At 39.1% G+C, this 72,089-nt stretch overlaps 2 protein-coding genes across 3 annotated transcripts; both read right to left on the bottom strand.

Moving 5' to 3' along the window:
* Positions 1 to 31,061: 31,061 nt before the first annotated feature.
* KRT12 (keratin 12) lies at positions 31,062 to 43,298 on the bottom strand. 2 transcript variants are annotated; one of them, XM_044004145.1, is made up of 9 exons: positions 43,124 to 43,298; positions 42,654 to 43,027; positions 40,218 to 40,300; positions 39,184 to 39,340; positions 37,127 to 37,288; positions 36,914 to 37,039; positions 35,990 to 36,210; positions 33,616 to 33,686; positions 31,062 to 31,159 (listed from the first exon to the last, which is right to left on the bottom strand). In XM_044004145.1, the coding sequence occupies exons 1-9, from the start codon at positions 43,296 to 43,298 to the stop codon at positions 31,062 to 31,064; spliced, it is 1,467 nt and encodes a 488-aa protein (XP_043860080.1). The 2 variants fall into 2 exon arrangements, with proteins under 2 accessions (XP_043860080.1, XP_043860079.1); XM_044004144.1 differs by having other exon boundaries at positions 42,654 to 43,298.
* Positions 43,299 to 49,395: 6,097 nt separating this feature from the next.
* On the bottom strand, positions 49,396 to 70,282 carry KRT20 (keratin 20). The gene is given in 7 exon segments (XM_044005398.1): positions 49,396 to 49,493; positions 57,687 to 57,945; positions 59,917 to 60,042; positions 60,129 to 60,290; positions 60,509 to 60,665; positions 65,043 to 65,125; positions 69,893 to 70,282. Coding segments are annotated over 7 exon segments (1,275 nt in total).
* Between the last annotated feature and the right edge of the window lie 1,807 nt (positions 70,283 to 72,089).

Genomic DNA, 72,089 nt, shown 5'->3' with positions numbered 1-72,089 from the left:
CAAGGTTTATTCTTCTTTGGGCAGTTTGCCATTCTGCGTGATCTGAGATCTCCACCATAGGCTATATGTTATCTGATAGCATCAACCCATCAGTCGAAGCACTCATAATGAAGAAACATTCGTTAGCTAAAAAGTACTCTCACATGCACATGCTCATATATATGCCAAGTCTATTTACTAATCCCAAAGAACTTGTAAAATGCTACTAAGCATTTTTAAAGTCTATACCTTTTGCCGATTCCTTACCTTCGTCATGCCATCCAACCACATATGACCTTTAAGAATCAGTCCTTGGTTCTCTTCTCTCTGTATACTTTCTCTCTTGATCTCCTTTACTCACACAGTTTTAATTATCATCTCTATGTTGCTGACTCCCAAATCTATATCTCCACTTTCAACTTTACCTAATCACTCCCCTAAAACGCTAATCTCATATTTTTAGCTATCTGCTAGAAACCTGCATCTTAATGTCCTGTTACCACATCAAACATGTCCAAAACTGAACTCACCTTCTCCTCAAACCTTCTCCTCTCCCTCCAGCCCACTTGTTGCTTTTTGTTGATGGTAACACCATTCTCCCAAGTACCCAGGATTGCAACCTTGACACCATCTTTGTCTCTTCCTTCTCCCTCATACCTCCCCCACCCATTCTAGTCAATCAGTTGCCAAGTCTTGTCAGTTCTACATCAATAAAAATATATAGTCATAGAGCCATGGGAACTGAAAAAAAAACCTTAGAAGTCATCTAGGACAATCTTCTCACTTTACAGATGAGTCGAAAATAAAACATTTATTAAGCCTGCTATGTGTCAGATGAGGAACCTGAGTGAGTCTCAGAGGAATGATCTAAGTTGCCTAGGTAGTAAGTTACCTTGGTTTTGTTCTCAGCTTGTCTGACTCCAGATTCATGGTTCCACTATGCCAGTCAGTTAGTTGGATAGCTGCTGTTCTCCTTCCACTCCTTATTTAATCTCATCTTTTCTTCATCTCGAAGTCTCATTTCTCATCCGGACTCTTACAATAGACTCCTAAATGGCTTTTCTGCCTCAGTCTTCTCTAATTCATCCTTCATACTATTGCCTAAGTAATCTTCCTAATGTAGGAGAGAAAGAAAGAAGGAAGGAAGGAATAAGCATTCATTAAATGCCTACTATGTACCAATCACTGTGTTAAATGGTTTGCACATATTTTCTCCTTGGATCCTCACAACAACCCTGGGTGTGCGTATATGTTCAGTTGTGTCTGACTCTTTGTGATCCCATTTGGGGTTTTCTTGGCAAAGATACTAGAGTAGTTTGCTATTTTCTTCCCCAGTTCACTTTACAGATGAGGAAACTGAGGCAAAGAGGGTTAAGTGATTTACCCAGGGTCACACAGCTAATAAATTTCTGAGGCCAGATTTGAACTTATGAAGTTGAGGCTCCCTGATTCCAGGTCTAATACTCTTATCTACTGCACCACCTAGCTGCACCTATAATCCTGGGAGGTAAGTCTTATTATGATCCCCATTTTACAGTTGAGGAAAGTGAGGAAGAAAGAAGTTGAATGACTTGTTCAGGGTCACATAGCTAGTGTCTGAGGCCAGAGTTGAATTCGATTCTTACCGACTCCAGGGCAGCTAGGTGGCATAGTGGATAGTGTGCCAGGCCTCAAGTTAGGAAGATTGACATTGAGCTCAAATGGACCTTTTTTTGCAACTTTTAGCCATTACTTCTAGTTCTGTTCTCTGGAGACAAGCAGAAGAACTTTATTTCTTCTTCCAGTAAAAAGCTCTTCAGATAATTAAAGCCAGATATTATGCTACCTCCTCTCCTTTGTATTATAATTATAGTGTCCAAGTCTCTTTCCCACTGTGTCCCTCTCCTCCCTCCATTATATTATGAGCTCCTTGAGTGCATAGCATGCATCCTTGGGATCTGTGCATCTTAGTATAAGTTTTTGAACACTGTGTGTGCTTAATAAATATTGAATTGAATTATATTGTATTCAAATACTGTTACATTAGAAGGGATAAATGTAAGAACTTCTCAGGAAGCCCACCAATTTATAGATACAGTGTAAACAAACATATTATTATATATAAATAACAAAAACACACCCAAGTAGGCTAACCTTTTAATGAAGTTTATATCAATGTAACAACAGGGATGTCTTTCCATGTTCTTTGGTAGAATAGGCACATATATATATATATATACTAGAGAAGGCTTAGGGTCAAAAGAAAAAAAGCATAATGAAAAACAAGCACTAGATTTGGAATCAGAGGGTAGATTCAAATTCTGGTTCTTACATTTGTTCCCCATATGATCTTGGGCAGGTCATCACCTCTATACCATGTTGTCTGCACTTTGGCCATCATCCTCATCTCCTTCCCACCAGAAATTTGGCATTTTCCTCTGGGATTCCAGCCTCTGATAGATGAACTTGTGACTGATCTCGTCATGAGCTGGGCCTTCTCACTACTTACCAGATATCTCCATACCTCATATTCCTTCTCACCTCCTCATTTTCCCATCTCTCCTTTATGTATTGTTTTTCTCCATTAGAATGCTTGCTTCTTGAGGGCAGGGACACTATTGCTTATTTTTATTTGTGTTTCCAATGTTTAGCAAAGTGACTGGCACATCATAGGTACTTAATGCTCACTAGCTCTATCCATATATCTATTATTTATTTTCCTACCTGCCTGCCTGCCTACTTACCTACCCACCCACCCATCCAATCATCCATCCATCCATCCATCCATCCATCCATCCATCCATCCATCCATCCATCCATCCATCCATCCATCCATCCATCCATCCATCCATCTATCTATCCATCTATCTATCTATCTATCTGTCTCCTTTGGACTCCAGTTTCTTTCTCTGTCAAAGGGTTTGGACCAGAGGACCTTGTGTAATTTAAGATTCTAAATGTGGATTCTAATGTGTTCCCCCAGTTTGGGGGAAACTGACTAAAAATCACTGATAAAACGAGTTTAGGTTTTTAAGGGTTTATTGGAAAATAGAAAGAAAAAGATTGAGAACAGAATTCTAACAGCCTGGCATTCCTATCTTTCCTCAAATCTCCTGTGAAGTCCTCTGCCACCACCACCATCAAGTCCGGAAGCCAAAAAGGCAGCGCTCTCTGCGCAGGCTCCCTTTCCTCCTTCCTGTCTCCTCCCAGACCATAGGAGGCTCCTCCAGTTGATTGGCTGGTAGACTTGATAGACAGCACCCATGAGCAAGCGTCATTTCCTGACACCAAGGAAAAGCCACAATGCCTCTGAGGCATTTTCCTCATGGTGGAGCTCTCCACAGCAAGTCTCCAGTAGGTGGCGTCATTCCAATCATTACAACCTTAAGGTTCCTTCCAGCTCAAAATCTATGATCTTCTAAGGTATAGGAATACTTCTCTCATCATCCAATTAAATCTGATTATGTTTCTTCAGTCTGGACACCATCAACCACTTTAGGCTTTTGCTTGAAAACAAAAAGTATAACGGAAGAAGAGAAAGGTGGAAAAGAAGGGAGAGGACTCTGACATCCTCCATGCTCTTCAGAAGTGAGGAAATAAAATTAAAGTCAGCAATAGCACATGGTGAATCTTAGATTTCCCTCTAACTCAACCATTTCATACTCTCAGTAGTGGTATGTTGAAAAGCAATGGTGGGGGGCAGCTAGGTGGCGCAGTAGATAAAGCACCGGGCCTGGATTCAGGAGGACCTGAATTCAAATCTGGCCTCAGACACTTGACACTTACTAGCTGTGTGACCCTGGGCAAGTTAATTGGGTTAACCCCAATTGCCTCACCAAAAACAAAACAAAACAAACAAAAAAGAAAGAAAGAAAAGCAATGGTGTTTGGTAAGGATCCAGAAGGTACACTTGAACTCAATATGAAAGAAAAAGGTTTGAAGAGACATGAAAGTAAACCTCTAAAATTACATAGCAGCAAAAAGGAAAAGCAGGATATTTTTACATAAATTTAGAGCTGGAAAGGACATCAGAGGTCATCTAAAACAACCTTTTAATTTTGCAGATGAGGAAACTGAGTCATAGAGAGATTAAATGACTTGTCCAAGTCATATGAAGTAGTAAGTTACAGAGTCAGGATTTGAATACGTGAGTTTTGATTCCACATATAAGAATCTCTTGTGCTAAATCTCATGAAAATGAATGTTGAAAACTACCCTTGCATGTAAATGGAAAATAAAATAAATGTTTGTTGCCATTAAAAAAAGAATCTATTGTGCATACAGCCTCAGTGCAAGTTTTTTCCCCCTTTGAATGCTGTTTGATTTTAAATTTTTATCTAAGTTTTCCTATCTGGTAGGGAATATAGGTCTGTGTAATATGTCAGATACATGAAGGATATGTGGTTTCATCAGCATGGGTCCTTCTACCACCAATACAGATTATGGCTTTCCATAAATTTATAACTTCATTGTTCTTCAATAATAACCACAACTGCTACTTACATAGCACTTTGTTTTGCAAAGCACTTTTTTTTTTAAGTGAGGCAATTGGGGATAAGTGACTTGCCCAGGGTCACACAGCTAGTAAGTGTTAAGTGTCTGAGGCCGCATTTGAACTCAGGTACTCCTGATTCCAGGGCAGGTGCTCTATCCACTGAGTCACCTAGCTGCCCTTTGCAAAGCACTTTCAATGGAGTTGTTCCACGGAGCCTCAAGTATAGCCCTGTGAGGTCAGTACTACTGTGGGGGCTATTATCTCCATTTTATAGATGAAGAAACAGATTTGCCGAAGTTAAGTAACTTGTCCATAGGCACACAAATAATGGATCTCATTGATCCCAGCTTTCCTGAACACTAAAAGAGAGTCCAACATTTTCATTAAATCACACTACCTTTCTTCAAGCATTTCTGGGTCCAACTTCAAGACAACTTTCCCAGAACTTAGCTAGGCTGGTCCTCAGAGAGGAGACATAGCCTGTCACTGGTGCAGGAGACTTAGGTAAGACAACAGATAATATAAAACTCTCCCCTTCTCTATCCCTTCCTTCCCTTCCTATTTCTTTCTTTCTTTCTTTCTTTGTTTCTTTGTTTCTTTGTTTCTTTGTTTCTTTGTTTCTTTGTTTCTTTGTTTCTTTGTTTCTTTGTTTCTTTCTTTCTTCCTTCCTTCCTTCCTTCCTTCCTTCCTTCCTTCCTTCCTTCCTTCCTTCCTTCCTTCCTTCCTTTCTTTCTTTCTTTCTTTCTTTCTTTCTTTCTTTCTTTCTTTCTTTCTTTCTTTCTTTCTTTCTTTCTCCTCTCCCTTTCTCCCTCCTTCCTCCTTTCCCCTTCCCTCTTCCTTCCTTCCTTCTTTCTTCACTCCCTCCTCCCCTCCTCCCCTTTCAATTTTTTGGTCAAAGGACCTGGGTTCAAATCCTGCCTCTGTCACTACCTGTGTGACCTTAGGCAAATCACTTCACCTCTCAACCTTTGGCCTGTAGTTTCCTCAACTGTAAAATGAAGAGGTTAGTCCAGATGACCTCAAAGGTCTTTTCCATCTTTAAATCTATGATCTTATGAAATCGGGGGAAAAAGCCAGAAACAAATGTCCCATAAATCTATGAAGTGTTGTTAGTGTTTAAAATACTAGTGTTTAGCATAGTGCCTGGCGCATAGTAGATACTTAATAATTGCTTATTGACAGACTTTATTGACTGATTTTAGGGTGTCTCTGTATATTCCATTCAATAGCATCATTAACTGTGCCACAAACTTAGACAAGTATTTTGGCATGGATATATATTATCAAGATAAAAGAAAAAGACCACTTTCTGAAGCACAGGATTCATCCTTTGTAATTAAAGCTGTCTCCAGATTCTTAATTTAGCTTCTTGACTTCAACTGGTAATTCATTATATGCTCTGCCCACTTGCATATCCTGTTAGAGCAAGATTCTTTCACCCTTCATTTTTGAAAGGAGCCACATTTGAAAAATCTTGATGACCATGTAGGACCAGAATGTCTTAGAGCTAGAAGGGACCTTACGCAGTAATGGGTTTAGAATTAAGGAAATGGGTTAAAATCCTGCCTATTATACTCACCAGTTGTGTGACCGTGGGACAGATCACTTACCCCTCTAAGTCTCATCTGTAAAATGGAGATAATAATATCCATAATAAGATGGCTCGCTGGGAAAGGAGGAAGGATATATAGATACTGAGAAAAATTTTGATGAGGTAAAAACTAAAGATATCAATAATAATAAAAAGAATACCTGTGGTACTTTGCAGGGTATAGAGGGGAACAGCATGATACAGTAGAAAGGGTCCCAGATATGAAGTCAGATGATAGAGATTTACATTCTGCCTTCAATGCTTATTACCTGAGTGATATTGGCCAAGTCACCTAAACTTCCTAGGCTGTAGTTTCCTTAACTATAAAATAATGGCGTTGGATTGGATGTCCTCTCATGTCTCCTCAACTTCTGAATCTGTGACCCTTTGACCTAAATCATAAATAAGGCTATGGAATCTCAAATGTGACAATATATATAAAACACCATGTTGACTTTCAAGACCTACAAAATGTCATCATTATCTAGCCCAACCCTTTCATTTTATAGATGAGGAAAGTAGGCCTAGAGACATCAGATGACTTGTCTAACACCAATACCTCCTTGTTATATAGTAGCACATTTATAGGTGTGGTCCAGAGCCATTGAGGGAAATCTAGAGGAGCCATTCTCCCTGGGCATGAAGAACGAAATGTATCCTTAGCACTCGGGACTGAAAAAACTGTAGTTTTAGGTGTGTCTTCAAGGATTTGAAGGGCTATCATGTTTAAGGGAGATTAGCTCTATTCTTCTGGGCTCAGGAGAGTAGAACTGGGGCCAGTGAGTAGAGAAAATGCAGAGGATATTTAGACTTGATGTCAGAAAAAAATTTCTTAACAGTTAAAGCTGATTGAAAGTAGAATGGAATCTTGGGGAGAGGTGGGGGGCACAGGAGGGTCTCCCTCGCTGGACTTCTTCAAATAGAGGTTTGATGCTCACTTGTTGGAGATATTTCTCATTTGTGCAGAAATTGGAATAGAAGACCTATGATGCCCTTTCTAACTTTGTTAATCTGTGAATTCTTTGAGGTTGGAAAGTTGCATTTGTGGTACAATAGAAAGAGCTCTGGGTTTGAAGTAAGACAGCCTGGGTAGACAGCTAGGTGACACAGTGCATGGAATACTGGAGGAGCAGGTAGGTGGTATAGTGGATAGAACACTGGACCTAGAGTCAGGAAGACTCATCTTCCTGAGTTCAAATCTGACCTCAGTCATTTACTAGCTGTGTAACCCTGGGCAAGTCATTTAACCCTGTTTGACTCAGTTTCCTTGTCTATAAAATGAGCTGGAAAAGGAAATGGCAAACCAGTCTAGTATATTTGCCAAGAAAACCCCAAATGGGGTCATGAAGAGTGGGGCACATCTGAACAGCAACTGCATACTGACCTGTAGTCAAGATGACTTGAGTTTAAATTTGGCCTTTGGTATTTACTAGCTGTGTGGGTGACCAAGTCACTTAACCTCTTATTCCTCAGTTTTATCACCTACAAAATGGTGATAATAGCACACAACTCCCTGGATTGCTATGAGAACAACATGAGATAATAGCTATAAAATGCTTTGTAATTATTAAAGCACTATATAAATGCCAACTATTATTAAATCCTGCTTTTGTCACTACTGGATGATCTTGGGCATCGATTCCCTGCCTGTGTCCTTAGTTTTCTCACCTGTAAAATGAAAGAGGTTGTACAATATGATCTCTTCGGCCCCTTAGAGCTCTGAATCTATAATTCTATGATATTGATTCAATTGGTATTTACAGAACACATACAGTGTATCTATATGATAATCTTCTGGGTATTATAGGAAATACAAAACAAACAGATAATCTAGATTTTCCTTGGAGGGCCATAGGGACTAGTAGGGGGAGACAAAACATACATATTTGAAAAATTTAAACAATGACACAGTGTCACAGTGAATTCAGAGTCCTAGAACTACATGGACTCTGTGTGTGTGTGTGTGTGTGTGTGTGTGTGCGCGCGCGCGTAGGGTGGGGTGGTGATCAACAATTTTAAATTCTGAGGAAAGGATTTGGGAGAATATTACTGACAATATATTTGGATTGGGCAAGAAGGAGGTCATTGGTAATCTGGAGTGAAAAGTTTCTGTGAGTATTGGGGACAGAAGCCAGATTGCAGGTGGCTAAGGAGGGAATGGGTGGGGCGGCATGGAAGGCATTTGTCTTTGCTATTGCAGACTGTATTGAGTAGGTGTAAAAGACCAAGATGAATGAGAGGGGGAAATTTGGGTGGAGCAAAAAAGTCTAGGGCAAGATGAGAACTTAGATGAAGGTCAGAGTTTTGGAGAATGTTAGAGGTGCCTGGAAATAGTTCAGTTCTACATGGGAAAAGGAAGCAAGACTATTCAGTGACTGAAGATATGGGAGAGCATAGTTGGCAGAACAGAGAGTCAAGTTAGTAACAATGGCTTTCTGGACCTGGTGGGCACTTGCTACTTATTATAGAATTTAATTTAACAAACACTTATTGGGGCAGCTAGGTGGCACAGTGGATAAAGCACTGGCCCTGGATTGAGGAGGACCTGAGTTCAAATCCGGCCTCAGACACTTGACACTTACTAGCTGTGTGACCATGGGCAAGTCACTTAACCCTCATTACCCCACAAAACAAACACACAAACAAACAACACTTATTAAGGGCAATGTGTAAGGCATTGTGCTTGTTGGATATTTAGCTTAAACATGAGGATTTCAACTCTGATTTTCCTGACTCCCAAGTACCAATAATCCTATTCATAATGCCATGATGCTTTTTTAAAGGCATTAATGTGGGAATCAGAAAAATCTAGCTAAGACTATTGGTTCTAGCTTTTTCTAGCAATGTGACTATGGGAATGTCTTTGCACTTTTCTGGATCTCGGTTTCCTCATCTGTAAAATGGAGATAATAACATCTACTTCATAGTCTTTCATGGAAAATACAGACAGGTATATTGGGAGTAGGGGAGGAAGAACCAGAGGGTGGAAAGGACATTGACTCCGAAGAGGCCCTGGGTTCAAATTTTGCTTTGGAGGCATTTTGGCTTTGTAGCTTTGGGTAAGTCATAAGATCCTCAATGAGGAGATTGACCTCTCAGTGGCCCCTGTGTTCCCTTAAAGCCCCATATGCTTTATCAGGCAAAACTTATTAACAATTGTTTTTGTTCAGTCATTTCAGTTGTGTCCCATTCTTCATGACCCCATTTGGAATTTTCTTGGTAAAGATATTGGAGTAGTTGCTGTTTCCTTCTCCAGCTTATTTTACAGATGAGGGAACTGAGGCAAACAGGGTCAAGTGACTTGCCCAGGATCATACAGTATCTGAGACCAAGCTTCAGGTCTGCTGGTCTCTCCACTACAGCACCTAGCTGACAGATAACAGGAAGCCAATTACACAGTGGGTCTTAAGAGAATTTGTTGTCCTCTGGATAGATTGGTTGAAAACAAGAAAAGAATTGAGAAGTATTTACAGTAGGGCAACACCTGTTCAGGATTCAGGAGGACCTGAGTTCAAGTCAGGCCTTAGGCACTTGACACTTACTAGCTATGTGACCCTGGGCAAGTCACTTAACCCTCATTGGCCCCTCCCCCTCAAAAAAAAAAGAAGTATTTACTCTTTAGTGTGATATCTGTGATGGATTATTAAAGTGCTGAGTTACACTGAGTCTCAGGGAAGGCACTAGAGGGACATTTATCATGGCCACATTTTGGTTGCACAGTTATTTACATGTTGACTTCCTCATTGGGCTATGAGTTCCTTGAGAGCAGGATATGTCTTTTGCCTTTCTTTGCATCCCCAGTACCATCCTACCCTTGATTTTACAGAGGAGAAATTTGAGCTGCAGAAAAGTTAAGTGTCAGACAGGTAGTAAGTGACAGATGCAGGATTTGAACCTCTAACTTCAGAGGCAGTATCCTTTCCAGTGTTCCACACTGCCTTCCTTGAGACAGAAGTGCTCTGTGAACTCAAGCTCAAATGTGAGCTATTATAATTATTATGGGAAAAAAGTGAAATTGTTGCTTCATTCTTGGGAAATATGAGCTATTGTTATTATTATTATTATTATTATTATTATGGGGAAATGTGAGATTATTATTGTTATTGGGAAATGTGAGCTATTATCATTCTAGTTCAATGGAGCTCACTATTCCATGATGGTAGGTCATTCTGCTGTTGGGCATCTCCAGTTGTTGGAATGTTCCCAAATCTGCCTACCAATAACTTTTAATTATCTTTTTGTTTGTTTGTTATTTTTTCCAATAACTTTTAAAAATGAAAATAACACAAAATTTGGAATCAAAAGATCATGGTTTTGAATCCTGTCTTTTGGAAAATTATTCAACCTATTTGAGCCTTTGTCTCCTTAGCTGTAAAATGTTAGGAATCTACTAGATGATTTCTAAAGGCTCTTATAGCCTGAAATCTTCCCACTCTAAGCATATTCTATCCACTACTTCTCGTTCTGACCTCTGGAGTCACACAGGATAAGGATAATTCTTCCTTTATATGACAACCGGTCCTCCACTTTACTCCCTTCCACCTACTCTATGGTTTGGTGACACTGGTCTCTTTGTTTCTTGCACAAGAAATTCCCATTTTCAGTGACTTTCCTCTGTGCCTATAATTCTCTTCCCCCCTCATCCTGGCTTCGCTGGCTTCTTTCCAGGAAGCCTTTTCCAGTCCCCCTCAGTTAAAATCCCACTTTCTATAAAAAACCTTTTTTTTTAAAAAAAGGAACTATGGAATATGGATGCTGATTGGACCATACTATTTCTTTTGTTTTTGGTGCTGTTGTTTTTCTTTTTTGAGGTTTTTCCTTTTTGCTCTGATTCTTATAACATGACTAATGCAGAAATATGTTTAATGTTATATCTATATCTATATATCTATGTATATCTATATAAAACCTATATCAGATTACCTGCTGTCTAGGGGAGGGGAAGGGAGAGAAGGAAGGGAGAAAAATTTGAAATTGGAAATCTTATCTAAACAAATGTTGAAAACTAAACTAAATAAATAAATATATATATATTTTTAAAAAACAAACCTTTTTTATAGGCTTTCCTTTCTTGATGCTAGTGACTTACTTCTGATATTAATTTCATTTCATCTTGTATTTATCTTGTTTGTGCATTCTTATTTGCATACTGTCTCCCCCATTGTTATATCCTAAATGTTTGGGACTGTTTTTTATCTTTCTTTGTATCCATGGTACTTAGTACAGTGCCTTAATAAATCCCTATTCCCAAGTCTCTGTCTCACTGTATCTGTCTCTCTTTACCACCAGTTCCTTTAATTATTCCTCCACATAGTTTCTGGTCCTCCACTATTTTGGTCACTTCTCTATAGGTTATTCTGTAATCTATGTCTTCAGCCCTAATTTCTCTCTCAGAGAAGGTTGACAGGGATACCAAGGGACATGTTGCAGGAGGATGTGTTGGCTGACCTCTACAACCTCAGTCTCAAACAAAATATTGTCAAGGATAGGATTGCATTAGAGATACCTAGCATGTAATTTCTTATTCTCTTTAAAATTCTTAAAAATCTACTTATTTATAGTGCATAATAGAATGTCTCTCCCCACTCCTCCTTCCCCAATCCCAGTCTTGCTGCTATGAGTACATAGCTAGGTTTGGGGACTTTCTGTATATCTTCATCTCCTGGCAATGGAATTTTGTGTTACTCCCTGCTTGGGTTCACCCTTCTTGGTGAATGCTGAGTTAAGGCCTGTCACTCAGTGCAATTTTGATCTCACCACTGATTAGCTGACAAGCTTGTAAGCTATAATTATCACCCTCCTTCAATTAAAATCATAATTTTTATGTTGCAACACATGCATATTGCAAAATCTCATAACATAACTCAGATTTTCTTTCACATTAGCAAACTTTCCCTGTCAACTTGACTTTATAAAAACGTACACAAAACAACACAACCCAACAAAACCTTCCTGGCTGTTTGTATTGCTATGGTCCTTGGACCGAATAGCCAATTTTGCCTGGCAGAGACTAACTGGCAATAATGTTTAGCTCTTTTGATTATGTTGCCGGTGTCCCCACTGGTCACAGCATAGTAACAAATAACATTATGTTATTACAATAATAACTGATACCTGGAGAGTGTTTTAAGGCTTGTAAAGTACTTTACCTCAATTGAACCTCACAATAATCTTGTGAATTAGGTAATGTAGCATCATTATTCCCATTTTATTTATGAAGAAAATGCAAATAAGGGAGCTTAAGTGACTTGACCGTGGTCTGAGAGTTAGTGTCAGAGGGAGGATTAGATCTTCCTTATTCCAGATTCAGCTCTTTATCCACTATATCACACTCGTTTCTATTGTAGGTTTTTTTTAACCTCCAATGTCCTTATAAATGACTAAGTTAAATATATTTCTCATTCAAAACCATACATATTTCTGATAATTTTAAAGCTCTTAACAACCACCATTATTTATTTATATATATGTAGAGCTTCTTGAGGGAAGGTGTTCATTTTTGTCTTTATTTCTCCTTCCACTGGTTAGCACATAGTAGCAGGTAGAGAAGTAATGTCTTTTCACATTCCAAGTTTTCAGAGACAATGCTATGTCGTCTTCTTCTTCTTCTTCTTCTTCTTCTTCTTCTTCTTCTTCTTCTTCTTCTTCTTCTTCTTCTTCTTCTTTTCCTCCGCCTCTTCCTTCTCTTCCTTTTCCTCTTTCCTTCTTCTTTTTCTCCAAGTAGAAGAATGACACACAAAAGAGGAAGGAAGGGAAAAGGCAGAGTGTTTGCTTAGAGCTAAAGACAAATTTAAGAGACCATTCAATAGGAGGAAGGAGCCAAAGTTGTTCTGCTTGATGATTTTTCACACAGGTGTTACTGAAGCAGCTATTGGTTGACATAGAAATAGTAGCTAGAGAAGTTTTTGATACAAGGGCCATGTATCAAAGATATAATAGAAAATATCAGGGCAGCTAGATGGCACAGTGGATAAAGCACTGGTCTTGGATTCAGGAGGACCTGAGTTCAAATCCAGTCTCAGACACTTGACACTTAACTAGCTGTGTGACCCTTGGCAAGTCACTTAACCCTCATTGCCCTGCCCCCCCCCAAAAGAAAATATCTGAAAATTAAAAAAATAATTACTGCCAATTTCTGGTAATTAATATGAACACAATGAACTAAAAATAGCTCAAAATGAACATTTTGGGCAAGAAACTGAAGACAATAAGAGTACAAAAGACATTTGCTTCAGTGTTGGCCAATGAAAGCAAGAGATGAAGAAGAGAAGAAATGATTTATAATATGAAAGTGAGAGTCTGAGAGCAGAATATGGATTTCTAGATTGTCACCTAAAAATAGGGATGACATGCTCCTTGTGATGGATGTAATGCACCCAACAATGTGATAAACATATATTTGTCAGAACCCCAAGAGGAGATAGACTGTACCTCCCTCCATTCTTTTTTTTGTTTTTTTTTTGCTTTGATTCTGAGTAGGGGAGGGGAAAGAATATACTGGGGAATGGAATTGACATACAAACAAAAGATATCAATAAAATTTTAAAACAGATAATATATATTCTGGATGTCTTGTTCATCTAAAAAAGCCACTTAAGTCTCTGCCACTAGGTTTCCTTAGCTGTAATGAGGGAATTGGACTAAATGACCATGAATGTACTTTCTAACTCTTAATCTTTGATTCCCTGAAAAGTCAAAGGAAGCATGGCTTCATTAAGAACAGGTCATGACAGACTAAACTTATTTTTTTTGACAGGGCTATTAAATATAGTTTGCTTATAGTTTAGAGAAGCATTTGATAAAGTATCTTGTGATGTTCTTGTGGAAACAGTGGAGAGATGTGAACTAGATGATGATAAATTAAGGTTGATCTGGAACTGGTCGAATGGCTACACTCAAAGAGTAGTTATTGGTTTAATCTCAACTTGGTAGTAGGTTTCTATTGATATATCTTAGGCGTCTATGCTGTTTAAAATTTTGATCAATTGCTTTGATAAACACAAAGAGAGCATACTTATCAAATTTTTAGATGATATGAAAGTGGGAAGGACAGCTCACACAGTAGATGATAAAGTAAGAATCCAAAAGATATTGGTAGCATTGGGCTGAATCTAATGAAATGAAATTCAGTAGGGATAAAGGTAAAGTTTTACACTTGAGCTAAAAAAATCAATTTCTAAATAGCAGGATAAGGAACTTAGGCAAGATAGTAGTGTTTTTTTTTTTTCAGGGCAATGGGGATTAAGTGACTTGCCCAAGGTCACACAGCTAGTAAGTGTCAAGTGTCTGAGGCTGGATTTGAACTCAGGTACTCCTGAATCTAGGGCCGGTGCTTTATCCACTGCACCACCTAGCCGCCCCAGTAGTTTGTTTTAAAAAGTTCTGATGGTTTTATTGGATCGCAAACTCATCCTTAGTCAGTCGGGTGATATGACATTGAAAAAGGGACAGTTGGTCTTGGGCTACATTAAGAGAAACATCATTTCCAGGAATAAAGAAGTGTTGATCCCTCTGTCCTCTATCCTAGTCAGAACACATCTGAAGTGTTGTATTTAATTCTGGGTGCTATCATTTAAGAAGGTTTTTGATAAGCTAAAAAAGCATATAATGGAATGCAACCATGCTGTCAAAGGGTCTTAAGTAGATATCATATGAGGAGTGTTTAAATGAATTAAGATGTTTGACTTAGGTAAAAGTCTTCAAATGCCTGTCTTCAAGCATTTGAAAAGCTGTCATATGGAATTAAGATTAAATTTATTCTGTTTATATAAAAAAACCAAGAATAAAAAGACCAAGACCAATGGAGGAAAGATAAAAAAAAGAAAATTTAGACTTGATGTCAGGAAAAATGATGTTACTTGAAATTAGAGCATCTGCAAAGTGCAATGGGCCAGTTTGGGAAGTGATGGGTTGCTCCTCATAGGGGACTTCAAGCAGGGTGGTTATGTTATAGTGAGGATTCATTTTGGGTATAAGATAAACCGGAGAGCCATTGAGATCCCTTCCTACTCTATAAGGTTGTGATTCTATGGATTGTTTTTTAAGTCCCTTGATATATGAAGAGAGATGAGTAAATGGAATTAATTTCTTTGTAATTCATGCAGCTGTGTTAAAAAAACAAACCAACAAAAACCAATCCATGTTAAGAAAGGACCCTGGCACCTAACAAAAGTGGGAAAAAGTGAAAGATTACATCAACGACAGTTAGCTAAGCCAAGCAAGGTGATTCATTCATCATTTCACTGAATCCATGACTCCCTCTGCTAATTTATAGGCTGATTTCCTTTTGTATAAAATGAAGGGTTTACATGATAACACTTCCAAGGCCCCTTACAGCTCCAAGATTCTGTGTTTGTCTTGGCAATCAGTTTGCTTATTTTGGCAAAATGTAGCTGTCAGGTTGTAAGCTTCTTGAGGGCAGACAGGAGTCTGGCCTTGTCTTTTTCATCTTTATATCTCTCCTGACATTTACAAGGCTCTGTCCTCCCTCAGAGTTAGCTCATGATAACAGAGTCACATATTTTTGTTTTTAAAAATCAAAATCCTATTATTATTTATTTTAAAGGTTATATAGAGAAAACATCATTGTTGAATGTAGTATAGTAGATATAGTGCTATATCTGGAGTCAGAGGACCCAAGTTTGAATCTTGGCTCTGTCACTTATTATCAGATCAAGGATTCAGAGCCAGAAAGGACTTTAGATGCCCTCTGGCCAACCCCGTCATTTTATTGTTGAAGAAACTGTAAAGGGAATTTAAGTGGTAGACCTAGGATTGCATAGTAGATGGCAGAAATAGAATCTGAGACTTAGACTCCAAAACCTGTGCTGTTTCCACTGTACTTGGGCAAGTCAATTTATCTCTCTAGGCTTCAGTTATCACATCTGAAAAATGGGTGGCCTGGACTAGGTCTTTATAGTTCTAACCATTATGATTCTGTGAACCTTTGGAATTGGAGACTCATTTCCTCATGGATCATCTATTTTCCATCCATCATTATAAGATGCTCAGTGCCCCATAGTAGCTGAATGTGAACACATAAAACTCATGTTGATATAGAACTGGAGGCTTTTAGGCTTATAAATGAACATTCACAACAATCTTTTTGGCATTAAAAAAACTGCATGGAAATAAACCATCTCTACATGCAACCCTCCCTAATACCATATATGTATATGTGTATATGTATATGCATATGCACACAAATACACATATATGTATGTATGTGTATGCATGTATATACACACATGTATGTGTGTGTGTGTATATATATATATATGCATTTGGACATGATGAAAGCCTAGTTCTCCAGCATGTGAAAATCTCTCTTAGTACTTTTTATATTTATGGGAAAAAAGACTTGCAAATGAAAAGCCTCAAAAAGAAAATGTTAATGGCCAATCTGTATATTTAGATGGGAAATCACTTTTACTGAGTCATGGGGAACAGCAGGTTGAGCAATGCGATATGTATCAATATTCTTTATGAAGCCATCAAGTTAAGACGTGTTTGTTTGAGTTGGAAAAGCACCATCGAACTCAGGCACACAGCCTTAGTACAGGAGGTGTTCAATAGATGTTAATTGGATTAAACGTTTCTCATTTAAAAGAATAAAAATCCACTTGACTGTTGTGTTGACAGCCAACATTATTTCTTACTAAATGCTTTGGGATTTCAAGAGAAGGGTGTAAATGACATTAATTTTTCTTACTCATTAAGTTAACAAATATTTATTAAGGGCCTACTAAGTGATAGACACTGTGTTTGGAGATACAAAGAAAGATGCAACCCCACTCTCCCCCAAAATAACCAAAAACCTAAATCCAACATCAATAAAAAAAAAAAAAAACAACCAAACTGGTCCCTGCCATCAAGGAGTTCATAGCCTAGTAAGAGATCCAACATGCAAATAACAATGTCCAATCAAACTATAGACAGGATAAGTTGGATATAATCCCAGAGGGAAGGTACTAGAATAAAGGGGGAGTGGGAAGGACTTCTTGTAGACATTAAGATTTTAGTTAGCTCTTGTAGGAAACTGGGATGGGGGGGGTGTTGTTGTTGTTGAGTCATTTCATTCATGCCTGACTCTCTGTGACCCCATTTGTGGTCTTCTTGACAAAGATACTGGAGTGGTTTGCCATTTCCTTCTCCAGCTCATTTTGAAGATGGGAAACAGTTCCTTGAGGTTAAGTGATTTGCCTAGGGTCACACAGCTAGTAAATATCTGAGGCTGGATTTGAACTCAGATCCTTCTGATCCCAGGAATGGGGGCTAGGGAACCCAGCAACAAAAACAACACTTGACTAAGCTCAATACCAAATGTTAGTGAACATTTTTTCAGGATGCATCATTCAATACTATAAAAAGACCAGTGATCAGCAGTATTTCCAGACAAATAAATATCAAGATTAATTAAAGGCTTCAAGAGTCAGGTTTCATCTTTACTATTTATGAACTTTGTCATATTGGATAAGTAATTTAACCTCTTGGAGCTTCCATTACCCCATGTTTCAAATGAGAGTTGGACTGTATCAGTGGTTTCTAACCTGGGGTCTATGTACATATTCATCATAATTGGTTTCCTTTGTATTCCTCTATATTTTATTTTATGCATTTATACATTCTGAAAAAGGGGTCTGCAATAAAAGCAGGTTTTAGAACCCCTGGACTAAATTATCTTTGGGGTATCTTTCAGCTCTAAAACTGTATGATTCTAATTCTTTTCTTTTCTTTTTCTTTTTTTTTTTGGTGGGGCAATGAGGGTTAAGTAACTTGCCCAGGGTCACACAGCTAGTAAGTATCAGGTGTCTGAGGCCAGATCTTAACTCAGGTCCTCCTGAATCCAGGACCAGTGCTTTATCCATTGTACTACCTAGCTGCCCCTTTTAATTCTAGATAATATAAATTACTAGAATTCTTTTTAAAATTAAAAAAAATCTTTCAACTAACTGCTTTTTTTCTAAGTTGAGAAAATGATGTTTACATGGCAAGGTAACTTTAGCTTTTTTTTCCCCAGATAAATTGCTCATCTGATGTGACCTGTTTTTGACTGGGAAATATTACAGATACTTCTGACAAGAATAAGCACCCATATTCCAAAATGCAATTTGGTTAAGGACATCCGCTTTACTGTTTTAATGTTTGGAATGTACCCCTTTCTAACTTCCCCTTGGTAGGATCCTGAAATTTCTTCTAAGTAAGCTCAGATACCACCTCCTCCACAAGACATTCTTTGATTCTCTCACCCCTAGCCCCCATTATCTGCCTTCTCACCCTCTTGAAATTATTTTTGCATGTTTTAGAATTGCTTACTTGTGTATATGTTGTATCTTCTTAAGAGAATGTAAGGTCCTTGGAGAAAAAACAGTTTTACTTTTTTTGGGGGGAGGAGGTTGGTATATTCTCGTTTTTCCTCTTTTAGAATGTCAGCTTCTCCCTAAATAGGGATTGTTTAGTTTATTATATTGTATCCCTAGCACCTGCCTCAGTACTTTGGACGCAGTAGGAATTTAATAAATTATCAATTATCCTAAAACAGTAGGCACAAAATAGATATTTAACAAATGTTGGATTGAATTGAATTTTGATATCTTTTGGCTATATACGTAACTAGATTGGAATATTAATATTTATAAGGAATATTAATAAAATCAAGCAATAGACATTTATTAAACACTTAATATGTGCCAGGCATTTCAGAGAGGCACATCAACTAGGACGGTTACAAGGAAATGGAGTTTTGAGCCATACCAGTTCTTAAAGACCATCCACTAAGGAGTAGAGGGGTTGTAATCTGCATTAATTAGTGAAGGGAACATACATACTGACAAATCAAAAATTCCCAAGTTGTTGACTTAAAATTTAAACTGTCTCATGGGGCAGCTAGATGGCTCAGTGGATAGAGCACCGGCCGTGGAGTCAGGAGTACCTGAGTTCAAATCCGGCCTCAGACACTTAATACTTAACTAGCTGTGTGACCCTGGGCAAGTCACTTAACCCCAATTGCCTCACTAAAAAAAAAAAATTTAAACTGTCTCTCTAAACATTCTTTGGGGGCAGCTAGGTGGCAAGTGGATAGAGTACCAGGCCTAGAGTCAGAAAGACTCATCTTCCTGAATTCAAATCTGGCCTCAGACACTTCCTAGCTAGGTGACCCTGGACAAGTCACTTAACCCTGTTTGCCTCAAGTTTCTCAACTGTAAAATGAACTAGAGAAAGAAATGGCAAACTACTCCAGCATCTTTGCCAAGAAAACTCCAAATGGGGTCATGAAGAGCGAGTGGGACACAACTGAAATGATTGAACAATAATAACAAAAAATGGAAAGGTATATTATGGTAACATTTGAGGTAGAGTCTTCTTTGACTTACTTATGCATGAAGAAGTTTGTCTCATCTCAATTATCTGGAAAATTCAGGCAACTTCCCTTTACTGCTTAAGTCAACCAGGCAATTATGTAATACTCTACTTTAACCCATAGCCCTGCACAGGAATTCCATGACAACCATATCCTTGAAGTCTTCAGTGCTCACGTCTTCAGATCATGCTTTCCATAATATTTCTGAGCCCTGTCCCCTGAAGGTGGTGGATAACAATGACTAAGATGTTGATTGGCCTCTCCTCCTTACTGGAACCTACCTTCCCCTAAAGCTATTCCCATCCTTCTTCTTGTTTGTATTCAGTCTGTTGCCAGTTTCAGCTCTTAAGGATGCAGGAGTGCACCCTCCCAAGCAAGAGATTCTTGCATTGGATGCCCCTCCCAGAGCATTCTCCAGTTCTCCTCCCATGAAGAAACAGTGAAGGGGTTCATTGCCCCTAGTGTCAGAGATGTGAGCTGGAGAATTGAGTTCATTGTACTAAGTTGTCTGAGAGTACTGGATTTCAACTCAAATAATGAGTTCCATCTCAGCTCTACCATTTCCTACCTGTGTGACTTTGGGGAAGTCAGTTAACCTCTCAGGGTCTTAGTTTCTTTATATGTAAAATTAGGGGGTTACATACTATGACCTCCAAGGTCAGCTAGATGGTACAGTGGATAGAGTACTGTGCCCGAAATTGAGATTTGGGTTCAAATCCAGCCCTAGACACTTACTAGGTATGTGATCATGGGCAAATCACTTAACCTCTGCCTCAGTTTCTGCATCTATAAAATGAGGATTATAATAGCATCTACCTGCCAGGTTTGTTGTGAGAAGCAAATGAAATCATAGTCATAAAGTACTTAGTACAGTGTCTGGGATACATTAGATTCTTAATAAATGTTCATTTCCTTCCCCCTTTTCCTCCAAGGCCACTTTTTAGCTCTAAATTGATGAGTCCTATTCAATCTAAAACTCACTGTCTGAAGGCCTGGGCCATATTTTGTATGTGTGTTTTTTTGTACTACAAAAATCACACTGATTTCCTAAGTTCTATTAACTGAAAATGTGTGTGTTTATTCATTTTCCTCCTCATTCGGAGTTATTTTCATCATAGATTCTCCTCTTCCCTCAGTGTCAATGTTTAAGGTGTCATCCAGTGTGGGAGGTCTGTTAGAGCATCACAAGGTATTTAAGTAAATCAGTATTAAAAATGTAATTAAATATTTGAAAATGTCATCACAAAAAACATGCCCTGAAATTACTCTTTTAAAAGAGTAATGTTGCTATTTTTAAAATTTATGAAAGCTCATAAAAGCAAGCAAGGAAGGAAATACCTCATGTTGCAGTAGAGCCTAGCAGAATGAGATAATCAACAAGCACCTTTTAAAATGGAGCTCTCACTACCTTACTATATGCACTTGTCACTGTCTATTTCATTCATAGACTAACTTAATCCATTCGTGCCAGTTTGGAAGGACAATCAAACATAACCTCATGGTGATTTTAAACATAGATCCTGTTCAAATAAAAATTTTCTAAATTCTAAAAAATGATGATTGTTCCTTTTTTTCTTTTGCTTTTTATGCCTTTGTTATTTCTCCCACTCTGCCATGATAGAATGCTTGCCTCTAACAAAGGGGAAAGAGGTTATGTCAGGGTGATGATTTTGAATCAATTCTACCTCTTGGAATCCCAGGTTTCCTGGTTCCCTTCAAAGCTCAGCCCAAATTTAACTCCTGCATAAAGCCCTTTCTGAGTCTACTCCATTAGTTTATTCACTTTCTCCTCTCTTCACCAAAATTATTTTGATTTTGGGTGTGCTAGAGTCAACTTGTATTCATTATGGAGAGTCAATCATTAAATGTTCAGTGTTGGAGATGATCAAATGCTATAAATTAGGGCTTGACTTGCTGATTATCTAAATTTAAGAAAGTGATAGAGAAAATATTAATCATGCAGATTAAGTGTCTTGAGAATATTTTTTTCTAGAGAGCTGGTTATTAAACATTACAAACATATCCTGATAATATATTTTGTACTTAGTTGTTTCTATGTTGCTTCCTCCAGGTAGATTGTAAGCTTCTTGAAGGTAGGAACTGTATTCTTTTTTTTTTTTTTTTGGTGAGGCAATTGGGATTAAGTGACTTGCCCAGGGTCACACAGCTAGTAAGTGTTAAGTGTATGAGGTTGGATTTGAACTCAGGTCCTCCTGAATCCAGGGCTGGTACTCTATCCACTGCACCACCTAGCTGCCCCTGTATTCATTTTTAAAATTTGCAGTTCCAGTACCTAGAACAGTGCCTAAAAATAGGTAATTAATGTTCATGTAATTGAATTGAAAGGAGAAAAAAAAATTAACTAAATGTTCCTTTATTACTTTACCAAAAAGGAAATGTATTTCATCAGCTTTCCTCTTGAGCCAAAATGAAACTCAGCCTAATTGTCTTTTAATGTTATGTTTATTTATATTGTCATTATCATTATGTGTATTGTTCATCTGGTTCTTCTTGCTTTGCTCTGCCTCAGTTCATATTGATCTTCCCAAGTGAATTCCTCCTATTTATCAATTCCTATGGGACAATAGTACTTCAGTGCTACATATCCCAATTTGCAAACGTTTGTGATGGGCAAGACAAGGTATTTAAAAGGATTAAATAATAACAATAATAATAATAATAATAATAATAATAATAATAATAATAATAATAATAATAATGATAAGACTGGCATCTAGGTGGTGCAGTGGATAAAGCACCAGCCCTGTATGCAGGACTACCTGAGTTCAAATGGGACCTCAGACACTTGACACTTACTAGCTGTGTGACCCTGGGCAAGTCACTTAACCCTCATTGCCCTGCAAAAACAATAAAATAAAATAATAAGATATATCCCCTGCCTTCTGTGAAATTTTAGTCAAATGGGAAGAATTTTTAAAGCACAGATTTGATGATGTTTTTTTCCCTTTTCAATATAATTCAGTGGCTCCCTATTACCTCTATGAGTAAACAAAAACTCTTTGATAGATAGAAAGGTGGGTTTGATAATGAACTCTGCTTAGAACTAGTTGAGTTTGGAGGTCTGATGGGACATCCACCTGGAGTCCTTTTCAACCTGGTCCTGACCAATCTTTCTGGTCTTATTATGTATTACTCCCCTTCATTGCATGCTACAGTGCAAGCATATTGATCTTTTTGGTTATTTCTCACACAGAATACTCCATTTCCCAACTCCATGCCTTTGCACTATTGTTATGTCATTAATGCGCTCCATTTTCGCCTCAGTTTCTTAAAGCATCTAATTTTCTTTGAAGCTCAGCTCAAGTACCACTTCATACATGAACCCTTTCCTGAGCTCCCCCAGTTGCTAATGCCTTTCTCCTCAAATGATCTATTAGGAAAGACAAATTCAAATTGTCTCTCATGCACTTATTAGCTATATGACTGTAACTTTTCTTATATTCAATTTCCTTATCTGTAAAATGGGGATAATAATGGCACCTTTCTCATATGGTTGTTGTAAGAATTAGAACAGATAACATTTGCAAAGAGCCTTATAAACTTTAAAACTCTATATAAGTTGGGGCAGCTAGGTGGCACAGTGGATAGAGCACCAGCCCTGGATTCAGGAGGACCTGAGTTCAAATCTGGCCTCAGACACTTAACACTTACTAGGTGTGTGACCCTGGGCAAGTCACTTAACCCCAATTGCCTCACCAAATTAAAAAAAAAAAAACTCTATATAAGTTAATAATAACAATAATAACAATGTTATTTGACATTATTGACTTGTTTAAATAAGTTCCCTGAATCTTGGTCAAATTAATTGCTGTCTAATCATTTCTTCTCCATCCCATACTTATGTGGCTATTTTTAAAACCTAAATTCAGGATTTTACATTTATCAGTATTGTCTTCTTAGATTCAATTCGTTATTAGCTTGTTAAGGTATTTTTGAATTCTAATTCTTCCAGTTGAAGTATTAGCTCTTCTTCTTGCTTTGTGTCTTATGTAAATTTCTTAAACTTATCATTTTTGGCTTCAGTTGAGATGAAGATGAAAATTCTGAACAGCATGGGACCCAAAGTCTGAGTCGTGTGGCACACCTCCCTCTCAGTTGACATTGCTTTTGGGTCATGGCTGTTCAAGCAGTTATAAATCCTTCTAAATGGACTATGATAATAGCTCCCATTTATATAGCACCTTAAGGTTTTCTAAACACTTACGTATATTATTTCATTTGATATCCACAACCTGGATAATAATGTACTAATATTCTCATCCCCATTTCATAGAAAAGGAATCTGAGGCTGAGAGGGGTTAAGTGATTTGTATAGGTCACACAGAAAGTACCTCAGGTAGGAATTTAATTTGATTCCTTTTTTTTTTTTTTTTTTTGCGGGGCAATGGGGGTTAAGTGACTTGCCCAGGGTCACACAGCTAGTTAAGTGTCAAGTGTCTGAGGCCGGATTTGAACTCAGGTACTCCTGAATCCAGGGCCGGTGCTTTATCCACTGCGCCACCTAGCCACCCCCAATTTGATTCCTTTTGACTCCAAGTTGAAGACTTTAGCTACTATTCTACCTAATTACCTAACACCATCAGTCAGTCCACATTTCTCCCTCTTGTTCACAAGGCTATAAAGCAAGAGATTTTGTCAAATACATTACCGAAATCCAAAGGAACTCTCCATAATATTTATTTATAGTACCTATAGTAAACCATAGTTTATAGTATCTGATAGTCTCATTAATTGACTAATCTGGTATGTCTTGTTCATGGCAGACCCATGGTGACTTCTAGTGATCCACTTCTCTTTTTAAGTGCTCATACATCTTTTATTAATGAATTGTTCTTATCTGACAAGGTTCAAACTCATTGATGTATGGTTCCTGGGAGTTACTTCCTGTTTTTAAACATTGGGACATTTGCTCTAAGTTCCAATGCTACTTCTGTCCTCCCTGAGTCTTTAAAGATTAGCTATCACACCTGAAATTTCTTTATGTACTCTTGGTTGTAATCACGAGAAGAATTCATTTGGAGATGAGAGATGGTATAATGAGGGTAGGGAACAGTTACAAATAGTTCCAACTTGACTGGAACAGAATCAATAAAGGTGCATAATGTGGAATAAGTCCCAAAAGTTCAGTTGGAACCAAACTGTAGAAAACTTCAAGAGCCAGGATGGAGAGTTTGCATTTTATCTTAAAGACAACAAGGACTAAGCATTTCTGAGTAGGGGGTGACATGGTCAGACCTGTATCTCAGGAAAAAATATTTTGGCAGGTGTGTGGGTGATGGAGTGGAAAGATGACATAATACAAGTAGAGAGATCAGAACGATTTTTTTTCAATATAGAAAAGATATGATGAAGATTTGAACTGGGGCAGTGGCTTCATGAACGGAAAGAATGGGGACACTAAGCAATGTGGAGGTGGAATTGATAAGAATTGACAACTGATTAGATATGGAGGGGGTGAGGCTGAGGGAAGTCAGGGATAACTCAGAGGTTTTGAACCTGGGGGGTTAAAAGATGGCACCTTCAACAGAAACGGGGGAGTTTTGAGCAGGAGTGGGTCTGAAGGGAGGTGAAGATAAGAGAAATGAGTTTGAAGGCAGATAGAGATAGAAAGGTGGGTTTGAGAAGGGGTGAAGATAATGAACTCTGCTTAGAACTAGTTGAGTTTGGAGGTCTGATGGGACATCCACCTGGAGATACAAGAGGCAGTTAGAAATGTTGGACTAGAGCTCAGGTGAGAGATTAGGACTGGACAATGGCTCACATTGATACAGAGTTGATGGTTTCAGAGCACTTTATTAATTCGATCCTAGAAATAGATGTGGGAGAAGCAGCAATGAGACGGAGGGGAATAGATGGTATATAGTAGGTTAAGCTCTGCACTTGAAATTAGGTCCCACCTCTTCCATTAATCATTTAACCTCTGTCTGCCTCAGTTTCCCATATCTGTAAAATGTAAAAGTTGGACTCAATGATCCTTCTAGCTCTAAATCCTGTATTTGTGGAATTATCATGTATAGGACTTTGCCACTGACCAGGCATGTGTGTCAATGTTCTAGTGCCTGGACCCATGGTTCCTTGACTCAAGGATGTCAGAGGATCAGAGATACAGTTCTAGGCTGTTTAGAACACAACTTCATTGTTATATAGTGTCCCCTATTGTGGATCCTGGAGAAGCACAAGCACATAAACATACAGACACATTTTGCCCCCACAAGGGGAACCTCCCCTCCCTCCCAAACCATGGGCAAACAAACCATCACTCCTCCCAGACCCATCAGACTTCTCCCATTTATACTCTCACCACCATGTTTCCTCGCCAGATGGAGGCTGGCTTCTTCAGATGCAACAACACCGCTTCCCTACCGTTCTTCTCGAATGCCCTAAGTTCAGCACCTGGTGGATGTGCTAATGCTATTTACCAGAGCCAGATGTTTCCCACAGCTTTGGCTCAACAGGAGTAGCCTTGGGAATCTTTAGCAGCTACAGGAAACACTTCCTGGGCTCTCACCTACTTCTGCAAGTACCTCATTCTCCCACTTAGCTGGTTGTAGTGTGGGGAGAGGTAGGGACCAGTCAGAAATGAGTCTAGGAGTTCAAATATAGGTAACTCAAAGAATGGTGGTGTCATTTAAAAAAAAACCCAACAAAACTTGTTAGGCAAGTCAAGAGAAGAAACGTGTTTTGGGGGGGAATAAGAGTTTATTTTAGAATATATTATATGTTCTTATGAAATATATTAAAATATTATTCATGTGGAAATGATTGATATGAGTGCCAATGCAGTGATCGACACAGTAAATTTTTACTAAGTATTTATTTATTAATTAGTTAATTTTCAGGTGGAGCTATTCAATCAGAAATAAGATTCTGATTCTGGGCCCAGTTCTATATCCACTACATCATGTTGCCACTCTATTCAACATTGGAACATAGAGATTTGTGAAGGTATCACATCTCACCTCATACTAGATTGTAAGCTTAGTGGCAGGCACTTAGCTATGTCAGTTTTTTCACCACTGTATCTTCCCCAGCACATGCACATGTCTTGGATGTGGAAATTAACCTTTATTCACTTGACTTTTGGGGATTTTTAAAGGAAAACAAGAATAAAAACCAAAACAGTACATCACTGATTAAGTCATTTGGATATTTGGAAAAAAAAGTGCCTGCATTAGGCTGAATTTTTCAGGTTGGCTTCTGAAACTTTGATTTCCAGGTAGTTGCTTGCTCTCCATTTGCCTGTATTCAATACAAAACTGTCCCCTCAGTCCTGGGTAAGCCTTCAGTATAAATAATTTATTTCTGAATGAATAAGGCTCAGGTTACCCTTTCCGGAAGGCTTACTTTTAGAAATTTCCTTAACATCTAAAACGATCTTGATAAATATGTTTTTCCGAGGCTTATTTCCTGAGTTTCCACAAGATGGCACTCTTGTAACAGGTAAAACATTATTGAAGTCACCTCTGTGGCTTAGTCTCTCATATTCATTGATTTTACTTAGAACGGTTAAATCTTTGGAAAACCTATAGGCACTCAAGGGCGTGCTGACCTTGGGACTTAGGTTCCCGTTTCCAGGCCCTTCAACAGCAATTCTTTAGTTGTCAGCTCCTCTCTCAAAGGAAACAAACAAAACCCCAAACCCGAACAAAATTTTTCAGGAGGCATTGTGGTACAGTGGAAAGAACACTAACTGTTGAGTCATGGGACCAGGGTTCAAATGCCACTTCTATTGCTTATTGCAATAGAGGAAGCAGCATGTCAGCGAACCCAGCAAAACCAACACTGGGCCTTCTGCATGAGCAGCAGCACCCTCTGTGCTGTTCCCCCGCTTCTGAAGTGTGCTAGGCATCAGAGCCCATTTCCCCTTCCCCCCCCTCCCCCTTCCCTTCACTTCCTTCTCCCACCTATTCCCTTAGAATAGACAGGCTGCTTAAGTGTAGAAATAGTTGTGTTGTGTGTGTGGTTTTTTAAAAAAGGAAAACAAAAGCAAAACACCAAAAAACAAGTAAAAGAAACCACACTTATCGTTTGTTTTTTTTACTATCCAAATCACCTGTGTGCTTTCCAGCAGCCTCAGTAACTTTGTTTACTTTGTACTCAACAGAAACTAATAAACTTTGAGCAGCCTTTAAAAAAAAAAAATGACTTGCCCAGGGTCACGCAACTAATAAGTGTCTGAGGCCAGATTTCAATTTGGGTGTTCCTGACTCTCTATCCACAGTGCCACCTACCTACCTGCCCCAAGAGGGTTGGATTAGATGGCTTCTAAGGCTCCTTTCAACTCTAATGTTTTACTCTGTTATGGTTCTGACATTTTGGTCTAAGCAGATATGGCTGTCCTGTTCAATCTTCTGTGGATTGGCTGTACTCTTATGATAAGGATGCTTATCTGAACTTGCTTGCGTGGAGAATGGGGCAAAGTAAGCTTAGATATGAAGAATTAGAAAGTCCTCTCTGCAGAATTCAGGCTGTGGCATACTGGAACAGAAGTGCATTTCATTCAATTAACTGTTCTACTTGGGGTTATAAATCTAGAACTCTAAGGGACCTAAGTGAAATGACTTGCCCAAGGTCTCACACATACTAAGCAAATCCAGGATTTGTACCAAGGTCTTCTTCCTCCATTTCCAATGCTCTTATCACTATGCCATACTGTCCCCCTAATTTCTTTTGACTTAAGAAGGGGCATCCTATGCTGTGTTCCATGAAGGGAACCTTACACACAGATGCTAGCTCTGGTTCTGTGAGATCTTTCACAGTGGATATTGTTATATTAGATAGTGTTATAAATGGATTGTTTTGTCACTTGAAACTTGTGTGCCAATCCTACTATGAATCCAGTGCTTTTCTATCTTCCATTTTTATTCCTCTTTAGTGCTGTATTTTTTTTACCAACCATAACAAAGGGTACTATCCAAAAAGAACTACTACAGATGTTACCTTCCATCCCTGGAGCTATTATTACATCTGTAATCAAAGGAGCAACATAAAAATGGATGAGAGTTTATTACAACTCCTGCAGCTTCTTTCATTTTCAACCTTATTACCCAAATATTTAATTATTCTACTAAATATTGTAGATGACCAAATTCCCCTCCCCCCCAATCCCATGGATCATTAGCTACAAACACATTTTGCTTTATTTTTATTTTCCTTACATTTATGTCATTAACATTTTATTGTTTGATCAAGGAAACATGCAATTTTCAAAATATAAAAAGAACACTTCAAAAAATTGATACCCTCTAATTAAAAACCATCAAAATACCTAAAAAACACACTTATGGTTTCACTGCCACAGGAAACTTTCCTGACTAACACACATTGATGCCTACTCTGCAACTTATGGTCTTAGAACTAAATTGAGTGGGTCATTGGGAGGTTAAGTACCTTGCCCTGGATCACACAGCCATCACACATGTCAGAAGAAAGCTTTGAACCCCAGTCTACCTGCTTCCAAGGCTTATCTACTACACCATGCTGCCTCTCATCAAGAACATCTATCATTTCTTAGGATACAATGTCAAGAAATTCCTTTCAATGCAATTGGCTATTCAAAGAAGGAAAGAGTATCCAGGACTAGAACAGTGAAAGTCTTATTGTACTCTGCCTTGGTCTGAGCAAACTTGGAGTTTTGTCTTCAGTTCTGGGCTGTATGTTTTAAGGTTATTAATAAACTGGTTCTTCAGAAAACGGCAACTAGGATTCTGAAAGTGCCTTGAGTTCATGCTATATGAGAAATGGTTAAAGGAACTATCGGGGGATATTAAGCCTGGAAAAGAAAAGACTTAGGGGCATGTTAGCTATCTTCAAGTATCTGAAGGTCTCTCTCTCTCTCTCTCTCTCTCTCTCTCTCTCTCTCTCTCTCTCTCTCTGTTTTGTTTTTGGTGGGGCAACGAGGGTTAAATGACTTGCCCTAGGAAGTATCAAGTGACAGCTAGGAAGTATCAAGTGAATAAGGTCGGATTTGAACTCAGGTCCTCCTGAATCCAGGGCCAGTGCTCTATCCACTGCGCCACCTAGCTGCCCCTGTCACTCTCTCTTAATACTTCCCTCCATCCTTTCAATTGGCAAGTCCTATCATTTCTACCTTTGTAACATCTCTCAAATATGCCTGTTCTCTTCTGTGACATGGCCACCACCCTTGTCTAGGCCATTATTGCCTCATATCTAGAGTACTGAAATAGCTTATAGGTTGGTCCCCTTGTCTCAAATTTCTCTCCACTCCAACTGATCTTCTTTAAGCACAGGTCTGACCATGTTACCTGTCTCCCCCACTCAATAAACTCCAGTGAGTCTCTATTTCTTCCAGGATCAAATATAAAATCTTCTGTTTGGCTTTTAAAGCCCTTTATAATCTGGTCTCTTCCTTTCTTTCCAGTCGTCTAATTCAATATATTGCTTCTCCCCACCCTCCCACTCACCATGTACTCTGCTATCTATTGACACTGGTCTTCTCGATGTTCTTCACACTATATATACTCCATCTCCTGTCTCCAAGCATTTTCTATGGCTGTCCCCTATGCCTAGGACTCTCTTCTACCTCATCTCCTTCCTAAATTCCCTGGCTTTCTTCAAGTCTCAGCTAAAGTCCTACATGAATGATTAATGCCTTCTCTCTGTTGATTTCCTCCAATTTATCTTTTATGTATCTTCTCAGTACATAGTTGTTTCCTTATTGTCTCTTGTATTGGGCTGTGAGTCCCTTTGTCTTCTTTTGTATCTCTGGTGCTTTGCACAGTGCCTCACACATAGCAGATGCTGAATAAATGCTTGCTGACTAACTGGATCAAGAACTAGTAGTTTCTTTCTCACAGAAGGTCTTCAAGTTAATCTTGGAATCTAAATTATTGTCAAATGATTCTTCTCAGCTATACTGAGAGAAGATTCTTATTCTGGTATGGATAACTTCTGGGCACTTTCCAATTCTAAACATTTTATGATTCTGTGAAACTCATTTAAAAAATAGACTCAAAAGAAACCCCCCAAATATTCATTCTTCTTAATCCCCAGTCTTATCATAGACTCCTTAAGGTTTTAAATTTTTATTGTCCCTTTTAATGATAAATGGAGCTGAATATATGAAACTCGCTAATATACTATCACATTTGCAATCATATCTCAAAATTAAAGAAATAATGCACCCAATAATCAAAAATGAAAATTAGTATTACTTAAAAATCAGTTTATAAACTTATATGATTTTTTCTAAAGAAGTTGCAAATGTTTCATTTTCATAGCTTAAGAGATAATAGCATTAATTAAGTAAACTTGTCTATTTTTTCTTCACCTGTTTCTTTTTCTTCTCTTTAACATTAATTCCATTTCTAAGTCTCCCAGCTACCAGAAATATGTGCATTAAAGGGCTTCTCTGAGTATGGAAGACTGAAAAGCAAAATCCATTTGTTAAAAGGTCACATTGGCTTCCATTAGTATATTCCTTGCCACAAAAGACTAAAGAGAGAACCAAAGGAGAATAGAACTCATTTCCTTTAAAGTAGTATTAGAAGAGACTGAAAGAAACAGAGAATGAGTTAGCTAATAAAAACCAAGAGCCTTAGAATGGCAATATTTCTTTTTGTGAACTTCTCTTTTCTGATTCAGGAGCCAATCGTATGGAGCTAACTTCTGGTGTCTTAGATGTCTTCTTCAATTTCCCGAACCTCAGAGTTAACGACTTTCCCATCCACTACCTCCTGCACAATTGTCTTGATTTTCCTTGTTCTGGTTGGATCTAAACGCAAAGTGGTAGAAATTTTTTTTTTAAATAGACTGGTTATTTTAAAGTATGAAACTAATATATGAAAGTTTCTTTTTCAAGTTAGGTCTCTAAAATAAGTTATTAGCTAGGACAATCTTTAAAATGTAAACTATGGTTAGATTACTTTTATAGGCTATTTTAAATTAGGACTTTATGCCAAAGTATGTAAAAACCCATGAATACTTAGATGTATTTCAATAATAAATTGAATTCAACAAACTTTTATTAAGCACCCACTATATATCAGGCAATGGGTACAAAGACAAAACTGATAAATTGAGTAGGGAGAAAGAAATAATGGTTGGGGATATAGAGAAAAGATGAAGAGATGTGGGCTAGGTGACAGTACTCTTATGGACTCATTGTATGGCTATGCTCAATAAATAGAAGTGGTTCTGTGTCAAATTAGGAGGAAGTCTTTGGGGGCCCTGTGCAACTTAACATTTTTAATAATGATTTAGACAAAAGTATAGATCCCAAAAGTGTAGGTCCCATTAACTTAGGATGGATAGCTAACACACTGGATGGCAAAGTCAGGACCTAAAAAAAACCCTTGTTGTTTGTTCTTCATTCTCAAAGAGTATTATAACATGGTGGGGTGGGGGGGTGATGTCATGACTTGCATTGAATTGGATTTAAGTGAGGTAGGGCTGTGTAAGGTCACCAACCTCACTCTCTACTCAAGAACCATCTCGATCCAGAGGTAATATATACATCAGGATGACTGGAGATGGCCCTGATATTTAAGGCAATTGGGATTAAGTGACTTGCTCAGGTTCACACAGATGGTAAGTGTCTGAGGTGAGATTTGAATTCAGGTCCTCCCAACTTCAGGGCCAGTGCTCTATCCACTGTGCCACCTAACTGCCCTAATAAAATGAAATATAATTGGGATAAATATGAAGTCTTACATTTGGTTCAGGAAATTGACATATACAAGACTGGGGAGACATGGCTAGACAACAGTTAATCTGAAAAATATCTGGGGGTTTTAGTGGACTGTAAGCTTAAAATGAATCAGTGTTATGATATGTTAGCTAAAAAAAGCTAATTTGGAGGCATAATACCTATGTTGTATTCTGCTCTGGTCTGACCACATCTATCTACAACATCTATCTAACTTTTGTGTGTTTCGTGGACTTCCTGTGGCAGTCTAGTGAAACTTATCGATCCCTTCCCAGAATACTATTTTTAAATGCATAAAATAAAATAGGTAGGATTACAAAGGAAACCAATTCTATTGAAATGCAGTTATCAAAAGATTAAAAATTCCAAATTCACAGGCTCCCTGAAATCTGTCCCCAGATTCCTGGTGTGAATCTCAGCTTAAGAAGCCCTGATCCAGACCACTCTACTCATTTCTAGGCACCATAATTTAGAAAGAACATTGATAAACTCGCATATGTCCGCACGAGGGCAAACTAGATATAAAGGGATAAAGCCCATGCCATACATGGAGAGGTTGAAGAAACTAGGTTGCTTAGCCTTCAGAAGAGGAAGTGGCTGGGAAGGGGTGGGGTACAAGGAAGATGTTCGCTATTTTCAAGGACTCGGTAGGCTGTCAAGTAAAAGAAAGATTGAACTTGTTCTGTTGGTTCCCAGAGGGCAGAATTAGGAACAAACAGTGGAAGTTACAAAGAGGCAAGTTTAAGCTTGATGCCCAGCAAAGCTTCCCAACACTTAGAGCTTAGCAAAAGTGAAATGGGCTGCTTTGAGAAATGGTGGATCCCCTCTCACTGGAGGCCTTTTGGGAAAGCTTGGATGGTTACTTCTTGGGTGTGCTGAAGTGCGGGTTGGAGATAACCTCCCAATTCTGTGAGGGAAGATTTTTGTTTGTTTGTTTGTTTTTGTGGGGCAATAAGGGTTAAGTGACTTGCCCAGGGTCACACAGCTAGTAAATGTCAAGTGTCTGAGGCTGGATTTGGACTCAGGTCCTCCTGAATTTAGGGCCGGTGCTTTATCCACTGCGCCACCTAGCTGCCCCTGTGAGGGAAGGTTTTTTTACCAAGAACAGAACCTCTAAGAACAGAGCCAAGAACAGAACCTGCCCCTGAACAGAACCTCTAAGAAAAACAAAGATTCTGAGAGGAAGAGATGAGGAAAAGGTGTTTTCCAGGAATAGGGGATGGCCAGAAATTCATTCCCTTCTCATCAAGGGTACCTTCTATACCAATGAAAAAAATATCTGTTAATTCAAAAATAGGTCTTAGTTGTAATGTTCAGAATGCCTATTAAGGGAGTAGGATTTTTGCCAGGCCAAAGACCATCATATATTATAAACTAATTTATTTACTACATAAGAACATATGTTATTCCTTGGTTCTGTATTAAGAAAAAATGTAACCATGACCTTGTGATACCAAATGGGTTTTTGCAGCTTGGTATTTGATATTCTGAGACTAAAGTAGTATCTCAGGGAATTTACCCACCTTTGGAAGAATCAATTGACTGTGCTTGAGAATTGGATTCTGGCACCATTAAACTTTCAATAAGACCATTCCTGCATAGAAAAGAGAAGCAATAATTGTAACTTCATGTATGTTAGGAGCAGCTGTCACAGACCTGGAGAGAACTGGGTTTTATTCATGCCTCTGACACCTACTAGCCCTGTGACTATGGCCCAATTATTGAACCTCTCTGAGTATCAAGTTTCACTTCCATAAAACGGATATGTATCATATCTGTAATGCCTTCTTTATCCAGTTGCTGTCACAATCAAATGAAATATATAAAGCAATTTGTACTGTGGTTATTAAGGAAAGACAAAACTGTTGCTGATTTTGTGATATAGTTCAGCAATGTCAAGACCCTTTGATGTTTTCTGTACCCAGTACCTCAGACAGTTTACAGCATTGCCCAGTACTGAAGTCTTCCCCAGGAATAAACAGAACAACTTTTGGTTTGTCCTTCATTTTTAAAGAGAGCCATGACATCAGGAGGTGATATTGTACTTGCAGTGAATTAGATTTAAGTGAGGAGGGGCTGTGTAAAGTCATCAGCCTCATTCTCTCCTCCTGAGCCATCTGGATCCAGTAGTTTTATATATATATATATATATATATATATATATATATATATATATATATATATATATATATATATATATATATATATCAGGACAACTGGAGATAGCAAGAGATAGAGAGGGTCATGGGATATAAAATGAATAATTGTGACATTAAATTAAAAAAAAATTGCACAAACAAAACCAATGCAGCCAAGATGAGAAAGAAAGCAGGAAACCACGGTGGGGGGGGGGGGAACGAACATTTTTATAGCAAGTTTCTTTGACAAAGGCCTTATTTTTCATGTACAGAGAACTGAGTCAAATTTATAGAATACAAGTCATTCCCCAATTAATAAATGATTAAAGCATATGAATAGTTTATTTTTGGAAGAAGAAATTTAAGCTATCTATAATGATATAAAAATGTTCCAAATCACTATTGAGGACATCAATTCAAATTAAAACAACTCTGAGGTACCACCTCACACCTGTCATAGATGACATGCTGTAGGGGATGAGGGAAAATATATCCACTAATAACCTGTTGGTGGATTTGTGAACTGATCCAACCATTCTGGAGAACAATTTGGAACCAGGCACAAAGGGCTATAAAATTGTGTCTACCCTTTGACTCAATAATCCTTTTACTAGGTCTGTATCCCAAAGAGAGCACAAAAAAAGGAAAAAACACCTATAGGTACAAAATATTTATAGCGGCTCTTTTGTGGTGGCAAAGAATTGGAAATTGAGGGGATGCTCATCAGTTGGGGAATGGCTAAACAAATTGTGGCATATTATTAGGATAGAGTATAAGAAATGATGAGGGGGGCAGCTAGGTGGTGCAGTGGATAAAGCACTGATCCTGGATTCAGGAGGACCTGAGTTCAAATCTGGCCTCAGACACTTAACATTTACTAGCTGTGTGACCCTGGGCAAGTCACTTAACCCCAATTGTCTCACCAAAAAAAAAAAAGAAAGAAAGAAAGAAAGGAAAAGAAAAGGAAAAAAAATGATGAGAGGATGGTTTCAGAAAAAACAAACAAACAAACAAAAAACCCACAACATGGTAAGACCTCTACGAACCAATGCAAACCGAAATAAGAAGAACCAAGAGATCATTATGCATTGTAACAGGAATGCTGTAATGATGGTCAATTATAGACTTGCCTACTCTGATCAATAAAATGATCCAAGACAATTCCAAAGGACTCATGATGAAAAAGTGCTATCCACCTCCAGAGTGAGAAATGATGAACTCTGACTGCAAGTTTAAGTATAATTTTCTTGCTTTATTTTATTTTTTGCTTTTTTTGTGATTATGGCTAATATGGAAATATGTTTTCCATGATTTCACATCTATAATTGATATAATTGTGTTTGCCTTCTTAGAGGGTGAAGAAGAGGTGGGAGGGGAAGAATTTGAAACTCAAAATTTAAAAAGAAAAGAATGTTAAAAAGAAATAAATAATAAAAATTTTAAACCCCAGTCCTAAATAGATTATTTTCTCTGGTACAGGGAAAAGACCACACGCACAAAATGGAGACAATGATAGCACCTATGTGCCAGGGTTGTTGCAAGGGTCAGATGAGCTAATAATAGTAAAGTGGTTTGCTACCTGTAAAGACTTATATAAATGTTATACATTAATAAATGTTTGTTGACTGACTGACTGATGCAGATTGTACAGAGCATGCACAGATAAGCAGTACTTTAATGTCACACTATGATTTTTTTGCACATTTCAGCAGAAAGCTTAACGTCCTCACCGGTGAACCAATACAGTAAAAATATTTACCCTTCGAGTTCTCCCTCCAGCAGACGGCGGTAGGTCTCAATCTCCATCTCCAGCCGGGTCTTGATATCTAGAAGCTGTTGATACTCCGCATTCTGACGCTCCATGTCGCTCCTCACCTGGGAAAGCTGGGCCTCCAGACCGCCAATCTGCAGCTGTATCTGGGAGAGCTGGTTGCAGTAGCCACTTTCTGTTTCTGCTAAGGTGTCTTCAAAGGACTTTCTCTGCATATCAACGAAGAATGGGGCTTATTCAGTGATGAGCAAGGGGAAAGAGGCTTTAGGGTGGAAGGATGAACTGGTTTCTCTGAAAGGTTCTAACTGTTTCGCTATCACTTTTGAATTAGAATAGTACATAGAGGGGCAGCTAGATGGCCCAGTGGATAGAGCTCCGGCCCTGGAGTCAGGAGTACCTGAGTTCAAATCTGACCTCAGACACTTAACACTTACTAGCTGTGTGACCCTGGGCAAGTCACTTAACCCCAATTGCCTCACTAAAAAACAAAACAAAACAAAAACCATAGAAATCAGTGAATTGAAAGCTGGAAAGAACCAAGCTCACTTCGTTCAACACTTTCATCTTACAGATTGGGAAACTGAGGCCGAGAGTTGAAGTGACTGGGTTATGGTCATATAGCTGGTAACATTTGAACTTAGGTCCTCTGGCTCTACCACTGGTACTCTTTCCTCTGTCTCCCATTGCCCGCTTTGTTAGAAACACCATTCCCCGGGGGCAGCTAGGTAGCGCAGGGGATAAAGCACTGGCCCTGTATTCAGGAGGACCTGAGTTCAAATGTGACTTCAGACACTTGACACTTACTAGCTATGTGACCCTGGGCAAGTCACTTAACCCTCATTGCCCCGCAAAATAACAACAATAACAACAAAACCAACAAAAAATCCACCATTACCAAGTGCTTTTCCGTACCATAGCAAGCTGAGATTGGAGCTCAATTTCTAAACTCTGGAGTGTGCGCTTCAAGTCCGTTATCTCACTCTTGCTTGTTTGGAGCTGTTCCGTGTTGCTGCTGATCTCCTTCTTGAGTTCTCCGCTCTGAAAGACAGGAGAAGGTATCAGGCCAACCTAATGGGAAAATAAATCGGAGTTCATTTGTCAAGGTGGCACGATGCCTCGACTTACTTTTTCAACAAACCAAGCTTCGGCTTCCTTGCGATTCTGCTCAGCGATGGCTTCGTACTGCCCTCTCATGTCATTCAGGAGTTTGGTCAAGTTGATTCCTGGAGCCGCATCCATCTCCACACTGACTTCGCCGGGCCCCCCAGCTTGGATGGCTTGAATTTCCTGGGAATAGCAAGGAAGAATGATGCACGTGTGGGTTCTTTCCACTTTATCGCGTCTGTAGCTTGTTTGTGCATAGTTGTTGTTTCCTTCGCTGCACTGTGAGTTCCTCAAGAGCAGGAACTGCCTTTTCTTTTCTTTTCTTTTCTTTTATTCGTAGCCTAACATAAGTGCCTGACACTGTTTAAGTCATCAACAAATGTTTATTAATTTGGCCGACCATGTCCCAGGAATACTTTCCTGGGTAACTCAACCTATCATCGTCCATCATCACCACCATTTAGGTTGTGCTTTAAGCTAATGCACTTTCAGATTCATAGGATATTAAAAAATGCTATTTCTAAAAACCTGCTAAGACCAGAGAAGGACAATGACTTGCTCAAGATCACATGGGTAATAAGGTCAAGCCAAGATTTGAACCTAGGTCCTCTGACTTCAAATCCAGCATTTTTTCCATTGCTTCCCTAAAGTGAAGGTGGATTTCTTTAGGATTTCAACCCAGGAATCCTTGAAACTTTAAACAAAAACCTTACCACTAAACCATCTGGCTTTCTTTAAAGTAACACCCCATTTATGGGGATTTGTATTTTCTTTTACTTTTATTTTTAAAATGTTTGGTTAAAAGCTTAATATTGAATATCAGAACAACTAATTAGACTTGTTTAATATTTCTTTCCAAATCTCAATCCATATTTTTTTTGGCCAGGCAGTGAGGGTTAAGTGACTTGCCCAGGGTCACACAGCTAGTAAGTGTCAAGTGTCTGAGGTAAAATTTGAACCCAGGTCCTCCTGAATCCAGGGACAGTGCTTTATCCACTGAGCCACCCTGAGCCACCTGGCTGTCCCTCAATACATATTTAATGTGATTCTTTCCACAACTCAATGTATTCACTCCCAGGCCCCATGAGGACTCTTTGTCTATTCAGTACCTTTCTCGTTCCCTTTCCTTCCTCCCTCTCCTCCTAAATAAAACATTTATCAAGCACTCACTTTGTGCTAAGCACTGGGCTTTATAAACCGTATCATTTACACAGAATAACATGTATTACCATGGAATAGTGAAGAAATCACTGAATTTGGAGTCAGGAAGACCTGGGTTAAAATTCTGCCTCAGACCCTTACTAGTGATATGACCCTGAGCAAGTCACTTAAAAAAATAAATCCCTCTGTGCCTCAGTTTCCTCATCTGCAAAATGAGGATAATAATAGTGCCTACCTCCCATGGCTGTTTTGAAGATCAAATGAGATCATAGCTGTAAAACAGTATTTAGCAGAGTGCCTGGCACATAGTAGTTACCATAAAATGCTAGCAATTATTACAATTATCATACCATTCTCTGTTGGCAGGCCGTCCTCTTTCAGGGGTTGAATGATATTATTTCTAAGGCTCTACTCAGCTCTAAAATTCTATAGATTGGTGTCCATTCTCTTTTTAGAAAAGAATGACAAGGGGGTAGCTAGGTGGTGCAGTGGATAAAGCACCAGCTCTGGATTCAGAAAGGAGCCTCAAACACTTGACACTTACTGGATGTGTAACCCTGGGCAAGTCACTTAACCCTTATTGCCCCCTCAAAAAAAACCAACGAAAACAAAAAACAACAAAAACAAAAAACACCCCAAAACCAGAGCCACTAAACTGCCTTTATTACCCCATCATTAAAGTGAAAAGTGAGAAAAAGCCACAGATAAAAGCATCAACAATAGCCAGATACTCCATTCTTCCGTCTTTATATTTTTCTCCATAAGCAAACTCCCTTTCTCCCCCCAGCCAAACAAACCTCCCAGAAGTCAATAAAAGAAACCTCCTTCATTCTTCTTCCTAAACAAGAATGTAAATTGGAGTGGATTGGAGGAGGAGGGAAGGAGGAGGGACATGGGAATGACAGATGTTCACTCACCTCTTCATGGTTCTTCTTAAGAAAAGCCAGCTCTTCCATCAGGCTTTCAATCTGCATCTCCAGGTCAGCCCTGGCGAGGGTCAATTCATCCAACACTTTGCGCAGGCCATTGATGTCAGCTTCGACATTCTGGCGCAGGGCCTGCTCATTCTCATACCTTAAAAGCAAAGGGCAGGATGTTCCAGGGGATCAGAAATAAACTACTGAAAAACAAAACCCACCTGAAGAAGTGATTTGTTTCAGGTATTAATTAGCATGAGCGCTTTTGAATGGCAATCAAATCTCAGGATAGAGAAGGTATATGGCCTAAGGGATAGTGAGATGCCTTTGGAGAAGGGAAGGCCCAGGTTTAGGCTTTGCCTCAATTTACTTGCTAGCTATGTGACCTAAAGCAAGTCACTTAAGTTTTAAGTTCCCTCCAGAAACACTTTGTCTCCAAATTACTGGTAGGTTGTTGATGAGAATCAGAAGAGGGAGTTTCTGCACTGAAAATTCCCTATGCTGAAAAAACCACAAGTCTGAATCAAGTTTCAGAGGAAAAAGTCCTATTTAATATGATATGATGTTTACTGGAATAATCTCTTCTCCTGGTTCTCTTGCCCCCATAGTTTTTTGACTACAATGTTAGAGAGCAAGGGAAGGAGAAAGGGAATGAAAGAAAGATCCTTTGCACATTGGGTAGACCCACTGTAGTGAACTCTAGAAGGGTGCAGATGGGCACTGGATGGGCTGGCATGAATGAGCTGCCATCTGCATTGGGAGGAAATACCAACACTTAATACCAATTTAATAGTAGATGCATTGTTGTATTGAATTATGGAGGGGGCACTTAGGTGGTGCAGTGGATAAAGCACTGGCCCTGGATTCAGGAGGACCTGAGTTCAAATCCAACCTCAGATACTTGACACTTACTAGCTGTGTGACCCTGGGCAAGTCACTTAACCCTCATTGCCCTACAAAAAAAATTATGGAACCTTTTAAGGCTAAAGAAAGAAGAGAAATACTCTTGTCAGACTTGCCGGGTTTGCACTTACTTCATCCTGAAATCATCAGCTGCTAATCTTGCATTGTCAATCTGCAAAATGAGCCGAGCATTCTCGATTGTGGCTGAAATAATCTGGAAAAGTACCGAAAAAGGAGTTCTAAAAGCAGTGAGAGGGGTGCCCAGACATTCTGTTATAACTGTCAGGAGATATGGTAATAAATGATATCATTTTAGATTCTACCAGACTTTCAAATTGCTTATTTTTAAAAACTAAAATTCTATGTTAAGAAACACCTCCCTCCTTCCCTCCCTTATTTCTTTCTTCCTTTCCTTTTTTCTTTCCTTCTCCTTCCCTCCTTCCCTCCCTCCCTCCTTCCTTCCTTCCTTCTTTTCCTCCTTCCTCTTTCTGCTTTCCTTCCTAAGGATCACAGGCTCTGGAGATAAAAACAGGGGTATACTGATGACAGTTCAAAAAACTGGCACCATTATTAAATTTTCTGTTTTGTTGATTGTCTCAACCAGAGGTGTTAGACTTACTGCTGCAGGCTGCAAGTCAGTAGAAAACTCCTTCATTATGCTGGAACCAGAATAAAATATAATCGAGAAATGTTTAACAAAATAAGTAAAAATTACAAATGAACATAGATAATGTTCATTTGTCATTTTCTAAGGGAATGTGTGGCCTGAAGGGAATCCATTTACCTTTTTCTTTGACCCAACTGGTTTAGATTTAAGAGTGTTAATGCAGATTAAACTTAAAAACACAAAACCCAAAACACATATACATACTTCTCAGAACCCCCAGCCCAGCTGTTAAGTTTTTACCATCACACCCTTGTATTGTTCTACAAACAGCATTAGAGATCATCAGGAATGCAATTGAAGGCTCAAGAAATGAAATCATCACCAGAGTGTAGGCCTGGTTACTGTTCAGTTGTTGTTCACTTGTTTTTCAGTCGTGTTTGACTCTTTGTGACCCCATTTGGGTTTTCTTGGCAAAGATACTAGAGTGGTTTGCTATTTCCTTCTCCTGCTCATTTTACAGATGAGGAAACTGAGGTAAACAGGGTTAAGTGCCTTGTCCAGGCTAGTGTTTGAGTCAGGATTTGAACTCATGTCTTCTTGACTCCAGGCCTAGTGCTCTGCCCCACCTAGCTGCTCCCTGTTGTCTGTAGGCTAATGCTTATGATGATAACGGGCATTTATGTAGTGCCCTAAGGTTTGCAAAGTGCTTTACTTCCATTATCTCACTTTAGCCTGGAAGGACATAAGATCATAGGTTGACAACTGGAAGAGATATTAGGGATCACCTGGTCCAGCCTTGCTATTTTAGCCCCCACCTCCCACCCCACTGTGGGACAGATGAGAAAAACAAAGCCCAGAGAGTTAAATGAAATAGTAAGTAGTTAAGCCAGAATCAGAACCTAGGTTCTTTTTTAACCACCAATTCACTGGTTTCCTCACTACATCAGACTGCTGCTCAATTAGGCTAGAAATCATATAGTCCAATTCTCTCATATTACTGTGGAGGAAATGAAAAGCCATCAAGGTTCAATGCCATGCCCCAAATCACACAGGGAGTAAGATGAAGAGATGGAATTCAAAGCCATTTCCTTTAACTCAAAGTCCAGAGTTCTTTCATCACAGAAGAAACATATTTCACATTAAGAAAGACATATAATAGAATGTAAGTTCCTTGAGGGCAGGCACTGTTTTAATTTTTGTTTTTTGTAACCCTAAAGCCTAGCATAGTCCATGGCACATAGTAAATGTTCAATAAATTATTCCTTAAATTGAATAGACACTAACAAGGACAGCTAGGTTGCCCAGTGGATAGAGTACCAGGCCTGGAGTCAGGAAGACTCATCTTCCTGAATTAAAATCCAGGGTCAGACACTTCCTGCCTATGTGACCTGGGTAAGTCACTTACCCCTGCTTGCTTCAGTTTCCTCATCTATAAAATGAGCTGGAAAAGGAAATGACAAACCACTCCAGTATCTTTGCCAAGAAAATGCCAAATAGGTTCATCAAGAGTCAGTCTTAGATATTTCCTAATTATATCACCCTGAGAAAGTCACCTAATCCTGTTTGCCTCAGTTTCCTCATCTGTAAAATAAGTTGGAGAAGGAAATTATAAATCACTCCAATATCTTTGCCCGTTGTTATTCTGGTAGTTCAGTCATTTTCAGTTGTGTCTGACTGTTCATGACCCCATTTGGGGATAGGGTCATGAAGAATTGAACACGGCTCATCATCATCCTCTCCACCATCATCATCAAGAAGAAGAATGAACTATCAGTCTTTACAATTTTGAAGAGCACTACAAGTACTACCAAATGAATTCTTTTTAACAGTAGCACAATTTAGCAAAAGATTAAAATGAAAGTTGAATTATTAAAGTCTTCAATTTCTAATGTCAGGAGTCAGATTAAAGTTATATGGGCTACTACAACTATAAATGTTGCAATAGCAAAAATATTCTTACCTTATTCCTAAGATCTTCGATTAATGGGTAATATTTTTCATAATCACTTCCTGATGTAGGGTCTCCAGTCACACGTGTTTCATACCAGTCTCGAATTTTGTTCTCCAGTTCAGTGTTTGCTTCCTCTAATGCCCTGACTTTAGCCAGGTAGGAAGCCAACCTGTCATTGAGGTTTTGCATGGTTTCCTTTTCTGATCCAGAAAGAAGGACTCCATCATTGTTACAGGGAATTCCTATTGAGCCACTGCCCAGTCCTCCTCCATAAGCACTGCCCAGCCCTCCTCCATAGCCGCTTCCCAGTCCTCCTCCATAGCCACTTCCCAGTCCTCCTCCATAAGAACTCACTAGCCCTCCTCCATAGCCACTGCCCAGTCCTCCTCCATAACCATTCCCTAGCCCCCCTCCATAAGCACTGGCCAGTCCTCCTCCAAAGGCACTTCTAGAGATGCTCCCAAAGCCACAGCTAGAACCCAACATGGATGCAGCACTGAAACCACCCCCAGAGCTTGCCCCAGAGACAAAAATGTTTCCCCCAAAGCCACTTCCACTACCAGTGCTGGACAACCGGCTGAGCCGGCGGCCCCCCACCCCACTGCGGGATGAAGCCTGCTGGGAGGCCCCAGAATTGTAGACAGAGAGGGACATGGTAATCAATACAGAGATTGCTCAGTTGGCAAAATGAAGAAGCAGAGGGACAAAATAGGCCAAGATGAGCAGCCTTTTATACCCAGGGAAGTGGGTGTCACAGCTGTCAAGTCCAAACCAGCACACAGCAAGAAAATTCAACCTTTATTTTTCTTTTGTCAGCTCAGTGTCCCCTGACTAAGTTGTCATATGTGCAGGTGGAAATTGTTTATTGGTGCAAAAATAAGGGTGCCCACTAGGTATGTTTGACAAAGAAGAGATCTGGGTGGGGTAGAGTTTGCTTGTCAGAAGGAATTCCCTCACCCAGGGCAAACACGATGTGTTGCTTTGCTAATATCACCCAAGCCCTATTTCTTTCTTATATTTAAAGTTCTTTACAACCTGGTCCCTTCTTAATGTTCATGTTCTTACACTTTACTCCTCTCTAAGTATTCAATAAACCAGGCCTCCTTGCTGTTCTTTGCATATCACATTCCATCTACCACCTCCTTGCCTTTGCATTAATGTCCCCTGTACCTGAGATGCTGTGATCCTTAACATCTGCCTCTTATTTTCCCTTGGCTTCTTTCAATATTCAATTCAAAGTCCCCCTTCTGCAGTAGGCTCTTCCCAGTCTTCTCCAACTGCTAGTTCTTTCCTTTTTTATATTACCTCCTGTCTACTTAGTGTATATCTTGTATGTGCCTTAGTATTTTTGTGTTTTCTTGTCCATTAGAATGTGACATCCCTGAGGGCAAGGTCTATTTTTTTGCCATCTTTTTATTCCCTGCATTTAGTATAATGCCTCATACATTTGATTATTGACTATTTTCTTTCTTTTGTGTTCCAGACACTGGTATAGCTTATTACATATAGGAAGTAGGTATTTAATAAACATTTTTGAATGAATAAATGATGCAGAAAGATAATGAAGTGAGCTATTGAAGTAACCTGGGTTTGTGTCAGGATGAAACAATTAGTCAGCTTCAAATCAAGACAACAAGCATTTATTAAGCATCTAGTATGTATCAGACATCATGCTAGGCTCTGGGGATGAAAGAAAAGGCAAAAGCATTGTCCTTGCTGTCAAGAAGTATACAACTGATCTAAACCTGAACTCTGCCTTCTAAAACTGGCCCGTCCTCACCTCCCCAGATTCTGTTAATGGTACACACCATCATTCTAATCAGTTTCAAAAGTCATCTTTGACTCTTCCCTCTCATTCCTATATGCAGGCAGTCTCTAAGTCTGTTGATTATACTTCCATAACATCTCTCAAATCTTTTCCCATCTTTTTACTCCCATAGCTCCCACAGTCTCATTGTACTCTGCAATCGAGCGAAGACCAGCTAGCTGATCCCTACACTTGGTATGCCATTTCTTGCCTCCATATATTTTTTTTATAAAAGTATTTTATTATTTTCCAGTTACATGGAGAGACAATTTTCCACATTTGTTTTTATAAGATTTCTAGTTTCAAATTTTTCTCCCTCCCTCCCCTCCTTACCCCCTTCCCAAGACAGCAAGCAATCTGATATAGGTTATATATCATCAGTTTTATATATATATATATATATATATATTTGTGTGTGTGTATATACATGTATATGTATATGTATATATATACAATAACATTAAACATATTTCTTCATTAGTCATTAGTAAGGAGAATCAGAGAAAAAAGGAAAAAACTCAAAAAAGAAAACAAACCAAAAATAGTAGTATGGTTTAGTCTGCATCTAGATTCCATAGTTCTTTCTTCTGGATTTGGAGAGCATTTTCCATCATGAGTCCTTTGGAACTATCTTGGACCATTGTATTGCTAAGAAGAGTCAAGTATATCACAGTTGATCAACACACAGTGTTGTTGATACTGTGTACAATGTTCTCCTGGTTCTACTCATCTCACTCAGCATCAGTTCATGTAAGTTCTTCCAGGTTTCTCTGAAATCTTCCTGCTCATAATTTTTTATAGCACAATAGTATTCTATTACATTTATATACCACAATTTGTTCAGCCATTCCCCAATTGATGGGCATCCACTCAATTTCCAATTTCTTGCCACCACAAAAAGAGCAGCTATAAATATTTTTGTACCTGTGGGTCCTTTTCCATTTTTTATGGTCTCTTTGGGGAAAAGACCTAATAGTGGTATTGCTGGGTCAAAGAGTAGCCTCCATACATTTTTAACCAGCAGGGTGCATTGCTTGCTACTAACCATGTGTTGTTATTCATAAGAAGATTCAGCTTTTGGGAAAACCCTCCCTCACCCTAGTGGTTATGTACTCCATCTGGAGATACCCACCAAATTTCATAATTTCCATATAACTGTAGAACTCTAATTCTTCACATTTATGGGTGTCAGTCACACTTGGTCATAAGTCTAAAGGAAGTGGTCAGTTCTGTGTGGATTTATCCAGTCAGGAAGAGGAACAGGTACAAACAACAACATCCAATCAAAACATCTCTCAAATACCATCTTACCAGAGGCATTCCTTTCCACAGTGGCAGTATTTCCCCGAGTGAGGAGCAGAACACAGTGGAGTTGGCTACATAGACCAGCATACTTGCTGTATCCAGTTTGTACTTATAGGCGTAGAATCAATGAAATAAATATATCAATTTATTGTACCAAATCAAGTAGAATAATGATTTCATGGCTATGCTCAGTTTCTTCCACATGCTGGCTTACCATGACCTAGGAGTCATTAGAAAGATATAATTCTCACGTTTAGCCCCTCTAGTTGCTCTCCCAAATTCTGTTCCTGTCATAGCCTCCAAGAGATCTCAGCCACATTAGTTGGGAATTCAGGAACTCAGGGTAATTTGCTTCTATTTCATGGTGCAGAGAGAAGGTCCTCTGGATATTTCCTGTCTCATTCTTGAATGCTTTGCTCTGCCCATTCCTCTAGCCTTTTGTGCCTCATGGTCCTTCTGGTGACCCGAGTCTTGCCCAGAGGAATCCTAGTCTGATATATCATAGGATGCAAGTAAATTGACTGTACTGGGCTTTCTATGTCCTGCAGGCCATCTTGGTTATCTAGTTTTTCTTTTTCTGTGTTCAGGTTTTCCTCCTGGTCAAGAATGACTTTATTTCTCTCTCTGTTTATTTAGTTTGACAACTAAGTTGGGCCAACTTTTCTCCTTTCTTCCCTACCCCCAGTAGTCATGGCAAGAAAACAAGATGGAGTTAAGCCATCTCCCGCTCCTGGAATCTACCTCTTTCTTTTCCTGGTCTGTCAAAGTCCTTCTCTTCCTTCGAAGCTTATATACTATGTGACATTTTCCTTGATTTTCCCCAATGGAAATATTCTTTCCCATCATCAATTTTGCCCCCATCATTCTATCATGTATTATACCTCATTAACATATTGAATGGCCCCCTTGTGGAAAACTAATGGGGGGAAGGGCACAAGGTTCACAGAATGGTCAGGCACAGATACATTTGAATGTGTGTCATTGGAAGAAATGCCCACATCACTCAGATAATAGTTAAATTTGAGTATTAAATATTTCAGTGTATATATAAACTACATAAGTATTTTTTGATGGAAAATAGAAGACTTTAGCCCCAATATGCTTTATGCAAATATGTGTATAAGGTTCATGTATATGGACATAGGAAAGATGCATATATGTATATATGCCCATATACATACAAATGTAATACATTTTTGCCTAACATTTTGCGTCCTGCTTCTGAAGTTATTTGACTTGACAGAACTTACTTTTCCTTAATCCTTAGTGGTTTTAAAAATGTCCTTTCAGACTCATTTAACTTTAATAAAGATGACATCGTAGACACTTTTGATGAAAATTTGTTCTGAATCCAATTATGTGTAGTGAACAGACTCACTCATTACAACCATAAAGTGGAAACCTCCTTTACTAGTATTTTTGCATAATAGAAATCAATTAGCTTTCTTTTTTTGCCGCTTTGAGAAATGAAAAGAATTGTTTCTGACAACTTGACAACTTCAGACTTGTATGTTTTTTGCAATAGGCTGATGGAATTGTAAGGGGAAGAAAGATGACTTGTGTTGGACTTACAGAGGGAAGCAGTAAGCTTACTGAGTGTGAGAATCCATAGCTTCCTTCAAAAGCTTACATAGTCTTTGGTGACTAAAAAAGTTTTATTTAAGAGCAAATGGTACCTTAATTAGAGAAAGTTGTTAATACGATATTGATAAAACACTGGAAAGGTGAGAGAACAGAGTTTCACTGAGGTGAAACAATTTGCTAAAGGTCAATAGCTAATGAGTGGCTCAGAAGTCAGGATTCGAACCCAGGTCACCTAACTACACATTTATCATTCTTTCTATGATCCCAGGGTTTTTCTAGGTGGTACAAAAACTGGCTAGTCATTGTGAGGGCAAAATGGCCACATATATATTCTAATTTTAAAGACTCTGAGTATTCAGGCAATCAACTTCTTATATTATTTATTTGGTTTTCATTCTTCTTTCCCAACTCTACTAGAATCTACATTAACATTACATTTTTCAGAATTAAAGTGGGGGAGAAAATTTCTTTCATTTCCATATAGAGCCTATACATAGATCTGACATTCTGGATTCTAAGAGGATTAATTAGAATGAAACAATTGGATATTTTAATAGTTACCACAGTGAACTTTAAAGCCGCCCATTTTCAAGAATCTCAAAGAATTTTGCCAAAACTTATGACTATATATAACTTTATTAAGTAATAATAAAGTAAAAGTTTCTTGCTTTATAGATGAGGCCAGAAAGGCAAATGAATGAAATCATATTTCCCCAGTTATCTCTGGTGGGTATTGGATGTCAAAACTCTATCACCAAAAAAACCACCCTAAACTCTATTACGTAGTTCTTAGATCTCTGTGCGGATCTGTCCACCTTCCTTGGAAGTTAATGCAGTAGAAATTATAGATAGCATAATTTTAAAACAATTATAGAAACGTCTATATTTTGGTGAAAAAGAATTGAGTTGGAGAATTAGGCTGAATCTAATAATATGAAATTCATTAGAGATAAATGTAAAAGTCAAAGAGGTTCAAAAAATGAACTTCACAAGTAGAGGATATTAATGAGTATATCTGATGAATGGACAATTAGAAGTAAATGAAGATGTTAACATGAGGTTATAGCTCATCAATGTTAGATAATATCAAGTTAATGTCAGCTGAAAGTCAACATACTTCCACGTGAAATTAGCTACTATAAAGAAATTATATCATCAATCTTTGAAATTTTAATGAACCATGTGATTAATTACTGTACAATCTATGTAGTGATCAAGCTCAAATCTTCTGTTTGTTTGCAGACTAGCACAAGGAATCCTCAGTGCATCTAATCTATTCATTTGTCATACCATTTACCTCTAAGTGTTGAAAAGATTGTTGTCTTTAAGGTAAAAGCAAAAAGGTAACAATATATACACTCTCAGTTCACAAAACAAGAGTATCACATGACTCATATGGTTTATTGACAAGAGTATAAAGAAAGTCATCATTTAATTTTGTGAGAGGTTAGTGTTCTTCACAATTTCTTAGATGCTCATTCCAAGTATGGTGTCCTGTATTTTTAGTCTAGGCATGTGGGATGAGTAAAATACTTCAAAATATGCCATGGTGGGTGGGTGAGGGGGAGGGAAAAGAAGTCTAATTAAGAGGAGATGGAGAGATCTAGACCTCCGAAATTCAGTAAGATCATTAGAGAAATGTGCATGACTAGGAAACTGAGACTATAGAAAAACATTTTATGCACTTTAGGAATGGGGGAAAAAACTAAAGAGAGAATTCTCTTCCATTTATGTTTGTATTTATAAAATTAGGGTTTTTTTAATGACTGGAAGGTTTACAACTTTCAGTGAAGGAAGCAGCAAAGATGCTTTAAATTTCCTTGCACTGATAGTACTAACAATTTATTTGCAATATTCTTGCAAATGTTCTGAATGAAGATGAATGTTTGGAGGGCATTTTTAAAAATCCCTTGGAAGAGTATGATCAATGAGTTTCTTATCTCTTGGTACCATAAAACAACCACATGGCTTTCGGAAAGAGAGTTTCCTAATAGAACATTGGGAAGTTTGATTAAGTTTTTCTAATTGGTTGAACCTGCCTTCCTTCGTAGTTGCTTATAACTTTTCTTCTATTTCTTTGACTTGAGATGACACAACCTTGCCATCTACCACTTCTTCCACAACGGTCTTAATTTTCCTGGTTTTCTTTATATCTGGATGAGAGAGACAAATAGAACTTGATTTTTATTCATGCATGTAAATCTAGCCATTCATATTTCTCTCCCCCTCCCCCAATTCATGTTGGGGAATTCTTACTATCAAAATTCCTTCCACTAATGCAGATCATTGACAACTCATATGTAACTTACCATGCTAGGATCATAGAGCTAGATCAGGAAGGGACCCCAGACCATCTATTGCAAACTTCCTCATTTTATATATGAGGGAACTGAAGAGTTTAACCTCTGCTAACCAGGGAGGTTATCTTGTATTTGAGGCAGGATTTTGAACTCAAGACTCCTGACTCGACAGCCAGATCTCTTTCGACCATGCCAGCTGCCTGGGGTACTAAGGGGTTATGTACCTTGATCAGAATTTTATAGTATTTTTCAGAAGTGAGACTTGAGGGGCAGCTAGGTGGCCAAGTGGATAGAGAACTGGCCCTGGATTTAGGGGGACCTGAGTTCAAATCCGACCTCAGACACTTGACTCTTACTAGCTATGTGACCCTGGGCAAGTCACTTAACCCTCATTGCCCCCCACACAAAAAAAGGTGCGACTTGAACCCAAATCTATCTAATTCTAAGGTTGGTTCCTCCATCCACCATGACATACCTCCTCTCACCAACTCATTCTACCAAACTTTAAGTTAGCCTTTAATGGATTGGGCAGGTAGGAGGAACAGTGGATAGAATGCCAGGCCTGGAGTCAGATTCATCTTCCTGTGTTCAAATCCAACCTCAGAAACTTACTAGCTGTGTGACCCTAGGCAAGTCACTTCACCCTGTTGGCCTCAGTTTCCTCTTCTGAAAAATGAGCTGGAGATGGAAATGGCAAACCACTACAATAACTTTGCCAAGAAAACCTCAAATGGGGTCATGCAGAGTTGGACACAACTGAAATGACTTGACAACAAAAAACTCCTTTAAAAGAGCTTTTAATTTACCATTTCAATTCACCCAGTTAGTTTTATATGATCTTAATTCATATAATTATATGATCTTAATTAGTTGCTACAAAGAACAGCACTTCACTAATCTTGGAAACCTAATCGAATGTACCACCCAATTAATTACCATCCCATCTACATAATGACTATGCTCAAACCTTCCATCTGTTTACTAATTAATACAAGGAATCCCAAGTCTGTCTAATCTATTTACTTATATCTTAATGATGCTGGGCAATGCCCATTTATGGGTAAGCATTGAAAAGATAGTTGTTTTTAAATTAAATGCAACATCTGTCTATCTATTGAGAGTTTTGACTATATGTATGCATATATACAGACATATACATACACACATGTGTGTATATATACAATATATGTATACATAACTGGTATGTATATATGTATACACACATGTAGATATAAAAATACACATACATCTATAATAAATATAAATATACATATACACAAATATGCATGCATATGCCTACATATAATTATCATACAAATGACCAGATTAGAATTAGACACAAAATAGACAACTTCCTTGGTGTGGATAATCACTTTGCTACTGCAGATTGTAACCCTCCACACCTGGTGTATCACTGGGCTTTAGTCTAAATCTTTCCAGTTTGGTGAGATCTAACACAGTTTATAATCCATTAGCCTAGCCTGTGAGAACCTAGGGTCACCTGCATACCACAATGAGACCCCAGCATGAAACTTTAATGGAAGAGATTTATAGAGGAAGGCAGAAAATGCAGTTCAACTTTCCCCTTAGGTTTATAATAATAACATAATAATAATAATAATAATAATAATAACAACAGAATAAAATACATATACCAACCTGATCCTTCCCTTCCAGAATCACAGAAAGCTCTAATGCATACTTTGAAATTTCCTCCTTTCTCCACTTCTATCAAGGAGAGTTAAACTTTCCCCATTTTGTGTGTGTGTGAGAGAGAGAGAGAGAGGGAGAGAGAGAGAGAGAGAGAGAGAGAGAGAGAGAGAGAGAGAGAGAGAGAGAGAGAGAGAGAGAGAGGAGAGGGAGAGGGAGAGGGAGAGGGAGAGGGAGAGGGAGAGGGAGAGGGAGAGGGAGAGAGGGAGAGAGGGAGAGAGAGAGAGAAAGAGGTGGGGTGATTCTATACATGATTTTCAGGAATGTCAGGCTTTGATATAGAAATCATAGAATCTGGCTGTGTTAGTATTTATCTGCATTATTATTGGCTCTTGGTAAGTTACATGAATAAAAGTTCAGCAGACCTATAACTAGAAATTCTGGTGCCTAGAGAAAATATAATTGTGGGGGTGGGTATCACAGAGGATAGTCTTCTCTGATGGGTTGCAATTGCACTGAGAGAGGAGATAGATGGCCCATCTCCTAGAGAATTTGGCTGCAGACCCTCAATTCCTGGGAGGGGACAAAGTGAGGGAAGGAGGAGCAAGCAGGGAGTACAGGGGTCGAGAACAGCAGAGCTCTGCACAGGGGCCAGACCCCAACCAGTGTTTCATAGCTCCTGAAGACCAGAGGACCACAATCGACAAGAAGACTGCCATGTCCCAGATGAGGCAAAAGCCCCAACTGCCCTCCTCTGGTTTGGCTCCTAGATTTCAATGTTACAGAAAATGTGTGTAAATAGGAGAATGCAGAATAATTACCTTTGTCTTTTGGAAGGTCTAACGGGAAACTCTCATAGCTTTTTGGAGGAAAGACAAAGAGGCAAAAACAAGTTTAACAACATCCATTCAAATGAATCCTTCCCTTACTCTTTACTTTTGAAACTATTCAATAGTTAATGTTTGAGTGTCCATGTATGATGTCCTGATTTTACACATTTTGCTCTGTACTATACGACATTTCATACTGGGGCAAAATGACCTTTTTCTAAGATTGGGGTTCTGAACTTGGGGTCCACAGACTCATAATAGGTTTTTGAATAAAATTCGGGGGGGGTCTATGAACTTGGATGAGTAACATAAATCACATTTCTACTTCAATATAATTGGTTTCCTTAGTAATATTATTTATTTTATTTGATGCACTTAAAAACATTATTCCAAGGAATTCCCTACACTTCACTAGACTGTCAAAGGGGGGGGGGGGGTCTGTGACACCAAAATAAGGTTCAGAATCCTTGGTTTAAGATTATATTAACTTAGTAAAATTTTCCAAGATTTTAAGTGTGTGTGTGTGTGTGTGTGTGTGTGTGTGTGTGAGAGAGAGAGAGAGAGAGAGAGAGAGAGAGAGAAAAGAAGAAGAAGAAGAAGAAGAAGAAGAAGAAGAAGAAGAAGAAGAAGAAGAAGAGAGAGAAGAGAGAGAGAGAGAGAGAGGAGGAGGAGGAGGAGGAGGAGGAGGAGGAGGAGGAGGAGGAGGAGGAGAAGGAGGAAGAGGAGGAGGAGGAGGAAGAGGAGGAGGAAGAGGAAGGAGACAGAAAGGCAAAAGGGGAGATGGAGGGAGAAGAAAAAAGGGGGAAGGGGAGAGGGAAAGGGAGGGGGAAAGGGTGAGAGTAAGGGGAGAGGGAGGGGGAGGAAGAAGAAAGGAAGAGGGAAAGAGGTAGGGGGAAAAGTGAAGTAGGAAAGGGAGTAAGTGGGGAAAGGGAGAGGGAAGGGACAAGGGCAAGGATGAGACAGAAGGAGAGGGGGAGAGAGGACAGGGGGGAGAGGGGAGGGGGAAAGGAGGAGAGTAAGGGGGAAAGAGGAGAAAAAAGGGGAAAGGGAGGGGAAAGGGAAAGGGAAAGGGGAGGGGTTGTTGTTGTTTGTTCTGCATTCTCAAAGAGGACCATGACATTGGGGAGGTGATGTCCTGATTGGCAATGAATTGGATTTCAGTAAGGAAGGGCTGTGCAAAGTCACCAGCCTCACTCTCTTTTCCACACCCGTCTGGGTCCAGTTGTCCAGAGGACAGTGCAGGGGAAGGGAGGAAGAAAGGGTAAAAGTAGGGGGGAGGGGGAGAGAAAAGGGCAAGTGGAGAGGGAAGGGAAGAGGCAGAAGGAGAGGGAAAGGAGGAGATGGAGGGAGAGAGGCAGAGAGAGCATGACAGGGATCCATGAAGGGGGGGGAGGGAGATTATTGGTTTAATGTCCTTTCAATAGTTCTTTTGTTTTTAGATACAATGATTTCCTTGAAAATGGTTCACATTTGGAGGGGTGGGGAGGCAATGAGGGTTAAGTGACTTGCCCAGGGTCATACAGCTAGTAAGTGTCTGTCAAGTGTCTGAGGCCAAATTTGAGCTCAGTTCCTCCTGAATCCAGGCCCGGTGCTTTATCCCCTGCGACACCTAGCTGCCCCCTCACTTTAAAGATGTGTTAAGGGCTAAAATTCTAGCTAGTCTGTCTAAAATATCTAATGAGTGGTCGCCAATAAATTATAAGCTTTAGCAAGAGTTAGACTTTTAAGCATTTATTAAGGAGAATAAGAATTTGGTAAAGAGAGAGAAAAAGGCCTAGATTCCTATCTATTAAAGGGAGAGCACATTTCTAGCTCCCTTCTCCGCCAGAGTCCTCAGGAAAAAAGACCGAGACTGAGCGCCAGTCTCTTCCTTCCTCCTCCCACTAGTCTGCGTCACTTCCTGACTCCTGGTCTTGCCCTCAAAGACCTTCCCTTCATGGGCAGAACTCTTCTACAGTAAGTATCCAGCAGGTGGCGTCATTCCAATCGTTACAGTCCCCCCTGTTGTTCCTCAAGAAACAAAATGTTTCCTTGACGGAACAGTAAAAAGAATATAATAACTATTGCTAACTAATAATATGTGAACAACAATATAGAAAAGGAAGAGAGGAAAGTTTTGTCCAGAGGGGAGATTTTTTTTTTGGAATATGCTTATCGAAAATAATACTTCTAGAATCAATTTACACTTGCCATGGCAAACAATTTGCCAGGGAAATGCTTTAAAGAGTTTGATCAAATAATCAGTTGAGAAAAAAAAAGCAAAAACAAATAACTCAGAATATGGGAGCACAATACTCCTAGAATTAACATTGTATAATAAAATCAAAACCATCTTGCAATGTTTCAAAATTAGATAGACAAATGAATAGAAGAAAATACACATGGAACAATAAAATACAGTGAAATTCAAACTAAGGAAATCTAAATGAATATGAACTTAATATTAATGAGTCTTATAAAATATAAACTTGATCACAACTATAAAAAGCTTTTACAAATATTCTCCTTGTTTTAAAAACTAAGTATAAGACACAATCTCAAAAGCCTGAAAATCTCTATGAAAATAAACCCATACCATTAATTTCAAAATGTATATGTAATAGCATAGAAATCCTATGTAACCTCTGAACTGATACTATTAATAATCTGAGTGAATTTAGAACACTTTTGATTCCGATATCTAAAATCCCCAACACTCATATCAATACCTTGCCCCTTACTTTTACATTTCTGTACAATATATACCCTTCCATGGCAAAAGAAGCAGAGTCTTGAACTATGTTGATGATTGTCATTCTTATTCAGCTTAAGTTTTTCTTCTTTAACCCCTCTACATTGTCTGTCGGGCTTTTCACCATACAAATGCTTTATAAGATTACTAATGAAAGACAAAAGCAGGTTAGCAAAATTATGAACAAAACGAGCATATCTGGAATTTAAAGAGTTTTCTAAGATTGTCTCAAAAGCACAGCCAGGCCAGGGAAGGGCTGAGCCTGAAGCTGCAAATGCAGGTAGAAAAAGTTGAGCATGCGCATCAGATCTCTGGACTTCCCAGGCAGGGGAAGCTATGGGCTTGGCCATAGGAGGAGTAGAGGGTGGGGTCTGGGGAGGAGGGGAGGGACCAGCGCAATTTGAATCCGACTTGATTTTGAACTCAGGCCTGGATTCCTCTTCCCCCACTTTGCCTCCAGGTGCTAGGGGATTAAAAGCTTCTAGAGGGTGGGTCATTGCCTCCAGGCATGCAAAATTAGAGCAACAATTAGTGTTAGAACTGGGAAAAGCTGCAGGAATCTCTTCAGGTTTCTCTGAAAAAGCATGGTTGGGAGAGGGAGAGATATTTCCTTGTGTGAGTAAGTTGCTGGCTCTTTTAACAAAAATAAAAAGAAAAATAGAAAATCCACAAAAACAAAGCATTAACATGATCTTATCTCCCATTTGTCTGGTTAAACAGACTAAAATCAAAAATAGGGTAATTAGGGAGTTTAAAAGATCCATTCGAAAAAATTTAAAGGGAAAACACAGCCAGTACGCCAGTACTTAGCAGTTTAAAGGGTAAGGGAAATTTCTTACCCAACCAGAAGATCAGAAGTGAGGTTCAGCTTATCCCTTCGTGGTTGCCATCTGTTAAGGGCTAAAATTCTAGCTAGTCTGTCTAAAATATCTAATGAGTGGTCGCCAATAAATTATAAGCTTTAGCAAGAGTTAGACTTTTAAGCATTTATTAAGGAGAATAAGAATTTGGTAAAGAGAGAGAAAAAGGCCTAGATTCCTATCTATTAAAGGGAGAGCACATTTCTAGCTCCCTTCTCCGCCAGAGTCCTCAGGAAAAAAGACCGAGACCTCGTTTATTATTTATATGTCATTATACTCTGGGTATGGTTTGGAATTATTGTATATATCACTAATATATTCTCAGTTATGCAGCATAGCACACATTTTTACCATCATATTGTCTTTGGTGAAATTAATGAGATTTCAGAAATATGGAAACTTATCATTTCAGAGACTAACTTGCTGTGAACTCTGATGCAGGCCCTGGAGAGAATGTATGTGCAACAAAAGGAGAGACAGGTATACGTAAGTCCATGGTTTGCTTATGATGGTGACTATGTAGAGCACAATTACTAGGCACAGTCCAGTATTCATCCTCTCTCCCTCCTAATTTAACCTAATTTAACTGAACTTATTTATCTTTTTATCTCAGTTGAATTCACCTGTGGCCTAGCACAATCACTGGCTGTCTCAGAACCATGAGATATGGTATGATAACCTTTCCATAACATTTTCAGGTGTCATGAACACATACTAAATTTGGCTTTGATCCAGACACATGGTGGTAAAAAGTGTTACACATTGCATAACTACCTCAACCCTCTATTACAAGTCTAACCATATAAAGGAGGGAATGTAATGGAATTTATTAATTTGATCATTGACAATGCTATGCTAAGGTTTTAAAAATACAGCAATTCAAACAGTTAAAGAAGATAATCCAGCTTTCCAGACCAGAGTCCAGAATCCAGACCAGAATCCAGAATCCAGACCAGAGTCCAGTTTCCTCCTGATGACATCTTACCACTTCAAGAAGACAAGAGAACTCAGAGACTTTATATGAACTGTTTTGCTTTATTAGCTTTTACTATCTCCTTTCTGTTATATACTATCTGTAACATGTACTCTCTGCAGAGGCTCTCCCTTTGCAAGACTAATGTCAAAGCGTCGGTTCATGAGGAAAAAAAAAAAAAATCGCCCCTCTGGACAAAAACTTTCCTCTCTTCCTTTTCTGTATTGTTGTTCGCATATTATTAGTCAGCAAAAGTTATTATGTTCTTTTTACTGTTCCATCAAGGAAACATTCCGTTTCTTGAGGAAGCAAAGGGGGGAAATGTGGTAAAATATGAAAGTTTTTAACAGTCGGTTAGGATAACTGAAAGACGCCAGTTTTTCAAGGACCACCCTTTTGGGGAGGAGATGAACAGTCTGCCTGCTGCGCATGTCAGACTGCCTGCCGGGTAGTCCGCCTGCTGCGCATGTCAGACTGCCTGCCAGGTACAGTGCGCCTGCTGCGCATGTCAGACTGCCTGCCGGGTTTTTTGGGACTTCCGGGGTGGGGAGAAGGAGAGTAGCCTTTTTTGCCGGCTTGGCGGGACGCCGGGCGGCGCGGCACAGACGGTCTGACTCACTCCAAAGGTGGCCTAAATCGGTTTGGTGAGTTTTTATAAGGAATATAGACTAAGCCTAGATTTAAGACGATTTGTACTGTATTTCTGTTTTCCTATCCTTCTAATCAACAACACCTTATATACAATAAAGGCTCTATCTAGAAAACCAGAAGCTTCTTCCATTTACTAGTCTGGGAGATGAGTTAAGGGAAGGGTTAAGTAGGGGAGATTTATGATCTAATATCCAATTTTAAATCTCACAGTTGTGCAGTTTTCCTCAGAACTGAGCCTCCAGACCCCTAGGTCACAAATTTTGCCGGTTCTGACAAAACTCTAAGTCAGTGGGAGTCTAGCTTTGGCTTCTCTTTCTTCCCGCTTAGGCACAACTACTTGCAGACAGTCACCTCTGCCATAGAGGAGGCTGACAGAGGAGATGCCTCACCTGACATCCTCTCCCTCCAGGAGGCGGCGATAAGTGGCAATTTCCATCTCCAGGCGGGTCTTTATGTCGAGAAGGGCGTTGTATTCCTCGTTCTGCCGTTCGGTGTCAGATCGGACTTGCATCAGCTGGGCTTCCACAGAGTTTATTAATGCTTGAATCTGAGCCAGTTGCGCAGCGTACCGGGCTTTGGTCTCCTCGAGGGCGCGCTCCAAAGACTCTTTCTACATTCGATGGAGAAATAAGGGATTTAATTCAAGTAGTTCACCTAGCATTTTAAGATCGACAAAGCACATTCCACACAGTAACTCTGCAAAGTAGATAGTACCAGCATCATTGGCACCACTTTATAGATGAGCAAACTGAGGTCCCAAAAAAGTTAAGTGCCGGGGCAGCTACGTGGTGCAGTGGATACAACACCGGTCCTCGATTCAGGAGGACCCGAGTTCAAATCCAACCTCAGACACTTAACACTTAATAGCTGTGTGACTTTGGGCAAGTCACTTAACCCCAATTGCGTCACTAAAAAAAAAAAAAGTTAAGTGCCCATGGTCACACAATTAGTAATGACAGAGTGAGGCTTCTAATTCGGATCTTCTGATTATTGCCAACACCCTTTCCTCTAAGCCGTGGGATCTACGGAGTGCTTTGTGGATAGATTTCAGAGGGTCTTTGAACTTGGATTGGGGGAAAAAAAATGCATCTTTATATTCATTAACCTCTAACTGAGACTTAGCACTTCCTTCAATTATGAATGTAGGCAACCAACCAAGCGCTGTTGCAAGAGCAGTATCAGTGATTTTGTCGCCAATATAAATCACAAATATTTTCATGTCACATTATGGTTGTTACACATATTTCAAAATATCGTTTACTCTCATTGCTACATTGAAATGACTGTAGTTTCTAGACACATTTTTACATCGCAGATGATTGCCATCTTCCTATCTACAGATGTTTGTGTGCCATCGCTGGCAAAATATCAGGTCCGCAGGCTTTACCAGATTTCTAAAAGGGTTCATGACATTAAAAAAAAAAAGGTTAAGAACTCATTTAAGAAAAGGATTAATGGAATGAAGAATTTTAAAAGTTCATTAAAAATGATAGTTTAATTTTTAAAGAAATAATAACTTTTATTTATTTAAATTAGTTATCCATAATGTTATTAATTATTGAAATTTATTTTAAAATAACTGTTTTAAATAATAATTATTTAAAATAATAAAAATCTCTTTCAATTGGACAAATATGAAGATACAGGGCGCTGTGCTAATATAGATCATTAAAATAATTGCTGCAGACATTGTACCTATAAGCAATATTATATTACGTCTTGAGATATAGGATGGCATAGTGTCTAGAGGGCTTTGGAGTCAGATCTGAGGTGAGTTCTGACTCTTAAATGACAAATGACCATAGGCACATCATTTAATCTCTCCGTGCCTCAGGCAACACAGACTATAAATCATGGATAGAGCACTGGGCTTGGAATCAGGAAGACTCATCTTCCTGAGTTCAAATCTGACCTCAGATACTTCCTAGTTGTGTGACCCTGGACAAGTCATTTAACTCTGTTTGCCTCAGTTACTTATCTTTAAAATGAACTGGAAAAGGAAATGGCAAATCACTCTAGTATCTTTGCCAAGAAAACCCCAAATGGGGTCATGATGAATTGGACTTCATTAAAAAATGACAACATTTATGATACATATTAGTGGAGGAAATCTCCCTACTGGGAGCTTCCTGTGCTGATGAAATTACCAATTTGGACTGTCCCCAATAGTATAGCTTATTATTTAACTGGTATTATATATCATTACATTGATATATATATATATATATATACTTATACACATATATTCACACATACACGGATATATCTCTAGCTAGCTAGCTATCTATTTATCTATCTATCTATCTATCATGTAATAGAAAGAAGGCTGCCCTTAGAGTCAGAAACACCTGAGTTCAAATCCTACCTCTGACACATACCAGCAGGGTGATTGACTGACTGGTAGACAAGTCTCTTAACTGTCAGGCAACTCTGTCTCTAAATTACAGATAAGTTAGTTACCAGTCAGCATTGGTAGATGGAGTTTCCATACTAGGAGTTACATCAATGACCTAATAAATCTGGAACACAAACCAGGTCAGATTATATTGCGTTGCATGAGATGATGTCATATGCACTTTACCATGCTGTACTGTGACTGGAGATCTATCTCTATGCTCTGATAGGTGCGTCTCAGCTCGGTCACTTGGGCCTCACCGGTCTTTATCTCATTGGTGCTCACTAGGACCTCTTGTTGCAGACCTTCAATCTAAAAGTCAAAAAGTAGGAATAAAAAAGTCAGTTAAGCTGCTCCCTCTTTTGGGGACCACCTGGAAAAGTGGTCTTCTTTCTTACCCGTTTCTCAAACTGGTCTTTGGCCTCCTGAAGATTCTTCTGTGCCATGATTTCATATTTCTGTCTCATTTCATTCATGATGGTTCCGAGGTCGTGGCCGGGAGCGGCGTCCACCTCTACATTGACGGTTTTACCCAACTGTCCTTGCAAGTTTGCAACTTCCTAAGAGAAACAGCATCTCCATCAGTTTTGTTCTGAAGTTCATTCTTGTATCTCTAGCTAGCTTGAGTGGTCTAAAGACCATCACATAGGCCTTAAAACTAAAAATGGATCAAAATGACAGAAGGATTATCAATTCCAGTATCTCTTCTGCTGAGTCACATTTCTGTTGGAAGGGTTCGTGGAGCAGCTGAACTAAGAGACATGACCCTTTTTCTTACCTCCTGGTGGGTTTTTTTGAGGAAAGCCAGTTCTTCATTCAGACTTTCAATTTGTATCTCTAAGTCTGTCTTCTGTAGGGTGAGGTCATCAAAGACTTTATTTAGTCCATGGAGATCAGCCTCAACAGACAATCTCATTGCATGCTCAGTTTCATACCTATAAGATAAGCAGAGCTGTAATGAGCAGTTATGGTAGCTGGGGCAAGCAGCTTGGCTTTTTGTAAGACAAATGGGAGGGGGAGATAGGAAGAGCATCATAAAGAGATGCTAAGGACAGACTTCAGATCTTAGGGGACAAGGCCCCAACAAGGAAGAAATATAGGGACATTGACTCATGGAGATCCTGTGAGGTCTAGGGAAGGAGGAAGGTGGGCATAGGCTGGAGAGGAACAACTGCAGGGGGAGGGTTGGAGGAGGAAGTAGGCCACATAGTAGCTTCCTATTTTAACTAATTATTTTTGCTTATGAGCTTAGTTGTTTCTACCTGCTGAAGGAATACAAGTGTTCTCAGCAACCTTGAACTTTTGGTACCCTGGGGTACCCCAAGAGAGAGGTAATCTGTCTTGTCCTAGTTACAGCTCTGGAAAAAAAATCAATGTCATGTAAAGGTCAATTCTTTCTTTGGCTATTATCTTTGTCTTTTTTTTTTTTTTTTTTGCGGGACAATGGAGTTGTTAAGTGACTTGCCCAGGGTCACACAACTAGTAAGTGTCAAGTGTCTGAGGCCGGATTTGAACTCAGGTCCTCCTGAATCCAGGGCTGGTGCTTTATCCACTGCGCCACCTAGCTGCCCCATGGCTATTATCTTTGTGATACAACTATAAAGTAATGAGACTTTATTTATTTATTTCTTTGGAGCTCCATAGCATCTGCATGGCACAGTAGATAGAAGGCTGGACCACGATGTCAGGAAGACCCAAGTTCAAATTCAGTCTCAGACACTTAACTAGCTGTGTGAACCTGGACAAGTCACTTAACCTCTGTTTGCCTCAATTTCCTCAATAATAACAGCACCTATCTCCCAGGGTTGCTGTGAGAATCAAATGAGATAATAATTCTAAAGTACTTAGCGCAGTGCCTGGCTTACAGTAAGCACTGTATAAATGTTAGCTATTATTATTATCCTAGGATTTCAGGGTTAGAAGCTATGGGGCACAGTGGATCCAGTACTGGACCTTGGAGTCAGGAAGACCTGAGTTCAAATCCAGCTTCAGACACTTACTAGCTGTGTGACCCTAAGCAAGTCACTTAACTTCTGTTTACTTCATTTTCTTCATCTGTAAAACGGGGATAGTAATAGCACTTAGTCCCCAGTGTTGTTGTGGAGAATCAAATGAAATAATCACAAAATACTTAGCACAGTGCCTGGCACATAGTAAGTGCTTTATAAATCATTATTCTTCTGCCTGGCATATAGTAAGTGCTTTATAAATCATCATCATCATCATAGTTGTTGTTATTTATTATGCTAATTTTCATCTCATCCAACCTTTTCCTGAAAAAGAATCTTCTCCAATATATACATTCATGTCATCTTTGCTTAAAGCTGTCCAGTGAGGAGGGATTTTCTAATTCCCAAGACAACCTGTTTTGTGTTGGGTTGGTAATTATTGTTATGGAAATTTTCCCTTATGTTCAGTTAAATTTGCCACTTTGAAACTTTTACTCATTGTTCTTAGTGCTTCCCTCTGTGTCCAAACAGAATAAATCTAATCTGTCCTTGAAGTGAAGGCCTTTCAAATCAGGCCTCAAACTAATGGCAATCAGGTGCATTACCCTATCAGTGCAATGTGGTTTGAAGATGTAATGTGAATAAGGAAAGATGGTTCAAGTCAATTTTCTTGTGAAATCTCATCCATGTAAAATGCTTAGGGGAAGTGAGAGCTCAAATAATGAAGACTCTGAATTATAGACTTTTCTGTGTTTTTGAAAAAAAAAGAAATTTACATGGTAACTATTATATATATAAAAGGAATAGTAAGTTGCACAGAATAGGTTTGCAGTTTTGTGTGCAATCATATTTTTATTATACTATATTAATGGAAATGCTTGTTTTATCCTATAAGTTAAAATAAAGAAAAAATTTTAAAAAGAAAAAAGGAGAAATATAATTTTAATTGGATTTGGAAGCCAAAAGTAGAATTAGTAATATTGATGCCCCCAAAAGAGGTCTATTCAAATGTTCCTTGAAATACACAGAAATTAAGAGAAGAAAGTTCAGAAGGAAGCACAGACAAACCGGACAGTTTTGAAAGTAAAGTGTGGAATTTATTATATACTTTAAAGAAGCTGATAGCATGAAATGGAGATTTAAGGTTTAATTTAAAATTCTCTTTTTGTATTTTGCTGTTTAGGAAAATGTTCAGTTTGGGGAGTTTAATTCAGAATTTTAAAATATTAAATTAAAAATAAATAAGGCAATATGAACAATCCATTATATAAATAATATAATAAAATAAATAAAAATAAAAAAGGAGAGATATAGTTACACAAACTAACTATGATGAAATCTCTGCAAAAACTATCAGGATTATTGCCTCACTGTCCCTTAAACATTCTTTGTGAACAGACAAGAATTCTTTGTTATGTATACAGGTAAACACATGTTAATTAGTGCTTCTAAAGGCCTGGGAGATATTTTTCCTTAATCAGCTTGTTTATGCTTATAATATTCTTAGGGGTAGGGGATAGGGAATGGACCTGTGATTTCCTCCCAAGCGAGGAAATTCCTTCCACTGATGAAGCTCATCACTTTCTTTGTGACTGATTATTTTAGAGTTGCCTAGGTGACCCAAGAGAGAGGTTAAGTGATTTGCCACATATCAAACAGTCCAGGTTAGAGCCAGGTCTTAGACCTCATGCCTTTCTGGTTTTGAGTTCAGCTCCCTATCAACTGTGTCCAATTTTCTTACAATAATATTAATATAGGGGCAGCTAGGTGGCGCAGTGGATAGAGCACCGGCCCTGGAGTCAGGAGTACCTGAGTTCAAATCTGGCCTCAGACACTTAACACTTACTAGCTGTGTGACCCTGGGCAAGTCACTTAACCCCAATTGCCTCACTAAAAAAAAAATAATAATATTAATATAATAACAATTCTGAGATAATTCTCAGGTAAACTTTGGCCCACTGTAATGCAAATTTTTAATTAGTGTCAAGTTTTGCTAATAAAAAGGGAGGGAGTAGAATAAGCATTTCTATAGGGCTAGGCATTGGCCTAAATCTAGCAGAAAGAGAAATTGGACCTGTAATTTCAAGCCCTGGTTCCAACACAGTAGCTAGGCGACTCTTGGGAAGTAATTAATTTATCGGACCCTCAGTATCTTCATCTGAAAAATGAAGGATAATTGCACTTTCATTAATTACCTCACAAGGACTTTGTAGGGAGAGTGCTTTGCAGATCTAAATGTGCTCAACAACTGTTAGTTTTTAAATCTTTAAATCTGCCTCTTTTTTGGCAAATCTAAATGTGCTCAACAACTGTAAGTTGGTTTCTAAATCTTTAAATCTGCCTCTTTTTTAGAACTCTTATTCTCTTGTTTGAGATTCAGTATTTTTTCCTCAATATTTTTGGCCAGCTAGGGGGTGCAGTAGATAGAGTGCCAGCCCTGGAGTGAGAAAGATCCATCTTCCTGAGTTTAAATCTGTTCTCAGACACTTAGTAGCTGAGTGACCCTGGGCAAGTCACTTCACCCTGTTGGCCTCCGTTTCATCATCTGCCAAAAGAGTTGGAGAAGGAAATGGCAGACCATTCCAGTGTCTTTGCCCAGATGTGGTCATGTAGAGTTGGAGACAACTGAACAACCACCACAATATCATTTTTCCTCATTCCTCTTACTTTTGTAGTTCAGATTTAATAATATTTAGGTCCATAGAAATCTTTCCTCGTAATCCTATGAATCAAGTATTATTTTCTCTGTTTTACTTTTAAAAACAACTGAGGCTCAGTGGTTGTGATTTGCTTGGGGGTAGAGCTGGGTTTTGCATCCAGAAATAGGGCCAATGGGTACAGATTACAAGGAGGTAGTTTTTAATCCAATTAAAAAAGAACTTTCTAATGGTTAGAGCTGTCCAATAAGGAAATGGTTTGACTTCTGAGATAATGAGCTTCCTGTCAGTGAGAGTACAAACTAGGTGACCTTCTGCCAGGAATTCTGTAAGAGGGATTTTTAGGTGAGGGATTAAATAGGTGAGAGATTGGACTAGAAGTCTAAGGTCACTTCTGGCTCAGATTCTGTGATTGCTTCTCAGATAAACAGTTGTGTGAAAATTTGAGGAACTAGAAAGGCTTGTTAAAACAGACTCTACCCTATGTTCCCACAAACCCAAGGAGCTCAATTGTTCACTGAAAATTAATTCTTGGGACAGCCAGATGGCTCAGTGGATAGAGTGCCAGCTCTGGAGTCAGGAATATCTGAGTTCAAATCCAGCCTCAGTCTCTTACTAGTTTCGTGACCCTGGGCAAGTCACTTAACCCTAATTACCTAAAAAAAAAAATTCTTTAGAAAGGTTTCACAGTTGTGATCAGACCTACTTTGTTCTGAAATCCTCAGCAGCCAGCTTAGAGTTATCAAGCTCCAGGATACAACGGGCATTGCCCAGCTGGGCAGCCTTAATCTGGAAGAAAGGTTGAGAAAGAAAGAGAAGGAAATTAATGGATTAGAAATTTCCAGTAGCTAAATTTATATAAAATTCAATTACCTTAAATTAGAGCCTAGTATTTGGAGACAATAGTTACTTCAGGCATTAAAAAAAAAGTGAAAGGAAATTACAAATGGTCTAAAGCATTGAATGGCAGCATGATAAAGTGAGTCTCAAAGCTATAAAGACCTGGGTTCAAATCCTGCTTCTGACACATATTGGCTATGTGACCCTGGGCAAGTCACTTACCTTTCAGTGCTTTAGGCAGTTTTCTAAGACAAGATTTAGAAAAAGAGCTAGCCTCTCTTATGGGAGGGACTTTCCTCACCCTTTACCAATGAAATCACATATTCAGTCTCTATTCCCATCCTGGAACATCAAGCCTAGATTTATCATGCTGTATCACATCTCCAGCGCTTAAAGAACTCCACTTAAAAAACTCCCATTTACCTCTAGGATCAGACATAAAATCCTCTGTTTGGCATTTAAAACTCTTGACAACTTGGCCCTTTCTTCCCTTTCCAGCCTTCCCATACTTTATTCTCCTCTGTGCATGCTAGGATCTAGCCACGGTGGCCTCCTAGCGTTCCTTCAACATGACACCCTATTGGCCATCTCCATGCCTTTACAATGGTCTTCCTCCCTCCCTGGCACCTTCACCTCTTAGTTTCTCTGTCTTTGTTCAAAACAGCAGGAAGGGGGTAGCTAGGTGGAGGAGTGGATAAAGCACTGTCCCTGAGTTCAAATTCGGCCTCAGACACTTGACACTAGCTGTGTGACCCTGGGCAAGTCACTTTAACCCTCATTACCCCTCCCCCCCAAAAAAAGACAGCAGGAAGCCTGTCCCAGTCCCTACAGCTACTCTGTGTATATCTCGTATGATGGTAGTTATTTATATGTTGTCTCACATTATAACATAAAATACTAAAGGGCAGGGGCTGTATTTCCTTTTCTATTTGTCCTTCTGAGCTTAGCATAGTGAGTGCCTGGTGCATAATAGATGATTAATAAATACTTGTTGACTGACCTTGGTCCCCACCTGTGATTTCATTGCCTATCCAGATGTAGCATCCAGATGTAGATATTAGCAACTCATCAGGACTTGGGGGTGGAGGGGATGAAAAGGACATGTTTGCAAAGCTAATGTAAATCAGAGGTGGGGCTGAAACCCAGGGCCTCCTGATAGGGAATGAGGCTCTTCCACTATCCAGGACCTCTCTATCCATAACAGCTAGACATGTAGCATAGAGAAGACCTGAGCTCAGGTCTTACCCCAGACACAAATTACCCATGTGACCATGGGCCTTTTTCTGTATTCCTTGTGCCTAATGAAGTGCCTGGCACATAGTAGGCACTCAATGGGTGCTACTCAGACAAATACATAACTTAACCTCTCAGAGACCCATGGCAACTCTAAGACTATATGTTATAGAGGAATTGCTGAACTTCTCTAGTAGAGGGAGTTTCTGCAAACTAATGAAATCAATGGTCTGTGCCCTGCCTCAAAGCTGACATTTCTGAAAGCTTATGTTATTATATACAGTTTAAAGCTATTAAACTTCTCTGACTTTTGAGATACTCCATATATAGATACATATACATGTATAAATATCTTTCTCTCTATTGCCATTTGCAATTTCTCTATCTGCCTGTCTCTCACTCCATCCTCTCCTTCCTTCCTTCCTTCCCTTCTTCCCTCTATCATATATCTATCTCCCTTTCCTTTCTTCCTTCTTTCCCTCCCTATCTCCCTATCTAGCTCTCTCCCTTCTTTCCCTCCCTTCATCATCTACCTACCTACTACCTACCTATCATCTACCTATCATCTCCATCTATCTGTCTATCTATCCATCCATCTATCTATCTATCTATCTATCTATCTATCCATCTATCCATCTATCTATCTATCTATATGATAGATATATCATCTATATCCCTCTTTGATTGTAATACCACCAGCACTAACAGTATCTGTGTTCCTCACTAATTAGAATTAGTCTTAAAGGATAGCCCTTTAATATCTATTTATGTATATCTAGCTACATTAATAATCTTTAGAAAATCATTACAATTAACATTGATGTATTGATTTACAGTTTATGAAGGAATCCCTTATGGAATCTCATTTATGGTCCCAAGACATTAAAATGTTAGCCTATCTATTTGGATCATCTACAAAATTCATTCAGAGAATTGTGTGGAAAGAGGGGTTTGGGAAGGGATGGTGCTAATTGTTTTGATAAAGATAGGTTTTCATGTATAAATCACTGGCCCTGGATTCAGGAGGACCTGAGTTCAAATCTGGCCTCAGACACTTGACACTTACTAGCTGTGTGACTCTGGGCAAGTCACTTTACCCCAATTACCTCACAGAAAACCCCAACAAAAAACAAAAAAAGATAGGTTTTCACTAGAAGCCTAGGGAGAAGGACCTGATAGTGGAGACAGAAATTAGACTACCTTTGCCTTCCGTGGGAGGAGTCCTGAGCTCCCCACCATGGCTCTCATAGGAATTTTTTATTATACTCTGGCCAAGTGACTCAACTAGCTGATATCAAATATATTTTTTAGAGAAGTAGACTCACTGATAAATAACCTTTGCTTTAGGGGCTAATCATTCCCAAAAAGGAAAAGATAATGAAAAGGAATTTTCTGATTTGTTAATAGAGAGTTCCAAGGGCAAAGGCTCCCTGCCAGAACTGTAAGCTTTCTATTAAGGCCAAAGTTGACTTAAGGCTAGGACCTGATAATAGAGAGAGCCCCACCTTTCCTGTGCTTTTGTGGAAGGGATTTGGAAGCATCATAGGTGGAAAGAATACTTGCTTAGGAGTCAGAAGACAGACTAGAATCCCGCTTCTGCTGCTTCTTGCTTGAGTGACCTTGGGGAAGTTACTTTCACTGGGTTTCAGCTTTGTCATTTGAAAAATAGATATGGGGGCAGCTAGGTGGCCCTGGATTCAGGAGGACCTGAGTTCAAATCCGACCATAGACAGTTAATACTTACTAACTGTGTGACCCTGGGCAAGTCACTTAACCCCAATTGCCTCAGCAAAAAAAACAAAAACAAAAACAAAAAACGGTATGAAAGATTGGACTTTTGAGGGTCCATCTAAACTGGGACTACAATTTTTATAGATTGGCAAAAAATAAGAATAGAGAGAATACAGTGTTGATTTACAGTAATAACAGTCTATATTTATGTTGCACTTCCCCCCACAATAAGCCTACTTCACAGTACTAAATCATCCTTGTTTTATTGATGAGGAAACTAAAACTTAGAGAGGTGAAAAGATCTGCTGATATTCAAAAGGCCGGTAAGTGTCTGACTTTGGATTTGAACTTGGGTCTCAGGCTCTATCCATTATGAGTCACTGCCTCACAACTAGTACTGCTCAAAAAAAAAAATAGTAAGGGTGACTACAATAGGATAATAGGCTTAAAATAAATTCAAGCATTATTGCATCTTCTTCCAAGCATGGCTACCCAACCATTTTCCATCCTGTTTCATTTCATTCTCACTTCCCATATCTGGGGTAATATGTTGGTATTCGTGTGTAAAGGTAATATATACATATATATGTATATATGCATATGTGTGTGTATGTGCATGTGTGTTTTCATCTACAAGGTTTCTGAGAGTGAAGGAAGCCCATGGAATTATTAGGGGAAAGTGTCATGAACAAGGTACATAAGAGGCAGCTACTGGGGCAGCTAGGTGGCACAGTGGATGGAGTGCTGGCCCTGGATTCAGGAGTACCTGGGTTCAGGTCCGGCCTCAGACACTTGACACTTACTAGCTGTGTGACCCTGGGCAAGTCACTTAACCCCCATTGCTCTGCAAAAAAAAAAAAAAAAGAGGCAGCTACTGCTACATTTCTGAAAATTTAGGTCCCGAGGAGAGGACTGTCCTATTCATTTAGAACTGACAAGCTGTAGCCAGGTAAGAACTTACTCACAAAATAAGGAGATAATTATTGATCAAATTTAAACTCATCATCAACAGATATTACACAGAAAGAGAGAGCATGGAACAGTGGAAAGCACACTGGTTCAGGAGGCAGAGAACTTGGGTTTAGTTCCCCCCCTTTCCTACTTCCTGTGTGACCTTGGGCAAGCCCCTTGTTGGACCTCAGTTTCCTCATCTATAAAATAAGGGTGTGGGATCCAATGGCCTCTGAGGTCCCTTACTGTTCTAGATCCATGATTCATGTGTGGCTAACCTTATTGCCCTCCATCTAGCTCTCTGAGAAATCCCATGGATCTGATTTGCCTTAAGAAGCCACCCAAAGAAAAGCAAGGTAGAGCAGTGGATAGAGCAGCAGTCCTGGAGTCAGGAGGACCTGAGTTCAAATCTGACCACAGGCACTTATTAGCTATGTGACCCCAGGAAAATCACTTAACCCCTGTTGCCTCAAAAGAAAGGAAGGAAGGAAGGAAGGAAGGAAGGAAGGAAGGAAGGAAGGAAGGAAGGAAGGAAGGAAAGAAAGAAAGAAAGAAAGAAAGAAAGAAAGAAAGAAAGAAAGAAAGAAAGAAAGAAAGAAAGAAAGAAAGGAAGGAAGGAAGGAAGGAAGGAAGGAAGGAAGGAAGGAAGGAAGGAAGAAAGAAAGAAAGAAAGAAAGAAAGAAAGAAAGAAAGAAAGAAAGAAAGAAAGAGGAAAGGAAGGAAGGAAGGAAGGAAGAAAAAGAAGGAAGGAAAGAGGGAAGGAAAAAAGGGAAAGAAAGAAAGCTATCTGGCATCGCTCACCTGATTTCGGAGATCTTCAATTGTTTTGAAATAGGCACTGTAGTCCTTGCCAATGGTAGGAATGTTCTTCTCATGCCATTGCCTGATCTGGAGTTCCAACTGGGAGTTGGCCTGCTCCAGAGAACGAACTTTTTCCAAGTAGCTGGCTAGACGGTCATTTAGATTCTGCATCGCGAATTTTTCATTGCCAACAGAGAAGTCTCCACTGAGACCACCACCTCCATGGTTGGCCACATATTTGGTGCTTGAAATTCGGGTACCGTGACCTCCAGCCCCACCATAGACACTGGGGGCATAGAAACTTTGTGTAGTCCCCTTCCTGAAGGGACTAAGACCAGTGTGACTGGAGGAGCTGCTGCTCCTATGGAAGCTTCTTCGAGAGAAATCCATGATTGGATCCAAGGACAGAAGCCCTGGGATATCTGGCTACCTGGAGCTGGTGGAGTGAAAGCTGCCTCCAGGGAGGTAGTAGGTAGGGACTTTTATAGACAGGCTGGACTCCACCTCTGGTGACACCCAGCCTTCCTGTTATCCCCACCATCCGTACCTTACGGGTATCCCAAATCTGGCAATACAAGACAACTCGGAGATGTCCACAAGCTGTCTTCCTGCTGGTGAGGGTGGGGCTAGGATCTTTTTATTTTTTAAACATTGGTAACAGGCATAAACCGTTCACTGAATGACATGACCCTTGCACCTGCCTTAGCAGAGTTTTCACTCCTCTGTACAAATAAAGCTTATTTACTATCCTCGTGAGTACTTCAGGATTTAAAAAGGCAGACTTTTAAATTGAGTGTGGACCATGTGTAAAGGTAGAGGAAGTAGAAGGCTTGCCCCACTTGGTTAAGAAAAGAGTTAGGGAGTTGCTTTCAGCACAGCAAACACCTGTTCTCTCTTGTTCCTGGCATAGACCAGATTTCTCTCAGCTCAATTCAGGATTTTAAAATGTAAAAGGATAATTCACATGTAACATTTCATAAACTTATCCCAGGTTTGGCACACTATATTTCTGTTCGCCCCCACCCCCATTTTATTCTAGTCAATTAGCAAATATTTAAGTGCTTTCTAGAAACGAGTTACTAGGGTAAGTGCTGGGGAAATAAAGGCAAAAAACCAAGCAGATAACACCACTCCCCTCCCCCAACAAAACAAAACAACAAGTTCAAGTATAATGTCTCTTACTTGCCATCAAAACTCTTATCTCCTTTGACATGGCACACAACAGGACATTATAGTATAATATACATTTTAAAATGTTTGGATTGGACTTGTGATTTCATTGATATAGGGAACTATAAGGGAAAAAGCTTTCTCTACCAAAGCAAATCAGTACCTGAGCCACTTGTCTTTTCAGAGAATTCTTTAAGGCATTTTAAGATTAAGTGACTTGCTGAAGGTGACCCAATCAATATGAGGCATCAGAGTCAGGGACTGAACTCAGGTATTCCTGATTCTTAGGCCAGTTTTTCATCCACAATGCCATGCTGCCTCAATATATCTTTTGTTGTTCAGTTGTGTCTGACTCTTTATGATCCTATTTGGCATTTTCTTGGCAAAGATACTGAAATAATTTGCCATTTTCTTCTCCAGTTCATTTTACAGAGGAGGAAACTGAGGCAAGCAGAGTTAAGTGATTTGCCCAGGGTCACCCATCTAGTAAGTGTCTGAGGCCAGATTTGAACTCAGGAAGATGAGTCTGCCTGAGTCTAGGCATGGCACTCCATCCACTGTGCCACCAGTATTTTTTTTTTTTTTAGGCAAATGGGGGTTAAGTGACTTGCTCATGGTCACACAGCTAGTAAGTGTCAAGTGTCTGAGGCCGGATTTGAACTCAGGTACTCCTGAATCCAGGGCCAGTGCTTTAACCACTGCACCATCTAGCTGCCCCCCCCCAAGTATATTTTTACCACAAGAAATAGAAGGAAAAAAAATACAATATTGAGATTCCCCCAGCAGCTCCTCATTGCTTGGATAAAAGTGGCCACTGTCTTTGAAGCAGGAGCTATGATGCTGGCACTGTTAGTGACTTGACTTCAAGCATTTATTCTTTCTAAGAGAATTGGCATAGTTCTGTACTCCTCCCAAAGTTTATAATGAACACTAGTTGAAAGGAATAGGGATGTTTATCGTAGAGAAAAGAAATCTTGGTTGGAGAGGAGTCGGATATAACGTGTCTTCAGATTTCTGAAGGACTGGT

This window comes from Dromiciops gliroides, chromosome 4 (assembly GCF_019393635.1).
Source record: "Dromiciops gliroides isolate mDroGli1 chromosome 4, mDroGli1.pri, whole genome shotgun sequence".
NCBI classification, from domain to species: Eukaryota; Metazoa; Chordata; class Mammalia; order Microbiotheria; family Microbiotheriidae; genus Dromiciops; species Dromiciops gliroides.
Note: the sequence above shows the minus strand (reverse complement) of the source record. Positions and strands in the feature narration are given on the sequence as shown.

Bases quoted from the DNA above. Each gene is read 5' to 3' on its own strand.
- KRT12 (XM_044004144.1), bottom strand. From the start codon at position 43,298: ATGTCCCTCTCTGTCTACAATTCTGGGGCCTCCCAGCAGGCTTCATCC. The intron at 39,341-40,217 runs GTAAGTGCAAAC...TTTGCTTTTAAG, and splicing joins GCTGATGATTTCAGGATGAA to GTATGAGAATGAGCAGGCCC. The intron at 33,687-35,989 runs GTAAATATTTTT...TTTTCTATGCAG, and splicing joins CTGGAGGGAGAACTCGAAGG to GAATGGTCTTATTGAAAGTT.